This window comes from Haliotis cracherodii, unplaced genomic scaffold (genome assembly GCF_022045235.1).
Source record: "Haliotis cracherodii isolate W230 unplaced genomic scaffold, xgHalCrac1.p SCAF_8, whole genome shotgun sequence".
Classification (NCBI taxonomy): Eukaryota; Metazoa; Mollusca; class Gastropoda; order Lepetellida; family Haliotidae; genus Haliotis; species Haliotis cracherodii.
Window position 1 is genome coordinate 47,301,676 of NW_027266341.1, and position 58,283 is coordinate 47,359,958.

Below are 58,283 nucleotides of genomic sequence, written 5' to 3' on the forward strand. Positions count from 1 at the left end.
ACGTCAACCAAGGTAACATTGCATGTAAAGTTGTCATTTAAATATGTGGGTACTTTTTGTCAAAGTTTCTGAAATTTAACATTAGCTTGTCCGGAAAAATGAAATTTGATGATAAAAAAACAAAGCAGATGTCAATAAAACCGATCGCCCATGAGTTCCGTGCAAATTTAAATGCCCATGCGTTCCCCAATTTCTTGCCATATGAAAATCCACCCAGATCGGATAACATTCACTCGTTATTGAATTGCTACCACATGCCAAGACTGACAAGAAATCAGCGACACCAAGCCCTTGGACGATCGCAAGCTAGACAAACCGCCCGGCAAGTAGCCAATGCATTTCAAGCAACGGTGCCAGACCACCAACGGTACATATGACCGACCACAAAGTGGAAGACAAAGGGTCACCACCCGACGTCAGGATCGTCAGATTTTGCGACAGCATCTTCAAAATCGCTTTGTTACTGCTGCGGAAACAGCTCGACAGAACATGGGGACACACCAGCGACACATTAGTGCGGACAGCGTGCGTCGACGATTGACGAGCAGACACATCCACTGTCACAGGCCCCACCGATGACCCATTCTGACACCTCGTCATCGCCGGGACCGTCTTCAGTGAGCAACACAGCACCAGCATTGGGGCCACTTACAGTGGAGAAGAGTCCTCTTCTCAGACGAGAGCCGTTACTGTATCTCAGCAGATGGCTGAGAGAGAGTTTGGCGACGCCGTGGGGAACGTTATTCGGATACTTGTGTTGCTGAGAGAGACTCTTGTGGTGGTCCGATCATCATTGTGTGGGGTGGAATTGGTCTTACACAGAGGGTGTGCCCTGTGGTCTTCTAGAACATCAGTCCAGGGAGAGGCAATGGTGTCACAGCAGCTCGGTACATTGATCAAGCCTTGAGACCACACGCCATACCACATTTGGCACATCGCCGCAACCACGAATTTCAGCATGATAACGCCCGTGCCCACACTGCGAGAGCAACAAGAGACTCTCAGCAGAATGGCATCAGAACCATGCAGTGGCCTGCCCTCAGTCCCGATTTAAATCCCATTGAGCACCTGAGGGACGAGATACAAAGACAGCTGAATGACGTCCGACCAAGGCCGACAACTGCAGCTGAACTGCGTCAGGCGTTCCACAGAGTGTGATCTGAAGTGCCTATGGCCTTCATCAAGCGCCTCATCCATTCCACGTATCGACGTTGCACGGCGGTCATCAATGCACATGGCGGACACACGAGATACTGACTTGTGATGCCATTTTCTCAGAGACTGGTGTTGTGTTTCACGTTAAGAACATTTGATTTGATTTGAACACTTTAATTTCAACCTTGATGATCAGTTTAGCCAAGTTTCATCTTTTTAATATGTCTCAAAGTATGTTTACATTGATTGGACAAAGGTTTCTCATATATCTATCCATTACGTTTCTTTTGCGGTTCAGTACATATAAGTACCCATTGTGTATTGTAGTAGGTGTAGTCCGTTAGATGAGTTATATCAAGTCATTTCTTTTTAGCGATTATCTTGACATAGCACGTCCCGCCCACAGTGTAAACACTTAGCAGTAGCAGAAACCGCCATCTTGTTTGAACAAACGGCTGGTTGGGTTCACGTCTTTGATACACAGATTACAAATAAGAGGAACATTATTTGTACCTCGCATAAAATATTTCCAGATAAATTCAGATTCTATATATATCTTTTAAATAGATTTAAATGTTACCTGTATCCGTCGTACGTGTAAACCCGATACTTCATATATATTAAAGTAATAAATGTTACAATTATATTAAAAATATAAAGATGAACATATGTAAAACGCAGTTGACACTGAGATCGGCGGCCCAAATAATACAGCACATACACCAACGAAACAACGTGTTTTCATAATGGCCTCTCGTCGTTGCCGACAGCTCTCCTTAAAAACTAACGATGTTATATCACCCAACAATGTTCGATAAGGCCTGTGTAATGTAATCCTTATTCACGTGTACACATAGGCCTGCCTTCAGTTTGTACAATTCTGCATTAAAAAAAAACAATTTCGTATTACAAGATAAATGTCCCGTTATGACCTATTTCATCATCAAGGTACATGTAAAGTCATGGTTGTCCGCGACGAGATCCGGAAGAGACAAATACGCTGAAACGCGACTGTGTGACAAATGAGTGTTACATTAACACACCCCGACATGCCTGACATCCGGTTTGTGATACAGTGTTGGGTGTTTGTCTTGATGTTGTGTTCTTTAAACTATCTCTAAGAGGTTGTGCTCAGGCGGTGTTAATAAAACAGGTGTCGTTGGTTGAGTGAGTAAGTGAGTAAATAAGTGATACAATTTTCAGGCCATATCATAGCCGGAGAACAGACATAATTACTTTCGACAAAGTACTTAAGCTATCACCGAGAAAACAAAATCTCGAGAAGATTCTAACTCATAAGTTACAGCGGCCAGGAGGTCAGTCACAACGAATTTACCACTTGGTAGACTCTGCTTGGTAGATTGCACGAAGATGCTGAAGATTAGTAAATATCACTAATTAAATTAGTAAAATACTCTACTTCAGCCACACTGTAACATGTTTATATAAGAGTCATTTTTAGGAATTTGTTTCAGTCCTAAACGGTATGCACATTCAGTGTGTTCTATCTTAACACGTTTAGGGTCTAAAGACACGAAATGATCTATCGCCTCATAGACTTAACACCACCTAAACGCAACATCAACATGCTCCAAACATGTTATAAATTTAAATGCTTTTAAACATGTTTAGAATTTAAATACATGGTTAAAATAACATTTGAATGTGAAAGAACTACTATTTAATTTCATTTATGCCAAGAAAGAAATATTTTAACTAGCAGTTTTGATCAAAGATAAGCCGTTTTGATCTATGTATTGTGTTTCTAAAATAATGATTACTCCCTGTTGTTTTGTGCGAGCTCCAACGATGAGCGTGTGACCCGTGAATGTCAAATGTGTGAGAATTTCTGTGTATTACAAAGAGTTACCGGCTGAGCACTAATCTTCGGGTATAAAATACTGTTTTTTGTTTAATATATTATCATGTAATAAGCGCAAGGTTTTGGAAATATATCAACTTTATTGATAATTCATTTTGCATTTTTTAACCAGCGTGTAGTTCAAGTTTCGATCATCTTTGAGTGCTCAAAATATATATGTTGAAAGTATTTCTAATGACTTCAAGTATTGTTATATCGCCTAAATGGTATAAGTATTCTTTGTTGATCCAAGAAAATGTTTAGTTACCGTAAATGTGAATTTTCGAGCGAGTTGAATTTAGGGAGAAATCCTTGTTTCAAAATGTAATGTAAACTTTATTATGGTAATTTTGAGGTGAACATTATGAATGTTTGAATACATTAATTTTCAAGAACTGTAATTGATTTATTTCCTTTATTATCACTAAGGAGTATATTTATTTCATTTTTAAAATCGATTTAATGTTACGAAGGACTCGGCCAATAAAGAATTGAACACTATCTTCTCTTCATCATTTGTACCAATACATTTAAACTTGTTTGGAATTTGAACATGTTTAAAAAAGGGCATTTTCATAAGGCTGTAAGTCAAATATGGATAGGATGTATAATATATATTGAAATTAGATGTGCAAGTCAGAGTCATATATACCACCAGGACGGACAACGTCCTTGGTACAATATTAACAAAATGTACATAAACCAAACTGATTTTTACGAGGACAACTGACACATGTGACGCCAACAGTGATCAACAGTAAATAATGTCATTGTGGTTTGTCTGATTGGTTCCATGGTATCCATTTTACCTACATTTTACATATGTTCTTCCACTCATCAGTGAAGATTGATTAAGTGACTGTAATATCATCGCATTGAATAATAACTTTGATAGCTGGACAATATATAGTAGTATTAAAATTTGAGGACATGAGCTGTACAAACGATTCCAATGACGGCATTAGAGAAGGGTTTAGGTTGAATGTATTTCATTCTTAAGTTAAGTAATAGCATGGCACATAAAAAGTGATATTCATTCTCAACTAATATAATACAATAGCGAGCTCAATATCTGCACAGGCGGCTCTCCTGGTCAACATCGATAATCGGGTATATTTTACCAACTGTTTAGGCAAAGGTAGGGTCGAAGTGGGGTATTGGACTCAGGAACGCCAAGTGCCGGCCCGGCGCCCTCAGCCACCAGACTCCCCTGCTCTGCGGACACAGGGACGCACCACACCACAAACAGGTTGACCATTTCGATCGACTCTTACGACCAGCAATGGGATGCTGGGGACACATTCTACCCCGCGTCCTTACGGGGTCCATGCAATCAATGACAATGGTAGTTCCAGCGTTCCTTTGCAAAACATTTGCCATGAATTTGATTCTTGATTACCTATGCTCGTGGATGCCTCAAAGTAAACAAAACATGTGTGCTCAGTGTTATGTTGTACTTTCAGGCTCAATACAATATGGAGACACCCGTTACAGACACAGGAACACGCACACGCACACGCACATGCACGTGGACTACATGTAAAATATGTGTATGCTTTGTTACCAGCTTCATAAACATAGAGATAACACAAACTCCATTTATCATTTGATATACAAAATAATTTTATAAGAAAAAATAAAAACAATTAAAAGTATATGCTACAACAATCAACGGGAATTTCAAAGGTTTCTCATCGTGGTAATTTTTTTTACCATCCATTCATAATTGTGACATGCTTGTGGCATGATTGTGATCAATCTCAATAAAATCAGATCTTAATTCTCGCTACCGCTAAACAAAGATCTGAGGGCATCCCAGTAGGGGTCACGTCAGAACGACCTTTCATCCGACCAATCAAAGCGTCGCTTACCAGATCATGAAAGTGACAGTAGGAATGTGCTTTCTAATCATGCATCCTCGAAAAATTTAACAAGGGTATTCCGAACGATAGTTACGGGTTTAACGACTGAATCCATACAATCTAGACCAACTATTACCCATTCCAGGATGTTTTTTTGTTCAGGTGTAAAATGTTTAATTGAGAATTTGTCAAAATATGTTTCGAAGCGTAGTTGCCAATATGAAATTAGTGCCGTAAAGCACGAGAAAGCTGCCTTCTGATTGGTCATTGCATTGGTCGGTCAAAGTTCGAGCAAGGTCGGCCTGACGTGATCCGTAATGGGATGTCCTCAGATCTTTGTTTAGCGCGCGGTAGAGAGGACTGGTTTTAATGATATTTGATTGTGATAGTCTGTATTGAGTACCGATCAGTTGGTGAATGTTCGTTCACTTACAAAACGTGAATCCTGTTCCTTGGTTATGCACAGTTCAACAATCAACAATCAACATCACACATGTACATCATGTGAAACTGTCACCCGACTCGGACCTGCTGGGTTATCTATCCCTTGATATGATGCCCCGCTAGGGGATGACGTCACAACAGGTTGTATATCTGATAGTGGAACTGCCTGACAGTAGGGTGGGGGGTCATCCTTCACGACTTCACTGTAAGCTGGGGGTGGAGTAAACATGTCTGGCTGGGTAGTAGCCGTAGTTTGTGGGTAGTTGGGGAGGGTGACAGTGTAGACGATGTTCAGGTTGGCTTCAGGTGATCTGTTCCCTTGCGACTGGTCATTGGTTGTAGATTTTTTCCTTGAGCAAATTGCACAGCAGCAACAGGTTACAATTGCCACGCCCACCATGCCGCCGAATATCCCTCCCATTATGGCTCCAACGTTCGGTGTAAAAGACGCTGTACAAAATAAACAACACGAAAGGGAACTTTCAAATATGGACGAGTAACGCAGTTATTAAGTTCATTGAAAGAATTTTGCTCCGAAGTTCCTGGACACAGAAGCTGAATAATAAATAAATTCTCGTTCAAGGTGATTTTTTTATTATTGCTTGATCTTAGAACGACTGTCACATAGATGCGTGTTACATGACCTTAAAAATCCTCTGGCAGAGTGCGCGTTAGATAGTGTTTCGGAATAGAGTCCTGTAAGTTTCATAACAATTAAATTATTGCAAAGGTATTGTGGTTTCATGACCCTATTGTGTTCTGTTACAGCATGCCACGCACCTATACCTTCAGGCAACGTCCACATGATGTCAAACCTGGGTTCTCTAGATTGCTTGTGAAGTTAAGGTGAAGGGGAGATCTAGAGGTTCACATGTATGTCTTGCTGGAGAAATGTTTGCACCTAAGGTAATAATATACTAATATTTGTCATTGTATTACACTTAACGAGCCATTGATACCAGCGGAGTATATGTGTCAACTGCCAATAGTTCATCTTCTCGGTGAGGGACGGTGGGGAAGCCTTTTGGTTAAAGAGTTTGCTCGTCACACAGAAGAAACGGGTTCGATTCCCGACATGGGTACAATGTGTGAAGCCCATTTCTGGTGTCCCCCGCCGTGATATTGCTGGAATATTGCTAAAACCGGCTTAAAACCATACTCACTCACTCATCACGGTGTATTGACATTGGTCAAAAGACAATTACAACCTACTCACAAATACACCCGCTACAACCCGTGACACAATATTCAAAAAGGATGAAACAGTGTATAATTGTTTAGATGAAGGCCGCTATTTTAGTCATGTACACATGTGAGACGCAATGAACACTGGTCTAGTAAACATAACCAAGGCGAATATGTGACAGCTAGTTTAGTCACTCTGGCCACCGTGCCCCGCCCCTCCACCTCCATGGTCCAGCCCTATCCTCACGACATTCCTTAATCATCTGAACGCATCGTTTGTTTAATGTTTAACCCCAAATGTTCTGCACAAAGTACTTAGCATACTGTATGGTGCAAAATACGCGGCAGGTGTTAATCAACACGAATACAATGGAAATGTACCATGACTGAGACGTGACATCAACGTTATAGTAGGGATGCTGATTGATGAATCTCATTCGTCCTGTCTTAATAGATTCGATGTACTTTGAAATGAATGCATAACTTAAAAACTTACAGGAAGATGTTGGCTCGCCGGCAGTGAAGGCCAACTTGAATCCTGTGAAGGTGCTCGAACCATCGGAGAGGAATCGAACCTTCATACTCCTCCCTGTACTCTGTGCATCTGGTCCATCAAATCCACACCATCGACCAAGCGAGTGTTCATATGTTCCCCTGACTATGACAAGAATAGAACATGTGTGTGATATTGTGAGAATATTGTTATACTTACAACAAATCACATCAGTTAATGTTACAGATATATGCTAGGACGTTAAGTGCGTTAAGACATTACTCTTAACATACACTTGGGAATGATATTCAGTTATTACCGAAGACTATTTCATAATTTATTTTTTAGTGCAGAGTGGGAGTAAAAACCCGAAGTGACTCAAGTTGTGAAAGTTTCCTACTTTGCCAAATAGGATGCAGCTTATACGACCAGGTTTAACTTGGGTTAACAGCGTTTCATTGCAATAATAAAACGACACCTGTCCTACAAATACAGTCACACTTGTCAAGGACCCTGATTCGTGTGAATAAAACACTTTCTAGGAAAGCCCTGGCTGGGCATAAGTCATTACCGTCATAGAGCTGCACATAATCAAAGGAGCACGGGCTGTCTTGCTCAAGGTAGAAATACACCTCTTTAACATGGATTACATATCCCTCAACATCAGTGCTGATTGTCCATGAACAGTCCGAATTGCTGAAATGAAAACACTAAATTATTATTTATTAAAATGTAGCACAACAAAACGAATTACAGCATGATCTGAGAGTTGTTCGTGACGCAATGCCACAAGTTTGAAATTGCGCCAGAGGATTACGTAAACTGGGAGACTTTCTAGTGCTGGTGTTAAAAAATATTACAGTCAATGATGTAATACTATACTGCCACAATCTCATTAAAATATCGATGCAAAAAAAGCATTAATCGAAATTTATTTAGTTTTGTTGGTTGGGCATAATGTTTGATTGTATGTTAAATTGTCGAAAACGACTTCCTAAAAACAATATTTTGCGTTTGCCAAAGGAAGATATGGTTAATTGTATACTTTATGTTTCACTGCTCAATGCATTATTATAAATGGCCAAAATGATTATCATGGGGTTGAGGTTTATATATAACAGTATGTCAAAAGTCAACTACACATATGTTAAAAATGCAATTGAAATGCATGAACAGGCGGGTCAAGTTTAATGATTTCTCCAATGTTTGGCTGTTTACAAGGACCCACATGGGTTTGTTGTATTTGCAAAACATATGTCAGTGCTTAACTGGTGCTATACTGCTTTCCTAGTTGGTATATTTCATGTCCTCGATAACTTGGAAATATTCGGTGGTCGTTTGTTTGTGTGAGACATGTGTCAGATGAAATGGTAAACTGTGCAAACAAATATATGCAAAATATACCATACCAGCTTTGCCTTATGTTGTTTTACGCGTAAACTACGATGTACTTGGATTCTATTGGTCATTGACGTTTGGATTCATGTCCATGTAGACTACAGATTCGTATGTCATGTTTACAACTGAAGTAAATGATAAACACGATGCCTAGATAAATTCGCAGTTGGCCTATTGCTCTCGGAATGCAGTGTGACGTACCCCTGTGTGGCCGTGATAATCGTAAGACGTGTAGTGCATACTCACTCGGGATAGTCCAAAGGATAATTCGGTGATTCAATATATTTCGTGTCATATCCAAAAATCCTTTCCTCTGTGCCACATGCTGAAACATTGAATAGTTACACAGTACTGGATGGATTCATTAGTATAGTCTTGATTGTGTGATGATGTGGATGGCCTAGGAGATACGGGTCTGTTCAAACTGAGAGGTACAACAAAGAAGGGATGTGGTAATAACCTTCCATAAGAGTTACATATCTAGTATCTCTGCTTTCGTATAACAAATATGAAATAACTTTATTTAAACATTTTCGACGTTGTGAAATGTTTTGACAAAATAGATGATTAGATTTTCTTCTTTTCAATAATTCCATGTCGAAAAACGTTCATAATATTAACTTTTCAACAGGGCAACAATGGACCTTGTTGTACCACCTTCGTTGGTTCAGTTGTAATTAATGATGTGGAAGTTTCAATGTTTGCCACACTGTCAGCTGGGCGTAAACTGGCTCATGACACTGCCTCGTGCCCCGGCTTTATTTCTGACACGAAACTCCAGCGGTCATCATTGTTCAATGTGAGGTCATTTTGTGTTAGAGAATTCGTGGCATTTCATTCTCTTGTGATCTAATGACACTCTCAAACCATGTATTGTCTGGGTGTATGTTATCTCTTATTTGTTCCTGACAATATTTTTGTATTGAAAATGTAATTGTATTTATGATTTTCAAACATTAGTGAATTTATATTTACATTCAGATACTTCTCATGTATTTATGGTCGGTTTTGCCTCATTAATAATTGTACATAGCTTGTTGTGAATTTGTAATGCTACTGTTGGATACCATATGTTCCGCGCTTTATTTTGATGCTTACTTCTTCAGTTTAGATATAGTATTTGGTTTGCTAATCGTGTTTTCCCTGTGTTTACAAACACACGTTATCTAGCTGTCCCTGTCAGTTTTATTCCCGGCGGTCCAGGGAATATGTCCCCTCCGACTTCCGAGCCCTATGTATTAACGTCTTTCTGGATCTCGTGTTTGACTCTCCAGACTTCGGTAAAACGTTTACAATTGTCTCGCTATTGGAGTGGTCGCTGTTGAAACTAGGGTTTCATCAGTGGGTTCGGTCGGATCTATGTCGATCTAGATTCTCACTTAGTCTGGTTGCACCGAACTAAACTTAGTTACTAGGGTTTGTAATGCTCAATATTTCTAGTAATTCACGTGTGTACTTGTGCCAGTCTGGACTAACGCCACCATTTACTTCTTGCCCATTGAGATCTATGCCGCAATTTAACATCAATACCCCATGGCCACGCAGACACAGCATTCTCACTCTGACCCGACCAGTCGATATTTTTATGCTGAGCGCCTTAATGCCGAACGCCAGGCTAGGTAACAACACGTTCTATCATTTAACACCAGCCTTCAGCTCTCCGAGCAGATGCTCTACCACGAGACCACTGAGGTGGTCTCCATAGAATAGTATTAAACACAAGAATAATTCGTTTAGAAGAGACATATCCACAAAAGAACAGTCAACACCTATGTGGCACATATTTAAATACAATAGCGTATTGATGAATGCAACTCTTTTACATAGAAGAACATAATGGAATGACCAATTGTAGTTAACATCGTCATCCAAAGAGATATTTTATCAAGATTTAACATGACGCAAAAATTGTAGAGATTGGAAGCAGAAAATAATCATACTGCATCCCGAGGGACACACAGTAATATAATTCATTTTATCAACATCGCATCCAGAGCAGTTATGGGCATCTGTCATTTCATCCATCAGTCATGACCACTGTCCACTTATTCAATCCCGGTATTTATGTTAACGCACAGTACACTTCACCATTTCATTATTTGACAGGACCCTCGTGGTGCCGGTAAGGAACCTTAAAATTGTTATTGGGGGTCCTCTGAACCCCCACTTTTGTAAGTTAAGGTTTATGTTTATACACATATGTTGCAGTTAAACTGAAGGGCTGTTTGTGTTTCATGAATCGTTTGGTTAATGTTAAAGAGGAAGCATATGAACACTATAGAAGTAAGTACCTAACTTCCGCCGCGCAATGTATTTCAAAGAAAATCCTCTGCCTGTGCCAGAGCCGTCAGTGTGGAAGGTGATGGTCATGGCGTTGCTGGAGCTGACGACGTCCCTGGTGCCACTACAGTATTTACCCAACTGAGTGTTGTAAGACGAGGAGCCTTGAATAAATATATTGATATATTATATGATTTAACATACTCGTATTGAATCAACTGGAAGCTAATAATACAAATAATACAAATTGTTTATTTACAAACCCATTCAACACAAGGAGCACGATGATTATATTTAAGCACTTTTATACACTTGAACATTGTGCTTACCGTCACTGAAAAGGATATAGTCTTTTGCACAGGTGACTTCATATTCCACAGAAAGAACCTGAATTTCAACTCTTATTTTATATCCAACAGATGCAGAAATTGTCCACGTGCAGTCCATGTTGCTGCAAAGAAAGATCTAAATCATTAACATATAATTATAAGACTCAATAAGTTCAGATTTTCATCATATTTACAAGTTGGGAGAACATAACTACTTGGCACTTTTTAGGGTTGGTCATATGGATTTTTTTGTGGATGGAATAAACGAAGTTGCTATCCGTAAAGAGTGACATGTATTCACAGAACAAGACACGAAAACTTGCGACAACCCATCATTTAACATCACTCTTCCTCTTCCATTTGTTCTTCAGACATTGTACCCATGTGGAGCGAAAGCTTTAAACCCTGAGCTACCCTAACATTCCTCACTGACACTAATTGGCACCTGATCGTGATGTTGCTACATACTTGGGTCAGGGTAGCCTAGTGGTGAAAACGCTCACACACAATGCTCAATCCCTGGCTTCGATTCCTCACATGAGTGGGATGTGTGAAGCCCTGATATAGCTGGAATCTTCAAGGGTCATTAAACCTACTTACTCAACCATTGTTACAGATAATACAATTGTCGTTCATGACTGTCATGCATTATATGTCACATGGTTTTAAATAATAAATGTCAGGCAAATAAATCACACGAATATGATATACTACCCCTTAACATCAATGGATTTGGCTCATTAATCCTCCAAATGATTGCAGAGTAAAACTTTCCCTTCAGTCTTTCATAATCTTCAAACCGGGTACCAGGAAGGTTTGCTCACAAATTTACTTGTGATGACTGGGGGCTTTAACTTGGCTGTATGTGAAATTATAGGCTTTTGCAATCCTCAGTTAATGCATTGTCATATCGCAGCAGTCTTCCAGTTGTCACCCCACATTCCTTGCCTATTCTCTTTGATTGCTTGCATCAATTCTGTCATCAGGCACCCGCGATTATTGTTTTAGGAAGCACATTGTGTAGCCCAGAAAATAGATGCTTAAACCTTGCCTGTTGATAGTTGAGTGCAGAGGGACGCATGGTGTTTCCACTGCATAGACAGGTGTGTTGGTTCAGCATTTAGGATGTGAATCCATGGTCATTACCTCTTATCCCGGATAACGAAAATTATCTGGGTCCTCAAAAACAACAGTGACCTCACTGCATTCAGTCACTGCACACTGCGATTTCAAAGTGCAATCCACAGCAGACACTTTGGAATGGTGATGAATTATATGACATATTGTACACTGTTTGAACATTTCATCTTGGGACAGATGTCCTTCCCAATTTGAACTTCTACCATTGTAATCTCACCCAGTCATGATCTCGTATTCCCTGGTTTTCGATCGGAGACAATTACAGCTATTGAATAATTGGGATAATCATCACAACACCTGCCATACGCTGGAAAAGGGATCTAAAGTTTTACCATCCCTGGTGAGAAACGTTATTTTGGTGTACCATGGTTTTGCTGGAATATTGATGAAGGCGACGGCAAACCAAACTTACCCATTGCCCTTCCGCCCAAGGCAGTAACAGCAGCTGGAGGTAACTACATGTTTACCCATGGGCCAAGCGACAATTTATAATGGATCAAGGGGGGCACGGTTGGCCCAGTCGTCTAGGGCGCCGCGATTCGCTGTGCAGAGTTGCGTCCCTTGGGACGCCAGAAACCTATGATTGTGGGTTCGAATCCCGGTTCACCCCGATTATGTTTCTAGGTTTGTCAGCACCATACCCGTGCTCGTAGGTTTCACCGAAGTGGTAAACGTCTGAGACCTGCATCACTTCGGGCTTTCCTCCCACATAAAGCTGACACGCCGCGATATAACTGGAATACTGTTAAAAGCGGCGTTAAACCCAACTCACTCACTCACTCACTCACTAATTAGGATCAACATTTGTTAACCTTTAATTTCGATTGAGGTATTAACAACAAATAATATCATACCATTTATCATCTTCCCAAGGAAAGGGAGTCTACCATAACTATGAATTTTACGGAGTTACATTTTGGTTGGCCTAACGACTCTATGCATAGTCCAATCAAAATCACTTAACGAAATCAACACCCGGTTCGTAAACTGTCGTGCAGATTTCGGTCGCTAGCAGGATTGGCAAAACATGTGTACCGCCAACTCGGCATCAACAGAATGATGATTTCCAAATCTTTTCATTTATTGAAATCAAGGTGTTCATGTGCGTTGATGCAAGAGTAAGACCCGTCATATTACAAAAGAGATTTAGTTATCGTTAAGATCGTCTTGACTGGGCGCCGCTATTTCGTTGGAAACAAATGTAAGCTATATAAGAGGTAGAATCTGATTGGTCAGTAGGAAGGACATAAAATTGGACATAACTCGTAATACCCACTGATGGCGGTACGATCGAGCTCAGAAATTCCAGCCAAGTTCGGCAAGGTTGGAAGGTTTATCCACTTCTCAAACACGTGTCTTTTTAAGTGGCTGCTTGCACTAGCCGTGACAAATGTCATTTCATAGTGCTGGTCCACTGAGATACCATGCCACAGTTTAACATGAATACGTTACTCAGAAACAGTATACTGCCTCCGTGTCAACCATATCTTGATTAAGACCCTTTATGCCGTGCGCCAGGCAGGGTAACAACATTTACCATCTTTTAACTTTTGTTATGACAAGGCCGGGAACTAACGTCTCTCCTGGCAGATGCTGTACCACTATGCCACGGAGGTGCTTGCATGATAACGAACTTAGGAAATGTAGTTGACTTCGTAATCATGATGAGTGAGAGGTTTATGACGCCTTGATCAATATTCCAGATATATCACAGTATGCCAGTTCAATTTGTGAGGGAAGCAGAAAGATGCAGGTTTTAGACGTTTACTCCTTCGGTGTAAAAAATAAACAAGAATCAGAATTTGAAACAAGATATGATATTGCATCGCCATCCTTGAGGAAACTGATATTTTCAACACGGTTGATGAGCCACGTTACTGAATAAGGATTTTCCATGCTACAAAAAACATTTCGATTACTTACCTGTACACGTAGGTGGAGCGAGTCACGTTTTTTTCCAAGGTTTGCTTCAACTCAATAGAGTTTTGACCTATTTTAGCGTCCTTCAATTCAGTTGTATTATGTATTATGGTCATGTGTTTTGCTAGGTTTTCCAGCCTAAGGGTATAGATCGATGGCTTCCTTTACTGCGAGAAGAAGGTTCTAAATGTTGTGCATCGAATACTTTTACCACAAGGTAACACCCACGGACACGATTATGATTCAGACAAATCAAGGATAATGGTCAGGGAGAATCTAGGATTTGGAACCACGATAATAGGATCCGCACACGATCCAGAACTGCAACGCCAATGAGGCTAGTGTGTCATGGCCTCGCCCCCTCCTGGTAGGAAGGGTAGTTTTAAGTATAGAACACTTTGTGGCAGGAAGGTGGGATTATATTAACTTGACATTAACCAATAAACCAAAGATGTTACATCGATTTACTTACTTGTTGTAGTCGTTATAGGGATAGCCAGGAGACGACAAATATCCCCAGGAGAACATGGAGGCGCTGAGCGACGGACCTCCACAGTGAAGCACATTTGGTCTTTCTATATAAACAAAAAAGGAGGCGACATTTTGTTTCGCAACATCCATTTTGAACGTTAGTCTAATTAAACTGTGTCTTATTTTCTCAGTGTGTTTTGAATCAGGACCAAGTAAATATTTCCACCGGCAATACCAGACCAAAGCACATTCAATATGCCCAACCCTTATCGGCAGATCCCCAACCACAACCCCAAGCCCACCACAACCCGGTAATTCAATGGCCGGCCCTCAACACACAAGAATTGTACCTGTAGTAGTTGTAAGGAAAGTTCCAGCTTTGTATTTCAGTCTAAATCCTAGCGCTGTGTCAGAGCCGTCGGTGTGGAATGTGATGGTCATGTAGTTTCTGGAGCTGACGACTTCCCTGTTGTTGTAACCACTACCACAATATTTACCCAGACGAGTGGCATAAGACGTGGAACCTTGAATAAATAAGTGAATATATGCATTGACTCAAGTCGTCGGTTTAGAGGCACACACTTACATGTATGCATGTTAGTATTCAAGTCAATTTGATGCTAAGAATACTTATTAATCAGAAAGAACTAAAAAGTAACCTTGAACAAATATATTTCTGTGCCAGTAATCACTCATGAACCCTTCTTACACGAATACTTACGAATCACAGTAAAAGCAGCTGAGGCGTTTACGTTGTCTAAACGATGGCCATTGGCTTGTTGATGTCGTATGTTTGGGGGCGTAGCGTTATACAGTGAACTTATTTCAGATTCATGGTGAAAAGTAATAAAACAGATGTTGATCAGACACCAACACAGCACAAAGACAGTTATGATTATATTCATTTAAAATACCTTTGTAAACATGTACATTGTGCTTACCGTCACTGAAGAGAAGGTAGTCTTTTGAACAAGCTGGCGAGTATTGCATGAATAAATACACAACGTCGACTTTTATTTTATATCCAGCGGGTGCAGAAATTGTCCACAGACAGTTTAGGTCGCTGCAAATAGAACTTGCTACATCAGCTTTGCACACACACACACACACTCACTGAAGAGCTGTCATGAGACAGCGAAAGTACTATGTCTGAAACTGATATAAAGAAGATGATGGACTAACGTGGACTTTATTATTTTATTATTATAATATTTTTATTGTAATAATGTTATAAGTGGAGTAAGATTGGACAGACTTTTTTTATTGGCTATATTGTGCCTGAGAGTTAGAACTATGATCCTGGGCTGAAATCCGGTTCGATCGACCGGATGAGCATTCTCAGTTAGTTTGCACCATACCAAAGCGGCGTTAAACTCAACTCGCTTGCTCACTCCAACCATAATGCTGAACATCCTCAATTGTTGTGCTTCTCATGTGCATGTGATATCCCATGGTACGTACATTAATGTGCTTGAAAATGGTCACATCATGATCATTAAAATACTTTTCAGTTGGTAAGACAATATTTTCCAAGTTTTCAGGTAACATGCTACATTTGTACTTACCAGTCATGTGTGTGGTGCTGCCTCCTTGTCACGTGTTGAGTGTTACTTCACTGTCACATGTGCAGTGTTAATTCAAGTCATGTATGGAGTTATATTTGTTAAATGAGTAGCGCTGTTAACTGACTAGCTAACTATTACACATACTTGAAATAGTTTGAAGGATAGCCAGGAGAAGTCAAATACGTCCATGCAGCAGACGACGCGGAAAGATCTGATAATCCACAAATGGGAGCTATAACTAACATAAAGAAAAACAAACAATGAGCATATTTATAATAATTCAGAATTCTTCAAAACCACAAATTTACGATCTGTGATAACAAAAGGGATTGCAACTACAGGGATTAATATCGTTATGTCATATCACACTAGCGTTGGTGGAGTCTATTCAAGTACACAAACATGAGGACGATGCCTCACAAACAGTAAGTTGTAAGTTACTCTATTGCGGTTACTCGGTTAAAAAAGGCAAAAGTCTCTCACAGGAGGTGCCTCTGGGGTCATCAAGGAAAATATATTTTTCATATTTTGCAAAGGAAGACAAGAACTAGACTTTGATGACTAGGTTACTGTGAAAAACCAACATGTTCACTTTTGTAAAATATCAAAAACAATTTCACGAAATATTACCAGTTGAGTACTGCAAGCGAAATCCTCTTCCTGTGATGTTACTGTCTGAGTGAAATATGATGGTCATGTGGTTACTGGAGCTGACGATGGCAGTAGACGTTCGTTCACAGATCTTTGCCAGCTGGCGAGCAGAGTTTGTAGTGCCTTAAATGTAAATACATTGAATGTACATCACTGATTAATTATCGAATGTACTTTCATTGCTATATTGATATACCTCCAGTATAATTATGACCATAACTAGAAATACAGGACTCTAATACACTAGTTGGTTGGTTGGTTTGTTGTTTAACGCCGCACTCAGCAATATTCCAGCTATATGACGGCGGTCTGTAGATAATCGAGTCGCCACCAGACAATCCAGAGATTGATAACCTGAGCATCGATTGGGATCGATTACATGCATCAACCAAGTCAGCGAGCCTGACCACCCGATCACGTTAGTCGCCTTTTACGACAAGCATAGTCGCCCTTTACGGCAATCATGGGTCGCTGAAGACCTATTCTACCCCGGATCTTCACGGGTCTCCCATACACTAAACCATCGTTCTCGTGAGTTATCGACCATGTTTTCTCAATTAAATCTTTTCTGATTTCTGTGAAGCACTTAATTCGTATATAGAAATTGACAATAAAAGATTGATCTCGTTAGGAAACGCTTTTCAGTGGTGATGTTGTTATGTTGTTATATTGTTATATCATTTTTCATGAATACACGTCTAATCCCGTAGGCAAGATAGACACAATTTTTATGGATAACAATTTCTTTAATACTGTAAAAAGCGACGTTTCGGTATAGATCCTTATACCGTTGTCAAGCAAGACCTATTCTACTCTCAGTCTTGCTTGACAACGGTATAAGGATCTATACCGAAACGTCGCTTTTTACAGTATCAAAGAAGTTGTTATCCATAAAAATTGTGTCTATCTTGTCATCCGCCAACTTCTAAGTAATGCCTATCAAACAAGTAATCCCGTAGGGATTCCTGGTTATAATTGGCCACCAGCAATATATGCTAGTTATAGGAGGCGATCAGATGGATTGGGTTGTCAGACTCGGTGACATGGTTGACTGCATGTTATCGTAACCCGACGACGTGGATCTGTATCAGTATCCGAACTTGATTATTAATATGTCGCCTTCGTGTGTGGGGCATCTTGCTGAGTGAGGCGTTAATCAACAAAGAAACAAACTAGATTACATTATTTACAGGGCACCTTCACAAAGCTTGAACAATGAAACACACACAAACAGATACGTGTTACCAACCATCTTCAAAAAGTAGATAATCGTTTGTGCACGATGGCACTATCTCCATATCAACAAACAGAACTTCAACTGTGATGTTGCTTCCAGAGGGCGCATTTATAGTCCATTGACAGTCTAATCCACTGCAATATAAAGAAATGTATAATTAAACAGAGAACACACGCCTATCCACATAATCGTCCAAAGGCAACGGAGTTAACTGAATGTAAAAAGCCCAGTGTCCACCCTTGCCGGACTAGGCTGGAATTTCTGGGCTCGATCGTACCGCCACCGAGAAGCTCTTACAACTTAAATCCCTTTTATGTCCCTCAAATTGACAAGCCAAAACGATCGGATCGATAATCAAAATATGTGTCGTGATCGAGGGTCTTACTTCTCGAAAGAGAGATATCTGGACGTCAGTTTAGGAACCGGGTGTCGATTTCGTTACGCGAATTTGATTGGACTATGCTTGGACTCGTTAGTCCAGCCAAACCATAGGTCTTTAATTCCAGCCTAGTTCAGCAAGGGTGCACGTGGAAACTGGACTTTTATAGTCAGTAAACTCTCTTGCCTCTGAAAGATGATACTTGTTTACCATCTTTTTAAAATGCATATGTAAATTTGATGACATTATTTGCAATGATATCGTGACAGTCTTTTCCTCAGAAATTGTTGATGATGTGATGATGTAAACTAGCATTACATATCTGAAGAATATTGACACATGTAAGTCGCTCTAACAAGCCGTGGGACTCAAAGAATAACACCAAACATTGTGCAGATGTTCATATCGACGTGCTGTCTCTGGCCTTATGCTTTTACAATTGGGACTCTGCCCTGCCCCTGACAACGTTGGAAACACAGCAACGCTGTGTAAAGCTAATATTGGAGAGATTCAGACTTTGGTTTCCGTTATTTATGTATTGTTTTAATAATATCATCATCTATGCTGTAGTACCATGTGAATTAGGGGTGTAACTAAATATCGATATATTGCTATTGGTAAGCACTTAAAGTAAATAAATCAATTGTTAAATCAGTTTCCGATCAATAGTATCGATTTCAGTTTAGGAATATCGATAGTGTCGATTGTATTTACCACATCCTTAAAATATATGCAGTGCTGTTCAAATTTGTTTTTCTTTGGGCCATGAGTGCTTGTAATTTACAGATGGTAATGTGGCACTTTCTTTTTCTTAAATTATTAGGGGAAAGAAAAAAAAATCAGTCATATAAAAAACTTTATGTTTTATTTGTTGTAATGGTTATCACATTCAAAGGAAACTTCAGTTCTAATGTTTAATTCAATTCTAAAATGCAAATGTTTTCGTAATAGATGTGTGCTATTTACCTTTGGTAGTTATTAGGATATCCAGGGGACACAATTTGTATTGGATTCCGTCCAGAGGGCATCATACCGTTGCAGGTTGTTGCTGACAATGGAGAAAGGTGGTACATGAGCTATCTTACATTTACAACTGATATTTAATCATTTTCGAATTATGTTCTGTGTGTCATGAACATGTATATCTACACCTATACAATACTATGTAATACATAATAGCGGTGAAGACGGAGTTTTCCTGATCAGGTGAAATTTTACTGTTCAATTCATACACACCAGGTACAGCTCTGTAAAACATTTTGAATCCTTTGTAGTTGTTGGAGGAATCAGTTTGTAGACGAACACGCAGTGAGTTTCCCCCGCTGGGAAAGACAGGTCTTTCGTTCCCACAGAAAGTGCCAAGTGTGTCAGAACCTTGAACAGAACACTATATTAATAATATTTATATGTCAGACATGGTGACTCTCTGATCTTTGAATACCATCTTTCAAAATTGACGTAGGCCAACAAGGTAAGCATGGTTTATGCAAACCTGACCACAAGACGTCTTGCGATTGTTCTTCCATTCGACAGAAGCTGTTCTGTTACAAATTAGATTGCTGCTGGGAGAAAGTTAGCAGAGACACTGGCGTTATACACGAAATGTCAGCTTTATTAACCCCGATTCATTACTTAAACACAGATATAGTATTACTGAAGTCATGGGGATATCATCATGTCACCGTTACGCATATTTGTTGGCATAATTACGAATACATGCACATTGTTTCTACTTACTATTCTGACCGTTATATACAGTGACGTAATCGCTGTCACAAATTCCACGCCAAGAGGCGTTCTGAAGTACCGAGTCCGTGGGGTACATTAGGATGGTTTGGTTTTGTTGTTCTGTTGTAATAGTCCAGGTACAAGACTGTCGACTGCAAACACACACGTTTGTTGGTAAGCGTAAGGCTATACAAATAATCCATCCGACTGATGAGTATAGGGTAGGTGGGGCAGCATGGTGGTTCGGACGATTCCCTACATGTGTACAATGTCTGAAGGCAATTAATCATCTTCGTCACTTTGATGGTGCTAAGCTATTGCTAAAAGCTGCGTAAATCCAAACTCACTCACTCACCTACTGATGTATGCAAAATTAAATACTGCGCAACAGACGTGAGACTTTTCATGAAATGTAATTTAGTGCTGTGGTGTTAGTACAATTTAGTCACAGTTCACACCTCACTATACAAATGTGGCATGAAAAATGGACACACGTTGTGATGTTTATAAGCCTCCAGATAGTAATATTAACACCGTTTTGGTCAAACGAAGCTGACATTATTTTCCTCACCACGTTTTCAGATGATCGCTGTTGGATGGTTTGTGGTGCACCATCGTTTTTCATTCACAGTGTCAACAATGGTATATTCGGGGGTTGCTATAGCATGCGTTCTATTCTTCAGGTACATTGAAATTAAGACGAAATTGGGCACGCTGTTGTTTTTTTATCCATAGCCTCGCTGTAGGCCTGTTCAGTACAATGTTTTGTTGCTTTTTGCCTCAACACGACGCACATCACCTTTGCTATCAGGATACACTTGCATGACTCGTCCCATAGGTGATGATTATTGTTATGCAGCGTCATCAACTACCAAAACAGAATCGCTTCTTGTAAATTTTGTCTAATATTCTTCCACTTCTGTCGTATCTGAAACCACGGTAGGTACTCCTTCGTCCAAACAACTCTGCTAGGTATTAAATTTGTACGTCTACGTTTGTATGTTCATACAAGTCATCCCGAAAGAAAACATCCGATACCAAGTTAGGCTTTCCTTTTATAAGTAACATATGATATAGGTATCAGAGCATCCAGATCATTTGGATCGATTGAAGCCTTCATATTCGTCTGCAATTAAAATGGCCTCCCCTTTACACACTGAGGTTTGTAACCTTTCATCATCAACTACTTGCTCTTTCAGAAGTGAATATAGTATTCTTCTGACACTTCGTATCTGTCTCAGAGTCTCTTATACTCCTCCATGAAGCGATCCCCCAAACCAAGTCTACCTTCTTCTGAATCATACTTGTCTGGATGACAGCATGATTCCAATTTCGAATTGTAGTTCGGAGCTCTCTGTCTGTTGCAAATGAATTAGTCCTTTTGAACTATCTGATTAATTGCACTTGAACTGTCATTGCTTTAAATCTTCGCAATGCATGCTGGTAGTACGTAATGTCCAGCAAGCTATTGCGCGTCGCAAGACACGTTAAGATAACTCCATACCTCTTGACTGTAACACGGCCTCGCTTGATCTCAAAGGGGCCAAACTAATCTGCTCCTACATATGTGAATGGAGGATCCTCTGGAGTGATACGAAGATTGGCCATTTTCTGCTCACCAACACAAGCAGGATGCCGTCTGCAGTTAACACATCTATGGATAACTTTCTTATCAGTGGGTTAGCCTTGAGAATCCAATATCTTGTGTTTGTTTGATGCCTAACGCCGCACTCAGCAATATTCCAGCTATATGACGGCGGTCTGTAAATAATCGAGTCTTCACCAGACAATCCAGTGATTGACATCATGAGCACTGATCTACGCAATTGTGATACGAAGACATGCATCAACCATGTCAGCGAGCCTGACCACCTGATCCCGTTAGTCGCCTCTTACGACAAGCATAGTCGCCTTTTACAGCAAGCATGGGTTGCTGACGACCTGTTCTACCACGAATCTTCAAGGGTCCAATACCTTGTGAGTAATCGGGAGAGAACATGATTTGTCAGCATGACCCAAAACTTCGAACAATCTGTTCTAAAATGTTACTGTACTGGGTACTTCTTGGTATCTGTCATTCTGGCTCTTCTGAGACGTGCACCAACCTTCAGTAAATTGTCTTTCATAAGTGGATCAAGTTTGTAGATCTGACTCCTTTTACTGATATCTGAGACTGAAATCTGAGACTTTACCAGCACTTCGATTTCATGTGGAAACGAGAGTTTCTGTACAGAATGAATTATTACATTTTCAGATTCCTAATTCTGTACCAGTCTGAGGAATGTTGCAACAACTTCAGCAGAATTTTCCTAGAATCACTAACTTGTACTGCATTCACTGGCTGCCTTTTCACATCAACATTGTCTATGGTAATGTTTTTTTAACATGCTGCCGTCATCTTCCCGAGGCAAAGGCGTTAACTGACCATAAAAGTCCAGTTTCGACCCTTGCCAAGGGAATTCCGAATTTACATTTTGGCTGAACTAACGAGTCTACGCATAAACTCGCGTAACGAACTATACATCCGGTTCGTAAACAACATGGATTTCAACGTGCAGATTTCGGTAAACTGCAGGATTTGCAAAGCATGCGTACCATCAAATGGGCGTCGACAGACATATTGGAAATCATTTCATGTTTTTAATCAAGGTGATCAAGTGATTTGATGCACTACGCGGGGTAAGACTCGTTTTATTACAATATATATTTTGATTATCGATCAGATCGTTTTGACTGGGCACCGCCATTTTGATTGAAGGAAATGGATGTGATATGAGAGATTGAATCAGATTGGTCAATGGGAGGGACATAGAATGGACATAACTCGTAATAGCCACTAGTGGCGCCACGTTCGAGCCCAGAAATTCCAGCCTAGTTCAGCAAGGGTGGAAACTGGACTTTTATAGTCAGTTAACGCCTTTGCCCCGGGAAGGTGGATGACGTTGGCCATTCATGTTCCTTGTCAAATAAAAACTAAGGGTCAGTCATCCATCTTTTGCATTTTGATAATGTTTCTCTTGTCAATCCCATGGAAGCATCATCTGCTGGACTTAACTTTGATTCTACATAGCGCCATTGATGCAGTGTTGAACCATCATGTATAACCGCAAGTCGATTGGCTACAAAAGTATGAAACCGTTTATTGGCATTCTCAATGTACCTCAGAACAGATATGCTGTCTGCCAAGAAAGTACTTTTGTCCACTGAAATTTCTCACTTACGCAGATTATCAACTCGAACTTTAACTGTAGCAGCAACAGTTCTTACAGAATCATCTTTGCTGGAAGGATAACTGGGGCAATAAAGCAAATGGGGTCTTAAATAGAACTCCTGTTTTGAAAGAATGCCTCTTCTAGTTACTGGCTTGTCTTTTACCAAAATCTTTAACATGGATTGATCAGACTTCACACACCATCGCATTCCTAATGCTCAGAGTGTGATAGGCATAGACAATGTGTCTTTATCTAAATCTAAATATTTCGCTTTGTTTGCTATTCTCTCTTCCCGAATAGATTCAAAGAGTTGAAAACTCCCCTCTCACTGATATTGGTCAGGTCTTTCACTAAATCGCTTCCATTTCGGTTGTCACTTCAAACAATAATCAATGTAAAGGTTTCTTTCTACGCATTAATGACTTCCTTGTCAAAGTGACATGTAGCTGTCCGTTTGAGACGATACTTTGCACAACTAGGACTGTAAAAAAAGGTACACAGTATTTCATATTCTTCCAAGACCTTGCTGATATTCCCGTCACCTGATAAAACATTGCCGCAATATCCGACATGAGTACAATGACAGAATTTCAACAAAACTTCAATCAAGGAGTTGGTCAAATCCGGCCCTGTAGGAGCTGGTTATTCTGTGAGGTACCCTAAAATCTTGCAGAGCAATCACACAGATATTCTCCGGCTTCTGTGGATTTCAGATACCTTGGTGGGGGATATACCATGTCATACTACTGTGTTGACGCTCGTTGTCAGATGGTACCTTCTGTGCATAAGTCATTCATGAACTTCCTGTGGTCCTCATGGAAGGCTTCATTCTTCTGAGTTTGCTTTCCTACGACACCTAACTCCCTAATAAGACTTTCATTACAAAAGGAAGCTGAGCTTCCGTAGTCTGAGAATTCACAGATATCACATGTAGCACCACTACCCTCTACCTGCACTCTAACTGGAACAATGGGCACTGACCCGCCTACAGTACCTGTTTTAGTACAGCCACACGCTTCATCAAATGTGTCAACACAATTTCTATTAACAACCTTCAGCTCTGTCTTACTGTCATTGACACTTGTTTTGCCTGAACTGCCACCTTTCTCATAGAAGTCAGAACGCAAGTCTGTTCCTATAATGTTTATTTGAGTGACCTGAAGACAAACACCCAAAACACATTGCTTTCGATTTCAGAAATTTTCTCTTCATAAGGTTTGCTTCTCAACTTTGAAGCCAGCTCTATGTCATGTTCTCCTTCACAGGATCAACACAAAAAAGGTGTGCATAATGTTCTGATAGGAGATACACCTAAGTCTTTTATACTTCCGGTTGCCTTTGCCATTGCCCGCTTGTACCTTAATGTCAGCTGCAAAGCAACAACTCTTGAGTCCTTTTCCCTTTTTTGTTTTCTGCATTGTCTCATGTGATCGAAGAGGCCTTCCATCGACGATATCAGCAGGTCTGGGCCTACTCTTCCACCTTGAAAGCATCTTTCTGTTTTGCTTTTCTTGCATACTGTAAGTTATGACATCAATCTTTCATTCTGAAGGGCAGCTTTGAAACTATTGTTTTCATATTTAGGGGGTGTTCCAGTTCTTTCATGTACTCAATGGCGTCCATGCTGTTATGGTACTCAATCAGGAACAAGGATATCTGTTCAAGCTACCGCAATCTTCTGGCTTCACCTGTGGCCAGTGGAGAGCTTTCTCAGTGTAAGCTGTAGTTATTTTGAATTTGTTTCCAAAATTCTTTTGTAAGATATCTTTGGCTTGTTTGTACCCTTGGTCTGAGTCAGCAATGTGTATACAACTCCTCACTAAATCATGAGGTTAACCACACGTGTATTCTTCCAGATAATAAAGTCTACCCTTAGAATTTTCTGTTTTAGCTTCTGTGCAATGTTCAAAGACCCGTATGAGGGATTTGGATTTCGATGGATCCCCTTTGAACATGGGAACTTTTCGCTGTTATTAAGGCCAGTTTTTGATTTTCTGCATTCATAGCATTCATGAATAGTGTGGCTGAAGTCTCATATCTGCTGCCGTGTGATTTTGATTGCCTAAACACTTGTGGCACAAATCTCTTGATGATGGGGCCTTGTGCTGACGTTGCTCCTGTTGACTAGTAATCTCCGCTGACCGCTTGACTACTGGCTTTAGGTCAACTGGGTGATTTTTGTTCCCTCCATTATCCCCATCATTTATATTTTCAGACTGCTCTAAAGCATTTGCTTTGGTATTTGCCATAGCAAGCTCGTTTTGCAGCACAATTTTTCTTTCTTTTGTTTTAAACGATTCTCCTCCATCTTCCAAGCCTGCTTCTGATGCAATAGTTGAGCTCGCGCCTTTAATTCTGCCTGCTGGGCTGCTTTTTTTGCTCTTGTTGACGAAACACATGTACCTCTAGAATGCCGACCCTCAGAGTGCCTATCTTCTTTATCTTGTTCATTATCAATTTGACTACCATCAGTCTTCACATTATTTTTGTCTTTCAGGTCTTCTATTCAAGCTTCCACAGAAGACTTGTGTCTCTTTCACTATACCCAAGCTTTTAAGTCTTCTTGCTGTTGGACTTGAGTTAAAGCACCACACTATTCATCATGTGAATGAAGAAAGTTGAAATATTTGTCAATACCATGTTACATGTTTGCACAACTGACAAAATCTCGTTATAATCCAAAAACTCACGGATATTGTTCATCTCTTTAGTCACCTGTCTACATAGTCTACTTCTTTCTTCCTTCATTCTTTGTAATTCATACATCGCACCTTTTCTTTGTAATCCTAATCAATATTTTTGATCTGGTCTCATCTTCATATGCAACGTTTCTAGCATCTCTAATTTCTGAGACGTAAGTGTGATTAAAGAAGAAAGCAGTAATAAAATGCAAGTTCAAGTCTCTATGTTCACTGTTGTAACTTATTTTTGTATAAAACTGCAGTCCAAGTACCGAATTCATGCTTGCATTTACGGTGACTATCTCCGAATGGTGTCACCGGAAGTGGAAAACGCGAATACAGCTGATTAAAGGTCAAGGTCTTCTCCAGCACTCGAACAATATATGAAACATGATATGGAAACTTTAGTACAACCAGAGTACTTGTCTAAATTAGAAAAATCCTTCAGTTCCTGGAATTATTTTAATACTGTCCCTGTGGCTGTGACGTGTGAACGTGTGCAACGCGAAACTGTCACTTCGTACGTGGGACCGAACACGCACGGCTCGCCTTGCTACGTTTTTTTTCAAATATTTATTTTCTGCAACAGTACTGTATTCCTGAATAGAAGGAGACGGGTCCAACTCAGTCAAAAAGTATTTTTCCGTAAACCGGATGAAAAACCGTATCCAAGTGTACAAATATATACAGTAAACTGATTAACTGGCACTGTGCAAAAAACGGGTGGTCCGGTCGTCTAAGGCGCCAGAAACCTATGATTGTGGGTTCGAGTCCCGGTTCGACCCGATTATGTTTCTAGGTTTGTCAGCACCATACCCGTGCTCGTGGGTTTCACCGAAGTGGTAAACGTCCGAGACCTGCATCACTTCGGGCGTTCCTCCCACATTAAGCTGACACGCCGCGATATAACTGGAATACTGTTAAATGCGGCGTTAAACCCAACTCACTCACTCACTCACTAGAGGTTGGCGGTTGGGTCGAGAGTTCCATTAAACTTGTGGAAGTAGTTTCAGACATATTTGCAAAATAAACACTAGTGGAGTCAATAACTCTGCGGCAATCTAGGAATGTATTCAGTTCCAAGTGAAACACTCAGATGGGCAAGTGCCATTATGCCGAGACACTTTTGTGATCGAATTGTCCTTCTCAATCCTGAATCAGCGGCCAGACATTATCAATGTAGAGTACGCGCGATCAATATACTTTGCCCAGCGAATATATGCATATATACCTTGAAGCTGAAACGTGTTGTTGATTATCAGACATAAACATTTATGAACATACCTTTTGTATTTGTGATAAAGTAAACAATACTATAATGAATATGGGATCTTACATCACATATATGTTTTTGCAGATATATTTGCGTGTTTAGTCATTATAGTATGGTAACTACTCACAGAAAGTAGGTGTTTGGGTACCCAGGCGAGGTAAAGGTCTTGCCTGCAGGAGTTGCCACGAGAGGTACGCCACAGTTTGATTCCCCTGAGTGTGATAAGGATATAATTCGTATGACTCACGTGAGTCATGAAGATCTGACTATGCATTCAGTCAAAGTAAGTTTGTATTGTTTACTGATTTTGACATATTTTACTATGACCTTTAAGAATTATGCATTTGGTTGCCAATTCAGAAAAAAAATTAACCTCATCATTGCAAGAGATGCTTCGTTTTGAATATTTTTTACAGGTTTACTGCGAAGCATGGTGTATTGTGTCTATTTGATCAAGTGACTCGGATATTATGTATCAAAGTAAACATATTTTTGGATTAAAAAGATCTTCACTGATTCCTGATTTTTTATCCATTTATGCAACGGAACCATTAGAATCAACTAATTTCACATCACCGATGACGTCTACTATTACCAATTTGTTCACATTTAAATGGTCATTTTGTCATGATAGAATGGACCAAAACCGATCGTGTTTCCAATTTAAAGTTTTTGAGGTATTGCACATTATAAAAGGAAGTCGCATAAACAAGGACATGGTTTTACTCACCGTCTGTTTCATAATATCTAATTAGGAAACCGCCTCTGGTTACACTGCCATCAGTCTTGAACACTGCATGAAAATGTTGGTTCGCATGGGTAATAATGTTCCATCTGATTTGTCCACATATTCGGTGTGAATCGGTCTGGTTTTGATCATCTAGGGTGGACAAAAATGTAATTGTCAGTAATCATTTTGCTGTTCGTGTATTTTGTTTATAAATAGTAATTACTTGTTACAACATTAAATGTATATTTGTATCAGTAACAGTTTTGGAAAATGATTCAGCTTAAATAGAATTGCAAATAAACAAAACGTAGGATGTCTGCAAATCAATACGTAGCTAATATCAATAAGCTTCTTTCGGAAATGTCCCACAGAGATCATGAAACACGAACGTGTTATAATGTTGTACTTTGTCTGAGTAACTAGCAAATGACGCATTGTTGATGAAAACATATTGCGATGACTTGCATTAACCAGCAGGCGATAAGCCTTTTCAGAACATCTTCAATCACTTCACATGTAGTCAAACAATTCATATTGCTACATATTCTTGAATATAGCTCTGTGTAATAATAATTATTTATTTTGGAATCTATAATTTAAGATAAATAAAGTTTTCAATGTTCTACTACAGTGTATATTTTACCATTATTTACTGTGTATATGGTTATGGCGTCATATCGACAGGTGGATCCGGGTGAGCCTTCAATATCGGAGAACACCATGTCGAGTACAATTCTGTACCCTCTTGTTTGAGGGTAGATGTCCCAATAACAGTTTTCATTGCTGCAACAACACAAAATGTTTGATAGAAACTAAAGCAACATGTCCTGAACATATTGCGGGACCAACATCAACCTGTGCGTAATTAATTCTGCAATGCTTGACGTATCAATGATAACAATTATGATATACAATAAGCATATATGAATATACATGAATCTTGGGGATATATACGAGGACACATGTTCTTTGAGAGATTGAAATAACATGAAGGGGAATATCCATTTACATACCTTGTGTAGTTGCGTGGGTAGTTAGGAGATGTGAAATTCAGGGGTTCCCTTTGAGCATAGAGTGTAACGTTGCACGCCTCTGTAAGAAAACGTTTACTGGAAAAATGTTTTACACATTGTACATCTGCCAGTCTGTCTGTCTGTCTGTCTGTCAAACAGCCGGGAAGCCGCCGACGCTAACAGGATGGGTAACGTTGTTGACTTTTCCTTTAAACCCGCGACCCTAGGATTGTTGTTTGCTTAACAACGATATATACGACTTCATCCAAGCGAAGGACTCTGCAGATTTGCTGATCACCTAAACACACTGCACGTAAACTCGATGCAGTAGTCGTTCAGAAAGCCTTTTCTTGAAAAACTGAGTCTGGGCCGACTTGATATGGCACTTCGCTTTGTTGACACATATTTCTGTAGCGCTCAGCAATACAGATCCATCAACAATATCAACACCGACATTGAGATTATGTCCCACATCTGTGGAATGCTTTGTTTTCATAATGAGTCTTGACATGCTTCACAAGAGGATCATCAGACAAATAAACGTGTGCAAAAATGCACAAAACAACTATTCTATCATTAAACCACGTCCTCCCATAATGATTGGTAAATATAAGCGATTGAGGGAAGAGCGAGGGTGGTGGGATCTATTGTCTGACATGATTCTTCGTGTGAGGGTGTCAATACCCTATTTATTAAATCGTCCAATCAACAACACCAAAAGAATACGAAAGGATGGGTACAGCATAGGTATTTGTGGCTTTTACTTTATTGCGAGTGTTCAGCTCTGAACTCCAGAATTTCTTAAGTCTACACTTCTACTCTGCCCGAAGTTTATATATACACACACGCAGATGTAAGGCGATAGTTGCTATGTGCCGTGTCATTTTACTTTGTTAGGCGTTTATGTTGACAGCTGGTCCAGGTCTGTATGTAAACATTAAGCAATAGCGGAGTCCGCCATCTTGTTTCAACAGCCGACTGGCCGTGTCAACACACCCGACAGCGTACAGAGGAGACTATTTCATACAATACATTCCCAGACACATTCACAAATTGAAGATACATACGGTGTGTCTTATTATCATTTAAATAATCAAATCACCCGAATTGATTGTTCGTGCAAATTGTGATACTAAATAAAAACACTACATTGATGCGGTTGACAGAACAACAATGTAATTTAAACTCAGTAACGGAATCAATACTGTTTCTATGAGCAACCTGTTTTAACGTATTTTACAAGTTACAATTTCACACATAAACAATATGTTATGACCAATATATGTTACACTTACTTGAAACCAGCGGCCCGAATAACAACGCACATACTCCAATGAAACAAGATATGATCATAATGGCGTCCTTTCGTCGCAAACCGCCCTCCCTGAAGACTGAGGTTACAAGATCCTACCACAATGTGCCTGTACAACCAGTTTCAGAAAAACCTCAGTCCTGTGTACACGGTGGTCTGCCTGGAGTGTATGGTGACGCTCGCATGAAAAGCCAGTGAATATATTACAACATACACGTCCCGATGTGACCTATTTCAACATCAAGGTCAGGCCTCGACTGTAATAGTCCCCAGCGATACCCGGATACGCTTATCATTGATTAATCCTGTTTGTTAAATGCGTAAATGTCATGTATTACTTGATTGCACTGTGTACGATGATTTGCGTGAAAGTTTATACAAAAAGGTGAGTTTTAGCTATCCCAACTTTCTAGAGTTATGCAATACGGATAAACTTATTGTACTTTTTAAATATTATGTATATTTTACAGCCAAAACCTGCTTTTTAATTCTCCAACGAAGAAAAGATATTTTATATGGCTAGTTACGGGTAGTTTATTTTCATACCCCTTTTACACCAATATGTTTAACATGTACATACTGTGATACTTTTAAGTCTCTCGTAACCCTTAACGGGTGGCTCACTTTTATGTCCTTTTATATGTATTTATGTAATTATTTCTGCGAGGTGAGACTCAAATAAACAATCTGTCTGTCTGTCTGCATTGTCACCACACTGTCACGCCTATGACATGAGGATTCGGTCTGTATTGTGCATCTCTTCATGTTGTGTTATTTACAATGATAGTTTTTTTTTATACAAAGAAATATAACTAATATAAGTATTTATGATATGATGGGAATGTTTCTCGGCAGGACACACCAAAAGGAAAATCACTGACATTGTGACGTGATATGTTAATGCCCATATTCAAGGAAAATGAGCAATGTTTAACCTAACCTTACAGGGGTGCATCTCATGTTTTCTCGTATAACCCTACACTTGTGTATTTGTCGTCATTCATTTGATGCTCAGTTAATGAATTTATTACAGGTACAATTAGTGGTAGCACCACTTAGATTACCTGACAAAGGTTCCCATTTGGCATTTATTATTCAATCTAAATCCAGGTTTGAAGTGAGGTGAAATGTGTGTTATGTAATATGCACGTGGCAGACCAGCAAGAGATGAATGATCAGTTGATTTACTTTTTTTGTAAATCAACGGATCGTTCCTGGTCATCAAAGGATTAACAGAAAATACGTTGATTGATTAATCACTGTTATCTTGCACAGTTGATATGTCGAAAGTGAGTATTTACATGTCTAGGTTTACTAAAACAAAGGGAATACACTCATACCATGGCGTGAAGTGCCGGTGTAAAAACAACATACTTTGTTCAAAGGGTTAACTGATAATACGTTGATTGATTGATCATTGTTATCTATCACTCAATGGATTTTTTAGGAACCGTGGACGTTATGAAAATAACTTGTTTGATAGGCATTACTTAGAAGTTGACGGTTGACAAGATAGACACAATTTTTATGGATAACAACTTCCATACTCATGTGCAGATTGTGAAGGAACGAACCCATGCCACAAATACGGGGTACACATTCTTCAACAGACCACTTTACGCTAAATTCAACATCCATACTCAATGTAGTGAAGCAACGCACTTGAATGAACCTCACTGCCTTTTGTTTCTATGGGACTTCGGAATTAAACGTCCTGAGTGTAATCATTATTTGACGCACATACATCGAAGTGTTCCTGATCCATGATTACTGATGCAAAATATTATTCGTGTATGTATATTTTACTTATTTCAGGCAACTATTTGACTTATAACTATTATGCGTGAATGAGTGAAGGTTGGTTTACAACTATGTCAGCTATATCCCAGCTATATCACTATCGACGGATGACAGCAAGGGTGAGGTCGGGACACGGTGAGCCACTGTAACCGTCTTGATCTCAGTGGTCACTGGTACAACAAACATGAGGTTCTGGAACTGATTCTGCCCCGAAATACAGACACAGCCTATCATGACAGTAATAGTATTCCAATATACCTTTGCGTACATCCTACATGTAACAAATTCATGATTATTATCAAATGAAACATGTTAGCCGTACACAACTTCTCCTAAACACACTGTGTCTTCAAAACCGGAGACAGGTTACTTGTAGATTTAACCTCGCTAAATTGAATTTGGAATTTGGAATTTGCTTTGCGTGAGATTTCAAATATTAAATTTAGCGAGGTTAAATATGCAGGTAGCCTAGCTCTACATTGAAAACACAGTGTGTTTATCTCCATTCTACCATGATTAAATAAAACTCTTTAGTGTTCGAAAAATATATCGATGGAAGCAGCATAGGTTGGGTCTATTGTTTTGAGTGGATTGTCGATCAGAATTTGCTGAATCATTGACAACAGCCTTCAAACAAAACATGGGGCTCTTTATGCACAAGCAGTTTGTTTAAAGCATAATATACTTCATTCTAACTTATGACAGGCATTGAAAGCATGTAGCACGCCAATTTCGTAAGCTACCATGAAGTGGGCACCCCAAAAGAAAACTAAGGAAAACGTGCAAAGGTTTCCTTCCACACCATTTCCGTTATCATTTGAATATTGTAGTAGCAACTTTGCATTTTGTAGCCTATAATTGTACATATAATTATTTAAATATGCCCACTGACAATGACTGTACGAGAAGTATTATTCTAAAACTATCAGGTTCCCCGGTGACGCGGCTGTCAAATCGGCTGTTTCACTCAGTTAATTGTGATTTGAAACCTCTGATTGACCGATCAAAGTCGAGTATTTTCCAAATTCATGGGAGAATATAGAATGTTACTCGTATCACCACTGTTTGGTGAAACGTTCATTTAATTATGTCAGGGATGATAGATGTTTCGGTAGGTGGTCAATTATATCAATGTCGAAATCGTTATGGTTTTGTCAGGGCATGTATGGTCAGATGGACCGTGGCGCCGATAATATCAGTTCTCCTTTCCATCCCTTGGCTGTCCGTATCAGCTCATTATGGGTTCGACTGCAGGTTTCACCTTGGTAATGCTATTGGGTTGGTGAGCACCATATCAATCGTGGAACACGAGGAACGAAAATACTGCAGGAATCTGTGTTCAACCCCATGCCACTCACTCTCGTTTAAATCTAGAACGTTCAAGATAAAATTCGGATGTACACCACCCATCAGTTTCAAAACGTTTCGGGCTCTGTCGTAAAAGAACCAAGTCTTCTTCTGTAATTTCCGACCGCCTCCAGAGAGTGGTCTACAGGTAGATCGTCCGCCCGGAGAGCCGAAGGTGGGGCTTTCAATCGTAGTCCGTGTCAGACCGAAAGACTTAGTGGGATATTCAACTTAAACTGTGACATGCTATCTTAGTAGGCTACCACTATTAAAACAACATTAGTTCGGACCAGCGAAGGCAGCCATACACACAAACACACGTGCATGCGCACATACGTGTAATAATCCTAAACTGCGACATGGTATCTCAGGGGGCCAGCACTATTAAAACGGCAATAGTCCGGACTAGTACAAGCAGCCACATACACATACAAGTGTATGCGTACATAAGTGGAATAATCTTGGACGCGACATTAAACCCCATTTCATCTCACCTCACCTGCAATATGCAACGAACACAACATGCCTGCTGTTGTCTTGCTCTCGTTGAATGAATATATATTTTCTCTGAGGACTAACTCACGTTGATAATCTTCCATCTTTATAATAAAGACATGCAGATGGACATTCCGATGCCCATGAGCGATGCCAGGAACCTGACTTTGTTGTAGCAAGCTGTGTTGTTTAATAAGTAGTCGGATGTCAACGGTCGGAACAGCAACACCACTTCTGTGTTACAATTTCTTCCATGCAATCAATGACATTGGGGGATCCAACGAAACCTTCCGCAAAATAATTGCCATGGATATACGTTCTTGATTACCTTGGCTCGTGGATTCCGTCAAAGTAAACAACATCTGTGTTCAATGTTATGTTGTACTCACACGCTCAATACAATATCAAGACACCCGTGACAGACACAGGAACGCGCGCGCGCACATGTACGTGCACTACATTCGCATATGTAAAATATGTATATGATTTGTAACAAGCTTTCATGTTCTAATAAACATAAACATAACTCCAACACCAAGCATCATTTGATATACAAAATAGTTTTATAACAAATAACAAAAACAATTATAAGTGTATGCTACCCTAGCCAAGAGCAATTTCAAAAGTTTCTCATCGGGGTCATTGTATAATCATCCATTCACAATTGTGGCATGATTGTGATAGTCTTGATTGACCACTGATCAGTTGGTGAAAGTTCTTTCACTTGTAAAACGTGACTTCTGTTCCTTGGTTATACACAGTTCAACAATCAACATCACACATTATCCAAATAGATTGGGAACGAGATATTGCAAGAATACAGATAACTGCATTTTCTTATGGTGATAGATTTTCTTAGAAAATATAAAATATAGCTCTTTGGAACAATTGCTTACGGTGTTTTTATTTGCTGTCGATGGAGTTTGGAGATTTCTTTAATAAAATATGTTAATTTGTGTGCAGGAGTATTCATGTATGTGTCCACATCATGTGAAACTGTCACTCAACTCGGGCCTGCTGGGTTATCTATCCCTTCACATGCGTCGTTAGGGAATGACGTCACAACGGGCTGTATGTCAGATAGTGGAACTGCCTGACAGTAGGGTGGGGGGTCATCCTTCACGACTTCACTGTAAGCTGGGGGTGGAGTAAACATGGCTGGCAGAGTAGTAGCCGTAGTTGGTTGGTAGTTGTGCAGGGGGATGGAGAAGACGCTGTTCACGTTGTCTTCACGAGATCTGTTCCTTTGTGACTGGTCGTTTGTCGTGGATTTTTTCCTAGAGCAAATTCCACAGCAGCAACACGTTAATATAGCCACGCCCACAATGCCGCCGAATACCCCTCCAATGACCCCTCCAAAGTTCGGTGAAAAAGACGCTGTACAAAATAAAAGACGAAACAGAAGAATGGTGAAACAAAGACGAGTCACGTACTTTGAATGTTATTACTACGATGTTCCTGGACACAGAAGCTGAAGAAAAATAATATTCACGTTCAAGGTCTTTTTTAAAATGATTAATTAGTACTACTGTCACATACACGCGGGTAACATGACCCAATAAGCCCTCTGGTAGTGCCCGGTAAATATGGTTTTTAAATAGATTCTTGAAAGTTTCAGAATAATTCATATTTGCACAAGAATTATTGTTCTATAACCCTATCGCGTTCTGATACACCATGCCACGCATCTATACCTTCCGACATGATGTCAAACCTACCTATCTGATGTTTCCTAGGTTCTGAAGATTACTTAAGAAGTTAAAGTTAAGTGGCGATCAAGAGGTTCTCATGTTTTCTTGTACAGCTGGGGAAACGTTTGAACGGAAGGTAATAACATAAACATTTTTTGTCATTGTATTACACTTATCGAGCCATCAATACCAGCGTGATATTATGTCAAATGCCAATAGTTCAACTTCTCAGTGTATTAACATTGGTCAAATGACAATTACAATGAGTCGACTATTATAACCGCTACAACCCGTGACACAATATTCACAAACGACGAAGCAGTGTATAACTGTTTAGATTAAGGCCGCTGTGTAACTATGTCAGTCATGTACAGGTGTGGCATCTTGATGTGAAACGAATGGACACTGGTTTAGTAGACATAAACAGGGCGACAGTTTAGTCATCCTGGCCACCCATACCCTCAAGATATTCTTTAGTCATCTAAACACATCGTATGTATAATGTTTAACCCCAATACGCTGCAGGTGTAAATCTACACGAATACATTGGAAATGTACAATGACTGAGACGTGACATAAACATTATAGTAGGGGTGCTGATTGAGGAATCTCATTCGTCTTATATTAACAGATTCGATCTATTTTGAAATGAATGAATACAGCTTAAAAACTTACAGGAAGATGTTGGCTCGCCGGCAGTGAAGGCCAACTTGAATCCTGTGAAGGTGCTCGAAGCATCGGAGAGGAATCGAACCTTCATACTCAACCCTGTACTCTGTGTATCTGGTCCATCAAATCCACACCATCGACCAAGCGAGTGTTCATATGTTCCCCTGACTATGACAAGAATAGAACATGTGTGTGATATTGTGAGAATATTATAATTATAACTTACAACAAATCACATCAGTTAACGTTAAAGACAAAGAGGTTAGAGTGCGTTAAGACAGGCAATACTTTTAATATATACTTGGGAATGATATTTATTTATTACACGTGACTATTTTATTTTTATTTTTTAGTGTAGAGTAAACGACCAGGTATAACTTGGATTAAAAGGGTTTTATTGCAATGATAAAACGACACCTGTCTTTACAAATACAGTTACACTGAGGACCCTGATACATTCGTGTGAATAACACACTGTCTCTCTTACTCAATTCTAGGAAAACTCTGTCCATGAGTAAGACATTACCGTCATAGAGCTGCACATAATCATAGGAACACGTGCTGTCATGCTCAAGGTAGAAAAACTCCACTTTCACATGGATTACATATCCTTCAACATCAGTGCTGATTGTCCATGAACAGTCCGCATTGCTGAAATTAGACCGATACATTATCATTGTAAAATGTACCACAACAAACCGAATTACAACATGATCTGAGTGTTGTTCAGGTCGCAACGCAACAGTTTTGCAAATTCGCCACATGATTACGTTAACTGCGATACAATCTACATAGAAGTTTCTGGTGTTTCTGTTGTCTTTCTTAAAGATTACTATAGTCAATGAGAAAATACTATACTCTTGTTCCAGGTGCTTGTATTCACTTTGGTAAGTACTGCCACAATCTCATTTAAATTTCGGTGCCAAAACCTATTAATTGTTTTCTTTTTTACGTTTTGTTTGTTGAACATATGTTAAATTGTCGTAAACATAGGTTCAAGAACTACTTCTACCAAAGGAAGATATGATTAATGCTATACCTGGTGTTACACTGCTGAATACAATGGCCAAAATGATTATCATAGGGTTGAGGTGAGATGTTTTTATGTATAATAGTATGTCAATACACATATGTTCAAAATGCAATAGAAATGCATGAAAAGTCGGGTCAAGTTTAATTGTTTCTCCAAAGTTTTGCTGTTTACAAGGACCTAAATTGGTTTGTTTTATTTATATTACGAATAGTATGTCAGTATTTTATGGCGTCATCCTGCTTTCATGGTACGGTTAATAGCATGTCGTCGAACACTAAATACCAATATACATACGCAATAACAAAATCAGCGTGGAATAATCATGAGTGTCCATCTTTAGTCATGAAACGAGTTATATGAATGTGTTTTGTGAATGTTGGGACATATGGACAGTTCATGCGGTAAAAACAGTGGAACAAGACAATCGTCATAGGTACTATCAAACCATAGGTACTGCAACTTTTCTTAGATTATGTAATGATCAAATCACATATTTTGTAAAATCTATATTTAAAAAGGACAAATATCAGTTTATTTCTATTTCCCGCTGTGTATTATTAATTTTTACTCCAACCCTTTTTCGTGTAGCTAATGTAAAACGCTATTAATATGGATGACCTTTTCTGCATATTCAAATTACCAAACTTACAATCTCAGCTATTAAGAATACAAGATAGCCAAAACATAAATTGCAAAGAACAAGGATGGACAGGCGTGGTTTATTTCACATTCATTTCATGTGGTGAAAGCATGTTTGTTTGTTTGTTTGTTTGCTGTTTAACGCTGCACTCAGCAATATTCCAGCTATATGGCGGCGGTCTGAAAATAATCATCTTGTCTCGACCAGACAATCCAGTGATTAACATCATGAGCATCAATGCACGCAATTGGGTTACGATGACATGCAACAACCAAGTTAGCTATCCTGACCACCCGATCCCGTTAGTCGTCTGTTACGACAAGCATAGTCGCCTCTTACGACAAACATGGGTTGCTGAGCACTTATTCTCCCCAGGATCTTCACGGGTAAGGTACAGACATGGTCTACATTTGTTGTATCTTCATCAGTTGCAATGTAACTTGCCTTACTTGAACCAAAGAACGGAAATATTCGGTAGTACTGAGTTTGTGTGAGAAATATGTCTGTTAAACTGTTCAAACTATACAAAAGACTTCAATAAGCTTTGCATTATGTTGATTTACTACAATGTATTTGGATTCTATTGGTCAATGACGTTTGGATTCATGTCCATGTAGACTACAGATTCGTATGTCATTTTTACAATTGTAGTAAATGATAAACACGGTGCTTAGATCAATTTGTAGTTGGCCCAACGCTCTGGGAATGCAGTTTGACGTCCCTCTTTGTGGCCGTGATAATCGTAAAACGTTTAGTGCATACTCACTCGGGATAGTCAAGAGGATAATTCGGGGATTCAATATATTTCGTTTCATATCCGTTTATCTCTTCCCCTGTGCCACAACCTGAAACATTGAATAGTTACACAGCATTGGATGGATTCATTAGTAGAGACTTGATTGTGTGATGATGAGGATGTCCTAGGAGAAACGGGGCTGTTCACATTGAGAGGCACACCATAGAAGGAGTGCGGTGATGACCTTCCATAACAGTTAAATATCAAGTATTACTGCTTACGTCTAACAAATATGAAATACCCTCTTATCGACGTGGTGAAATGTGTTGACAAGAAAAATAATTAGAGTTTGTTATTTTCAATAATTCCATGTTGAAAAACATTCATTAACTTTATCTGGTATTTCAACAGGGCAACAACGGGCCTTGTTGTACCACATTCGTGGGTGCAGTTATTATTATAAATGATGTGGCAGTTTTAATGTTTGGACATATAGATAGTTCATGCGGTAAAACAGTGGAACAAGACAATCGTCATTTTAATCAGAGAGAGAAAGTACCTGACGTCCGCGCCATGTATTTAAAAGAAAATCCTCTTTTTGTCACAGAGCTGTCAGTGTGGAAGGTGACAGTCATGGCGTTACTGGAGCTGACCACGTCCCTGGTGCCATCACAGTATTTACCCAACTTAGTGCCGTAAGACGAGGAGCCTTGAATAAATATATAGAATCACTTATGTTGTCGAGGCATACCCCTTAACATACTAGTACTGAAGTCAAGTTGAGGTCAATTAATTATTGAGCATATTTTTGGCAAACTAATTCAACACAAAAGAGCAATATAACCTTATAGAATTGAACATTGTGCTTACCGTCACTGAAGATGAGATAGTCTCTTGCACAGGTGGTTTCATATTCCACAGAGAGAACTATAATTTCGACTTTTATTTTATATCCAGCAGGTGCCGAAATTGTCCACTTGCAGTCCATATTGCTACAAAGAATGATGTAGTGTACTCTTTAAACGTAAGCAGAGATCGGAGTCAAAAGCAATGGACATATAATATTGATAGTTATATGTTATCCTGACATCTTGAAACCATGAATATGACCAGAGTAAAACATAAAACCAACATAACGTTTCTCCCCAGGGAAGGTAAAGAATTACATGATGCCTTTATCGTGATGATGCTCCAAATTATTCAACAGCTGCAAAATTCTTCAAGCGAAAACGAGAGAGACGTAAACATTATTTAAAGTCAAGGTTATCCGATGACATCACTGACTACGGAAGAGGTAGATTGCTAGTGTAGAGGTTCAAACTTTGCAGAATCTCTGTCCCGATATGAAATGTTCAAACGGTGTTCAATATGTCATGTAGAGTCTCAACAATAATTCAGGTGATGATCATGGATGCACTGGATCCTGAATCAACACATGTGTCTATGCAGTGTGAAACACCCTCCACGCTCAACCATCAACAGGCAAAGGCGTCTATTTTCTGGGATGCACTACGTGTCTCCTAAAACTATAATCAGGAATGCCAATAATGTTTTTTGATTATAGAATTGAGGTAAGCAAGAAAATTAATTTCCTCAGGGTTAATTAGCTTTGGCTAAGCACATATTTGTAGTTGGAAGTCAAGAAGTTCTGAAGGCCATGTGCTAGTATATTCTTGAATTCAAGTATTTCCTTTTTAGTCCAAGGGACCTTTGTCTATAAGACTTAATATTTTTTATTTGAGCGTATTTGTCTATAATTTAGTGTCTAAGAGACATACATGTATCTTAGGAATAGGTCCACAGAGCCCATTTCAAGCCTAGGTTACTCACTCACTTGAAAGTGAAGAATTAATTAACCCCCATGTTGTTTTTTTTATCAAAGCCGGTTTAATCAGCGGTCTATGCCTATGTGTCTTGTCAGAGTGGTATTTGTTTAGTCATCATAGCTAGTATACGGTTGCATATTCAATGTTGCTTTAGAACCCATTCCTTAGTAAAGAGTTAAATTTACATACATTCCTCAAGCGTTGGTGCTATTGTTGGAAAAAAAGTCTTGCCACTTTAAATATATTTCGGAGCTTCTGATAATATTATGGTATGTAAAGATAAGTATAGAGAACACAGAATTCACATTTAAATAACTAATGATATTCATCAGCTACTACAGGTCTATCTCCTCTAGTGAGTTTTTTCCATCTACAGGTTTCTTCCGGGAAATCTATGGTCTTTCTATGAAAAGAACAATATCATCATCATAAAGCAGAAGAAATAATAATTTAACATATAGAAAAGTATTATCATCGTTATCTTATAAACAACAGCCATAACACTGCCGTTTATTTAGAAATGTCCCATGATCATTTAGATAAATTCAAAAATAATATTGTGATACATTTTCTTCTTATCGTACGCAGTATAAATCGGAAAATGATCTGATATCTTAAAATCAACCATAACATTAACGATGATTGCGATGGGTTAATAATATTATCCAATCTTTTGTCTAACATTTCGATATTTACTTTTATTAGCAAACTATTTGCGGGAACTCAGCTCCCTGACAACGGTGAATCAATGACATACGATCATAGGACATGCTATTCGATTTACACCTCTTTTCACAATGAACATGAAATTCGAATATATAGACAAGTCTGCATTCGATTACCACTTTACTGCCAGCATGACCTATAATTATGTGTACTTATCCACACATGTAGTTGGAGTGAGTCACGCTGTATCAGCTTAAAGGTAGCCATCGAGCGTTATGTCCAAGCGCTGCTTAATCAGTATTGTCGGTTTTAGCGTCCTTCGGTGATGTTCATAAACACTATATGATACTATTAATGTGTGCAGTTCATTTGTGATGTATTATGATCATGTGCAATGCTAGGCCTTCCAGCCTTTGATATAGATCGGCGGCTTCCTTAAATGTGAGGCGAAAGTTCTAAATCATGTGCATCTAAGACTTTTACCACAAGGTTACACCGATCATGGTGGAGACATGTCAAGTAAAATAGTCAGGGTGAATGTAGGATTTGAAACCACGATCATAGGATTTAGACATGCTTTTTAAGATCCGGAACTCTGCACAGCAGATTACAACGGGAAAGACATTGGTCACCTTATGGCACGAAGGTGTCATTATATTAACCTGCTATTAATCAATAAGAGGCAGCAACCAAAGATGTATATATGTACTAACTTGTTGTAGTTGTAGTTGGGGTAGCCAGGTGATGACAAATATCTCCAGGTGGACGTAGAGGCGCTGAGCAATGAACTTCCACAATTAAGCCCATTCGCAGCTATATAAAGGATAAAGCAGCAACAGTGCAAGGATTATCGTTAAATCCTTTCAAGGTTATAAGCGAAAGAACATATTAAAATGGAAAATGAAATTTGCCTGTTGGTCATCTAAATTCACATATTCAGCTAGTTAGTAAAGATCATGCATGATACTTTTAATTTTTAGTCAAGATCGATAAATTCAGAGGGCCCACGACATGTGCATAATTTAGAAACGTGAAATGGTTTACTAATGTCACTAAATTATCACAATGTGAGTTTTTGTTGTTTCACAGCAATCATTGTAGACGTAAGGCTAAACAGTGTGATTGTCTCAGCGTGTCTTGTTCAAAGCAGTGATCAAGTAAATAATCTATCTCCACCATCCATTCCAGCCCAAAGCACCATTTAATATGGCCAAATCCAAAACAGTCCCAACCACAAACACACCTCAACCACATACATGTTTTAGTTATGAATACAGCCACACATAGTAGGTTCACTGTGTTATTTTACTTTGCTTGTTTCCAGTTTAGGCTACACAAAACTAAAGCGTAAAACAAGAAATATACTGCGATTTTATCAGAAACAGAAATTGCTTCAAGATTCATCATTTTGTTAGAGGGAGAAAATCAATTTCCTTTTTCACATATACTTGCTCAGGGCATCCAACATATCCAGCATTTTTTGCAAACCTTGACCAGAACCAAATTATATTTAAGCGTGTTTGGAACCCTTTTAGTCACTTTCAAAGAAGAGAGTAAATTTGTATTTTATGTATCGTTAGTTTAATGTTAAAGAGGAAGCATTAAAACAACAATATAGATAAGTACCTGACGTCCGCGCCATGTATTTCAAAGAAAATCCTCTGCCTGAGATAGAGTGGTCAGTGTGGAAGGTGATGGTCATGGCGTTACTGGAGCTGACTACATTCCTGGTACCATCACAGTATTTTCCCAACTGAGTAGCGTCAGACGAGAAGCCTTGGATAAATACATTGATTTACTCATGGCGTTGATTTAAAGACATACTAGTATTGAAGTCAACTTGAGGCCAATAATACTAATAACTGAGCATATTTTTTGCAAACCAATTCAACATAAAAGAGCATTATGATTTATTTTAGCACTTTTATAAAATTGAATATTGTGTTTACCGTCATTGAAGAGGAGATAGTCGTTTGCACACCCGGCCACGGATTCCACAGAAAAAACTATAATTTCAACTTTTATTTTATATTCAACGGGTGCAGAAATTGTCCACTTGCAGTCCATGTTGCTACAAAGAAATATATAGTGTAATCTTTAAACGTACAGATCAGATCAAACGCATATACATATAACATTGTATGAGGGCAAGTCAATAAGTGAATAGAACAAGACACGAAAACCTTCGACAGCAATATACATGTAAGTATTGGACATCTGGAAAGCATGCTCTTTGTCACCACTCTTACATCCGTAGCAACGTTGTTATTTCTGATAATTAAACGCATCCCTTGTCCACTGTATGGCTCGTGTTTATCGTGATGATGCTCCCAATTATTCAATAGCTGCAAAAAAGTCTTCAAGCGAAAACGAGAGATACCTGAACATGATTCAAAATCTGTATTATCCGAAGTCATCAGTGACTAGGGAAGAGGTATTTGCAAGGGAAACTCTATTTGTACAGTGACCGGATACAGTCAAAATTATACACTTATATAGCGACGTGCATACATGTGTGTGCGGATGCCTGTACTAGTCCTGACGAATGCCAATTTTAGAGTGCTAGGTCACTGAGATACTAGGCTGCAGTGTAACAAGAATACCCCACTGATCAGACACAGTATACTGACTGCGAACATAGCCAACCACGCTTACATCTTTGCATGTGTATTGACCAAAATGTAGGTCATTTCCTTGACTGTCGTTACAATTTTTTGTTTTGTTAACTTAAGTTCTTTAAGGACAGTATCTGGGTCAAATTTATTAGACAGTTCATCAATGTCTAAGTTGAGTTCGTTCCCGATATGCTCATCCAAAATACAGTAATCAAATATGCTAGTATTTCAGGCATTAAAATTACCTATGAAAATAAAGTTTTCGGAAATTAAAAACACTTTGAACAATCAGTTACCTCTCTAATTCGAAATAAATTTCATTAGAAGTGTTCTGGTGGCAAATAGACAACACCAAGGTAAATATCATCATCAACACTACACATCTCTTTTCCAATCCGAATCCAAACAATGTAGTCACTATAAAAAGGAAGAACCATTTGTATAAGTAGTCTTCCACGGCCAACCCAATACCACCTTATCTTCGATGAGGACTTTGCCTCTAGTGAAGGTAAGTTAAAGGTGGCCATTGAGCGTTATGTCCAAGCGCTGCTTAATCTCAATGGAGTATAGTCCAATTTAACGTCCTTCGGCGAGTTGCTCATAAACACTACAAAATAGCATCGATATGTGCAGTTCAGTTGTGATGTGGTATGGTCATGCGTTTTGTTAGGCCTTCCAGCCTTTGTATACTAGCCACATAAAGAAACTGTGCATGGAGAAAATATAGATAGAAGGGCACACCGTCCATATACGAAATATAGGTTTGAACACAGAAATGATTTGTGTCATTCAAACGCTCATGCACGTGCCATGCGATATGACGTCATTGATGGGGGCCTATGGACGTGCAATGTGTTACTGCACGTGCATTCGGTGCAGCTGTACACAGCATGTGCAACTCAAATTTCGCTGTCACTTTGGAAAGCATGCTCTGTGGTCATTCAAAAATTCAAAACTTCTCAGGCGCAGACACAAGCATATCACAAGCAAACCATGCCTAGATTGACAGCTGCACAGCGTCATGAAGCCATTGGAATGATCCGAGCGGGAATGAGGCAACAACAGGTGGCAACACATTTCCAATGCCATCGTAACACGATATCGGCATTGGTGAGGCGTTATCAGAACACAAATGACGTTGCCGACCACCCACGTTCAGGACGTCCCCGAGTAACGACGCCAAGACAGGACAGATGGATTCAAGTTACACATCTCGACACAGGTTCCAAACGGCAGTAACGACGTCCCAGACAATTCCTGGACTGTGCCGTATCCATTCCAACACTGTCAGGAATCGTTTACGTCAGTACGGGATTCGACCACGACGCCCTGCCATACGTCCCATCCTGACACACCGTCATCGAGTCAACCGTCTCAGATGGTGTCGAAATCATGTTCGCCAACCTCGAATAAGGTGTAGAAATGTTGTCTTTACAGATGAATCGAGATTCAACATTTCCCACAGTGACGGGCGCCAAAGTGTCTACCGGCGTTTGGGAGAACGTTATGCACGCAACTGTATTGTGGAGAGGAATCGTTTTGGAGGTGGCTCTGTGATGATTTGGGGTGGGATAACAGCACGGCACCGAACCCCTTTTGTGGTTGTTCAGGGCAATCTCACCGGTGTTGGTTACAGAGATCAGATTCTGAGGCCTGTGGTCATTCCTTTCCTGCAACGTCATGGCCCGGGATTGACATTTCAACAGGACAACGCTCGTCCTCACCCGGCTAGGGTCGCAATGGATTTCCTTCACCATAACAATGTCATGTTACTGCCATGGCCTGCAAATTCTCCAGATCTCTCCCCAATAGAGCATGTGTGGGATGAAATGGAGCGCCGTCTGCGTCATCTTCCACATCCTCCAGATAACGTCCGTGACTTGGCACAGGATTTGAGGAGGATATGGCAGGCCATTCCCCAGGCCTTCCATGCCCATTTGGTGGACTCCATGCGTCCCCGATGCACTGCTGTGATTCACGCACAGGGTGGTCATACCCGTTATTGACTTTGTGACTTTGTCGTTTGACCCCCTACTCCATTTTGATCTTCTGACCTCATCGTAACGGATGTTGTTCAGGTCCCGTTGACATTTTCTAATGGTCCGATCATTCAGCTGCATCATTTTGTTCTTGCTGTGTTGTATTTCAATCCAGAATATATTTTCTCCGTGCACAGTTTCTTTATGTGGCTAGTATATATAGATCTACGGCTTCCTCAAATGCGAGGCGAAAGATTTAAATGATGTGCATCGAAGACTTTTACCACAAGGTAACACCCACGGGCGCGATCATGATGAACACAAGTCAAGGATAATAGTCAGGGAGAATGTAGGATTTGAAACCACGATCATATATAGGATCTAGGCATGATTTTAAGATCCGGAACTCTACACAGCAAGTTACAACGACAAAAACTCGTGGTTGAAAGAGTAGTTGTATGTATTGCTCACCTTATGGCACGAAGGTGTCATTATATTAACCTGCTATTAATCAATAAGAGGCAGCAACCAAAGATGTATATATGTACTAACTTGTTGTAGTTGTAGTTGGGGTAGCCAGGTGATGACAAATATCTCCAGGTGGACGTAGAGGCGCTGAGCAATGAACTTCCACAATTAAGCCCATTCGCAGCTATATAAAGGATAAAGAAGCAACAGTGCAAGGATTATCGTTAAATCCTTTCAAGGTTATAAGCGAAAGAACATATTAAAATGGAAAATGAAATTTGCCTGTTGGTCATCTAAATTCACATATTCAGCTAGTTAGTAAAGATCATGCATGATACTTTTAATTTTTATTCAAGAACGATAAATTCATAGGGCCCACGATATGTGCATAATTTAGAAACGTGAAATGGTTTACTAATGTCACTAAATTATCACAATGTGAGTTTTTGTTGTTTCACAGCAATCATTGTAGACGTAAGGCGTAGTGTGATTTTCTCAACGTGTCTTGAAGCAGTGACCAAGTAAATTATCTATCTCTACCATCCATTCCAGCCCAAAGCACCATTTAATATGGCCAAATTCAAAACAGTCCCAACCACAAACACACCTCAACCACATACATGTTGTAGTCATGAATACAGCTACACATAGTAGGTTCACTGTGTTATTATCCTTTGCTTGTTTCCAGTTTAGGCTACACAAAACTAAAGCGTAAAACAAGAAATATACTGCGATTTTATCAGAAACAGAAATTGCTTCAAGATTTATCATTTTGTTAGAGGGAGAAAATCAATTTCCTTTTTCACATATACTTGCTCTGGACATCCAACATATCCAGCATTTTTTGCAAACCTTGACCAGAACCAAATTATATTTAAGCGTGTTTGGAAACCTTTTAGTCACTTTCAAAGAAGAGAGTAAATTTGTGTTTTATGTATCGTTAGTTTAATGTTAAAGAGGAAGCATTAAAACAACAATGAAGATAAGTACCTGACGTCTGCGCAATGTATTTCAAAGAAAATCTTCTGCCTAAGAAAGAGCCGTCAGTGTGGAAGGTGATGGTCATGGCGTTGCTCGAGCTGACGACGTCCCAGAGGGCACTACAGTATTTTCCCAACTGAGTAGCGTCAGACGAGAAGCCTTGAATAAATACATTGATTTACTCATGTCGTCGATTTAAAGACACATACGTTAACATACTAGCATTGAAGTCAACTTGAGGCCAATAATACTAATTACTGAGCATATCATTTGCAAACCAATTCAACATGAAAGAGCAATATGATTATATTTAAGCACTTTTATAAAATTGAATATTGTGTTTACCGTCATTGAAGAGGAGATAGTCGCTTGCACACCTGTACACGAACTCCACAGTAAGAACTCTAATTACAACTTTTATTTTATATTCAACGGGTGCAGAAATTGTCCACTTGCAGTCCATGTTGCTACAAAGAAATATATAGTGTAATCTTTAAACGTACAGATCAGATCAAACGCATATACATATAACATTGTATGAGGGCAAGTCAAAAAGTGAATAGAACAAGACACGAAAACCTTTGTCACCACTCTTCCGTCCGTAGCAACGTTGTTCTTTCTGATAATTAAAATCATCCCTTGTCCACTGTATGGCTGGTGTTTATCGTGATTAAGTGTCATTAATCGATAAGGGGCAGCAACCAAAGATAAATATATAGTTACTAACTTGTTGTAGTTGTAGTTGGGGTAGCCAGGAGACGACAAATATCTCCAGGTGGACGTAGAGGCGCTGAGCAATGAACTTCCACAATTAAGCTCATTTTGTCTCTCTAAATAAACAAAAAAGACAGCCCGAGTGAAAGAATAGTTGTTAAATTTGTTTAAGGTTATAAAACGGTGGAACATATTATAGTTGAAAAAGAAAATTAACCTGTTGTTCGTCCAAATTAACATATATAACTAGTTAACAAACATCATGCAAAACATACTTTTAAATTTTATAACGACATGTGCATAATTTAAAAACGAGAAAAAAATATTTATTGTCACTGATTGTATCGTATGTATTTATACAAATATAAATTATATTTGTTGAGGCAAACATCCATTGTAGACAACACTATACTGTGTCCCATTAGATTCCAATGTGTCTTGATGCTGTGAACAAGTAAATTATATAAATAATCTATTTCTACCATTAATACCAGCCCAAAGCACCATTCAATATGACCAACCCCAAGCACAGTCTCATCGCCCAACCCCAAAGATTTCCATCCCTTTACACCATGACCTCGATTATTAAATAGTCGGCCCTTAACACACAATAATTATACCTGTAGAAGTTGTTAGGAACGTTCCAGCTTTGTATTTCAGATTAAATCCTGATGCTGTGTCAGAGCCGTCGGTGTGGTATGTGATGGTAATGTAGTTTCTGGAGCTGACGACTACCCTGGTGATGTAACTACGCCCACAATATTTTCCCAACTGAGAGGCGAAAGACGTGGAACCTTGAATTAATAAGTATATATATTTATTCACTCATGACATCGGTTTAGACGCATACACTTACATTTATACATCTTAGTAATCGAATCAACTTGAGGCTAATATTATTGGTTATTGATCAGAAATCAATACAAATGTAACCTTGACGAAGTATATTCTGTGCCAATCATCTCTCATGAGTACTTATTACATTAATAATTACGAATCATTGTATCTAAAACTAGCTGAGGCGCTTACGTTGTCCACACGAGGAGCATTGGCTTGCTCATGCCGTATGTTTTGTGACGAAAGCAAAGTAACTGAACTTGATTTATTTCGGATTCATGGTTGAATATGTACATTGTGCTTACCGTCACTGAAGAGAAGGTAGTCGCTTGAACAAGCTGTCAAGTTTTGAACATTAGAATACACAACTTCGACTTTAATTTCATATCCAACGGGTGCAGAAATTGTCCACCGGCAGTCTAGGTTGCTGCAAATAGAACTTGCTACATCAGCTTTATATACATACATACAAACACACAAACACATGTACATACACACACACAACGTATTGTTCAAAGCAGCAGTAAACCCAACTCACACGCTCCAACAATAATGCTAATCATCCACAATTACCTATGGTGTGTTTGTCATGTCATGTCATTCAAACACTTTTTAGTTATAGTTATCATTATCCTAGCATACATGTAACATGCTACATTAGTCATGTATGGATTTCTACTTCCCTGTCACGTGTGCAGTGCCACGTTTAAGTCACGTGTACATGTGTGGCGCTACTTACTTGTCACACGTGTAGTGCTACATTTACAATTGTATAATCTGTAACATTGATTGAGTAAGTAGGTTCTACGCTGCTGGAAATTTCCAGCAAAATCAGGCTTCACACATTCCTACTCGTGTAAGGAATCGAAGCCAGGAATTGAACATTGAGAGTGAACGTGATTTTGCTGGATTATTGCTGAAAGCGACATAAGACCTTTTAACTGACTACCCTAATGCCCCAGGTCAGTAACATCATCTAGAGGTAATTACTGATTCAAACTAACATACTTGTTGATGTAGGACCAAGCGACAAGTGTTAATATCATTAATGTTAGCATCAGCATCTGTTTATCTATAGAATTTTCGATAGACGTAAAACCAAAACGTATCATACAATTTTTACACCACCCATCTTCAAATACATACATACATACAGACAGACAGACAGACAGACAGACAGACAGGCAGACACATACACACACACACACGCATATTATCCTAGCTTACAAGTAACGTGCTACTTACCTGTCACGTGTGTAGTGCTACGTTCAAGTAACGTGTGTAGTGCTACCTTCACGTGGTGTGTGGTGCTATTTGCCACCCTTGCAGTGTTAGTTGTCAATTGAGTAGCGCTACTAACTGACTGACTAACTATTACTGATTTGTTACGAGTGTAGGAACCTACTTGGAATAGTTTGAAGGATAGCCAGGGGAAGTCAAGTTCGTCCATGCAGCAGAAGAGGCGGAAAGATCTGATACTCCACAAGAGTGACCTTAAATTTAGCATAACGGAAAACAAAATGTAATTACGAGCATGTTCATAATAATTCACAATTAACCAAAACGACAAATTGACGATTTGTGATAACAGCTACAGGGATTACAATTAAGAGGATTAACGTCGTTCATAGAAAACATATCGTTGGGGTTTGATGCCTGACAAGCTATAAGTTGTAAGTTATTCGGTGTGCGTACTCTGTTTAATAAGGAAAAAGTCTCTCACAGAAGGAGTCTTTGGGGTCATCAAGGAAAACATATTTTTCAAAGGAAGACAAGAACTAGAATTTGACTACCATGAAACACCAACATGTTGACTTTTGTAAAACATCAAAAATATTTTCACGAAATATTACCAGATGAGTACTGCAAGCGAAAGCCTCTTCCTGAGATATTACTGTCTGAATGAAACACGATGACCATATGGTTACTGCAGCTACAAACAAGGGCATGGTTTTACTCACCGTCTGTTTCATAATATCTAATTAGGAAACCGCCTCTGGTTACACTGCCATCAGTCTTGAACACTGCATGAAAATGTTGGTCTTCATGGGTAATAAAATGTATTCTGCTCTGTCCACAAATTCTTTTTGACTCGGCTTTTCTTTGATCACCTAGGGTGGAAAAAAGGTAATTGTTTGTAATCAGTAATTTCTTGTTGCAAACATTAATGCATTTTAGTATCAGGAACATTGGAAATAGATTAAATAGAATTGCAAAACGTGGAATGTTAAAATCAACATTTAGTTAATATCAATGAGCTGCCTTCCTAAATGTCCCACAGACATCATGACACAAGAACGCGTTAATGTTGTACTTTGAGTAACTAACAAATTAACAAAAAAGAAGCAGAAAACGATTGAAGGAAAACTATTGCAATGGCATTTATCATCCAAAACTGGCTCCCACAGGAGATATCGCTTGGGTGAGATCAAGCGATATCTACACTGTAGATATCGCTGCAATGAAAATTACATCACAATGCTTTGCAGACCATTGTGACGTCACTGGATACCATGACGTCACAATCAAATGACATCACTAATGGCTCTGCTACTGAAGCTGTTAGCAGTATTTTTTACACTGAAGACGCTTCTAATTACTGTCTACAATTTGAAAAAGTTGGAAGAATGATTTTGGATGATAAATACAATCTCACCCTCGTGTCTACACTCTTGATAAAAGCGGCAAAAATCTTCGGCAAGCCTCGGAATTTTTCCACTTTTATCGACTCGTGTTGATATATTTGATATCAAAAGACACTGGGGTGAGATTCTCTATTTACTACCAAATAGGCGATTGACGTTTTCAGAGCATGTTTAACCCATCCACATATAATCAAAAGATTTTTATTCTAGAATATAGCTACATGTAACAATAATAATATATTTCTGAATCTATTTAAGATAAATGAGGTTTGCAATGTACAAACTAACTATTTTACCATTATTTTTTACGTATATGGTAAGGGCGTCATATTGACAGGTGGATCCGGGTGAGTCTTCAATATCGGAGAACACCATGTCGAGTACAACGTTGTTCCCTCTGGTTTGAGGGTAAATGTCCCAATAACAGTTGTCATTGCTGCAGAAAAAAGAATGCTTGTTGGGAACTAAAGTAAAATCATCTTGTTTGCATTTCATTCTGACGTATCAAGAGTAACAATTCTAATGACAATAAGGATACATCAATATACATGAACTTCGGGATAAACACGACCACATTCTATGGGTGTGTGTGTGGGTGGGGTGGGGTGGGGATAAATGACATGAGTATCCCTTTACATACCTTATGTAGTTGCCTGGGTAGTTAGGAGATGTGAAATTCAGCGGTTCCCCTTGAGCATAGAGCGTAACGTTACACGCCCCTGTAAGGAAACATTTACCGTATATACATATATGCAAATGTGTACATTATTTTTATCAACAATGATGGTTTGTAATTAGAGACTGAGTCTTCCTTACTTGACGAACCGTCAAGTAAGTAACACTGGTTCCTCAAATAATGAAGTATGTGTTATTTAATAAAGCAGTGAAAAACGGTTATGGTAAAATAATAACACCCTTTCACATGTAAAGTTGATAGTTGTATATAAAACCATGCAAACGGAGATCAGATGCGCATTATTGTACAGAATTGGGACAACGTTTTCTTCATAATTGCGTCCCTTTGTATGTACATGTCGACAGTTAGCTGTGCGTGGAAACAATTTCGCATGTTTTCTAGTGTGTGATGAAAAATATCAGTTGCAATGGATCTGCTTTCCCTGAGATTCTAGGGGCATAATTCACATCATACTGATAAGATATTGGCTGTATCCAAAGGGAAACATACAACACATTATGTCGGATACAAGTTGTTTGAAATGTCACCCAAGTACAATGATGCTTTAAGACATGTTCATGAGTCAACTGAACAATCGTTCTTGGCAATTCGATAATCTCGTAACAGGCAAGCCATATACCAAGAAACGAACAGTCATACATTTGTCTCAACATTATGTTTGACTGTCTTGATGACGTGTAATAACAACACAATATTTGTAAAAAGTAATAAGTCAAAGAACATACATTTTAGACCGCAATCAGTCTTGAAGACGAACCTGCATTCACTTGTGGTGAACATAATTTAGAAATATTGGACAGTTACTTCTATTTGAGGGTATTGTTAACAGAATATCTTGACTATACACGTATGGCAAAGCAGCTGCTAGCTTTCATAGCTCAGCTAGCAGAGCGCTTGATTTACTAATCTCTAAATATAAAATATTAGGTGGAATGCAATACCGTACATTTACAACGTTACATGACACGATGTGTGGTCAGTTTTAGAATACGGATCTTGTATTTGGGTTATGAATGATATGCAGTGCGTTAATGCTGTACAGAATCGTGCAATGCGTTTTTATCTGGGTGTGAAAAACTAAGCTGTAAGCAATGACATGCCATGGACCCCACCAGTAGTACGCCAATGGGGACGTGTGGTTCGACAATATTAACGTCTTTGCAATCTAAACTAAGATAATACCGCTCGTAAAATATTTCTATGGAGTAATCTCAGGGCAACCAGAATAAAGAAAACTCTTAATTAATAAATAACTTCCGCACCCATTGTAAATGAATAGATCTGGATGTGGGACATTTTATTCCCCCAGACAATTGTTTTAGATCATGTTTTATTGTTAAACGTTTGGTTTTTCACAAAAACGTAATGGAAAATGCAATTTCACATCCCGTTGATCCATCGCACACGGGATGTTACAAACATAGAGTATACTGTTGTTTAAAGCATGACTATACTGTTGATGAGTATGTCAAACGCCCTATGCCCCGTGCCCACGAAAGCACTTTGGCTAAATTCAGATAAGGCACCGCTCTTATCAAAATTGAATTCGGACGGTATGGTAACATGCCGTTAGAAGACAGGAAGTGTTTTCAGTGTCTTGACGTACATGTAGTTGAAGATGGATGCCATGACATTTTAAATTGTCCTGTGTATAATTTTGAGCGACGTAGTCCCAAACAAGTGTGATGTACAGAAAATAGCCTATATTTTGCCAGATAGTATTATGTGTCCTGTGTCTGCAATGACAGTTTACAAAAAAGGAAAAAGGTTTTATACATCTGCTAGTCAGTTCCGTTTTCATTATATATGCTAAATATGTAAATACCTTTAAGAATAATCTCTCTTTACTCTGTACGAAGTGGCCCTTATAGGTATTATATTATGTAATAGTGTTGTAAAGAATTGGAGTGGGTCTGTAATAAAAAATCTGTCTGTCTGTCAAACAGCCGGGAAGCCGCCGACTCTAACAGGATGGGTAACGCTGTTGACTTCTCCTTTAAACATGTACGCGACCCTGGGATTGTTGTTTGCTTAACTACGCTATCTATAACTCGACAAGTGCACACGTCAACCAGTCCAACATCTAGAGCCCATCCTGTAATATATCTTTATCAACTCAGGTCATAGTTTGCAAGATTTAGCTGTGACTAGCGTAACTGGTTTGAGTGAGTGAGTGAGTTTGGTTTTACGCCGCTTTTAACAGTATTCCAGTTATATCACGGCGTGTCAGCTTAATGTGGGAGGAAAGCCCGAAGTGATGCAGGTCTCAGACGTTTACCACTTCGGTGAAACCCACGAGCACGGACACGGTGCTGATAAACCTAGAAACATAATCGGGGCGAACCGGGATTCCACTATCATAGGTTTCTGGCGTGCCCAAGATACGCAAATCTGCACAGCGAATCGCGGCGCCTTTGACGACTGGGCCACCCGTGCCCCCAACTGGTTTGAGACAAATGATCATCCCTGAAACACAGTTATAAATAGGCGATGTTCTGATCATGAGGTCGAACAGTGTTGTTGCAATGATAATCTTCATCAGAGTAACTTCCGGCGGAACGAAGATTGTATGCAAAGAAACACATTACCTTACACCACCTGGGATTGTTGTTTAACGTATTCCTGTCTCACCAGTGAGCACGCACTGACGGTTGGGTTTACCACGATGTCATTTGTAAGAAACGTATATCACATTACTCATTTCTTTTTATTTATATAGTGGCTGGTTTTAATTGGGTGTTATTTGCTTTCTTACGACTTTAGAGGAATACAATTCACACGGATTCGGCATTTATTATCATCATTAGTAGTAGTACATGTAGTAGCAGTAGCAGCAGTAGCAGTAGCAGCAGTAGCAGCAGTAGCAGGAGTAGTAGTAGTGTTATTCATTATAAAATAGACAAAGGCAGCAAAGGGTCAGGGTGACACTGGCACATTCAAACTTGTTAGGCTCATCATCAGCACATGGCTACAATTATTATCATTATCATTATTATTATTATTATTATTATTATTATTATCATCATCATCATTATTATTATTATTATTATTTTTCACAGATAAAAAAAAACAAAGAGGGTTTGGGTGATCCTGGCACAGTCAGGCTGGTTAGGCTCATCATCAGCTCAGGCTAGCGCCCTTGCCCCCTCTACACACAGCCCAGACAGCGAATGGGACTTCTCCCAGAAAGCGTTGCCCAGTCAAACCCACCCAGAAGTTTCCGTAAACAAATTGATAATTTGATATTCTCATATATATATATATATATATATATATATATATATATATATATATATATATATATATATATATATATACATACATATATATATATATATATATATATATTCTCATATTATATATATACACAGGCAGATGTAAGGTGATAATTGCTGTGTGCCGTGTCATTTTACTTTGTTCAGGCGTTTATGTTGACTGAACCTGGACAGGTCTAGATGTAAACATTAAGTAATAGCGGAGTCCGCCATCTTGTTTAGACAGCCTACTGGCCGTGTCAACACACCCGATAGTGAAGAGCGGAGACTATCGCATACAATACATTCCCAGACACATTCACAAATTGAAGATACATACGGTGTGTCTTATAATCATGTAAATAATCAAATCACCTGAATTGATTGTACAGTTTCTGAATTACAGTTTCACATGTAAACATTATATTATGACCAAAATATGTAAAACTTACTTGAAACCAGCGGTCCAAGCAACAGCACACATACTCCAATGAACCAAGATATGATCATAATGGCGTCCTTTCGTCGCCAACCGCTTTCCCTGAAGACAGAGGTTACAAGATCCCACCACAATGTGCCTGTACAACCAGTTTCAGAAATACCTCAGTCCTGTGTACACGGTGGTCTGCCTGGAGTGTATGGCGACGCTCGCATGAAAAGACAATGAATATATTACAACATACACGTCCCGATGTGACCTATTTCAACATCAAGGTAAAGCCTCGACTGTAATAGTCCCCAGCGACACCCGGATACGCTTACCAGTGTGATAAAACCTGTTTGATTAAAGTGTGCATTATCACCACACTGTCACGCCTATGACATGAGAATTCGGTCTGTATTGTGCAACTCTCTGTGACGTTATATGTTACTGCCTAGATTCCAGGAAAATGAGCAATGTTTAACCTAACCTTACATGGATGCAAATCAGCAAACTGAATTCCGGCATCTTGAAACGGATTTACGGTGTGTCATTGCAGTAATAGAACGACAGTTTTTGTCAAATAAGGTCACATTCGTCAATGTACTAACAACTTGTTTGAACATTATGAAATCGTTCACATAACACACTGTGACTGTTACAATATTCCAGGACATCCCTGATAGTACTTGGAGTTGGAAATAGCCATGGAAAAGCCTGACGTCATGCTCATAGTTGAACTGCACATCCTTACCTTGGACTGCATGTCTATCAACATTGGTGCTGATTCATGCACAGTTCACACTTCTAAATTAAAATGGAAGACAGAAATTCAACAGACTGTCCTCTGGGACTTCGTTTTGTACATTAAAAACCAACTACAGCCACTATTTTGGTATCAAACAATCACCATGTAACGCCTTGTTTGGTACTGAAGCCAAAGTTGGACTTTGTTCCAATCTCTACCAAAATAACTTCTCGAGGGAATGGTGTCTGAAACGATCTTACTGCAGAATATTCTCCCACAAACCAGACAACTGAAATGGCCACACCATTGCAACAGACATGCGAAAACGCCACAACACAAGAATCTGAAGAAACCGTGTATGTTTCCGAGGCTCAACTTATCAGTTAATGACCATGAAACTGAACATCCAAGTCCAGCGAAAAAGGGCAGCAAATGGTCAACTTGCACAGAGAACGCGTGGCCAAGCGTAGTCATGCCTGGCAACCCCGGTGCCACTCCAATGCTCCAGCAGGTGACACTCCAGTCTGACATGTGCCAACCAAAACTGTTTAGAAGAAAATGGTATATGTGTTTACATGTGACAACTGCGAAATATTATGTGTAAACAATATTACTGCATATCTAAGTCTCTGTGTGTTCACAGTAGATTCTGTATGCTCTGTAACTGAAATGTATAAGAAACCTAAATATGGGTTTTATCTAAAATTGTACATATTTCGCCATGGAATTAAGTGTGCCCAGTGTATATCACAATTCACGACCTCATGTAAATCTCATCTTTAATGAAATACTTTGTGTATAAACTAGCAGCAAAGTTTGATAAGACGATCAAACGGTCTAAGGGAGGGCAGCCCCCCCCCCCCCCCCCCCCAGCCATACATGTATCTATCAGCTGAAAAGACTATAGTCAATGACTTATCTACAAATTGTTTATTATACATGTTTCGCGAATATATACCTACGCACGCACACACATACATATATAAATATAAACAGTTTGTAGTTTCGCACTTTATTATAGTCTGTTTCAGTTTGACTGTTGCACCGTGAAAATGCACAATGTTATCATTATGTTGACTTCCGCTTGTGTCCATGGTAACGTCCTTCACCATTGATTCTCAAGCATGATTCTCACATGTTGCCATGTTCTTGTTCTTTGTTTCCGTATTTGGTGCACTCATGCCATTGTCATGCCAGCGTTATGACGGAGTGACCAGAGAATCCAATGACTAATATCAAGAACAACCAACGACCAATACTGTTTGACACAGCTGATGACGTGTCATCCGAGCCAGATGACGTGGGATTACCCGAATCCTCACTATCTTAACTTATTGGTCGGGACACGGTGAGCCACTGTAAACGTCTTGATCTCAGTGGTCACTGGTACAACAAACACGAGGCTCTGGAACTGATTCTGCCGCGAAATACCGACACAGTCTATCATTATGACAATAATAGTATTCCAATATATCTTTGCATACATCCTACATGTAACAGATTTATGATTATTATCAAATGAAACATGTTAGCCGTACACAGTTTCTCGTTTCATGTTACAGCTGTGACATGTCCTGCAGACCAGGCAGACGTAATGAGGCCACATAGAGGAAAACGTATATGCTGTGATAAAAATAATTGGCATTTAGAAGCTGCATTATCCAGAGACAAAATATGTTGATTATACAAAAAGTCCCAAACC

General features: G+C 39.2%; 2 protein-coding genes across 2 annotated transcripts; both read right to left on the minus strand.

The window, feature by feature from the left end:
- Positions 1-4,621: 4,621 nt before the first annotated feature.
- Positions 4,622-30,565, minus strand: LOC139450649 (cubilin-like). Its single transcript, XM_071232445.1, has 20 exons — positions 30,303-30,565; positions 29,008-29,086; positions 28,638-28,777; positions 27,995-28,144; positions 27,392-27,476; positions 20,108-20,250; positions 19,607-19,744; positions 19,337-19,418; positions 18,004-18,125; positions 16,734-16,877; positions 16,248-16,341; positions 15,480-15,601; positions 14,889-15,062; positions 14,540-14,642; positions 11,008-11,129; positions 10,690-10,842; positions 8,645-8,723; positions 7,572-7,696; positions 7,004-7,165; positions 4,622-5,772 (listed from the first exon to the last, which is right to left on the minus strand). The coding sequence occupies exons 1-20, from the start codon at positions 30,358-30,360 to the stop codon at positions 5,366-5,368; spliced, it is 2,682 nt and encodes an 893-aa protein (XP_071088546.1). The 5' UTR covers positions 30,361-30,565; the 3' UTR covers positions 4,622-5,365.
- A 3,951-nt stretch (positions 30,566-34,516) lies between these two features.
- LOC139450650 (cubilin-like) lies at positions 34,517-56,828 on the minus strand. Its single transcript, XM_071232446.1, has 20 exons — positions 55,865-56,828; positions 52,102-52,180; positions 51,758-51,897; positions 50,778-50,927; positions 50,222-50,309; positions 49,122-49,243; positions 48,600-48,773; positions 47,993-48,095; positions 47,611-47,732; positions 47,275-47,424; positions 46,369-46,468; positions 43,172-43,293; positions 42,849-42,998; positions 41,936-42,035; positions 39,601-39,722; positions 39,290-39,439; positions 38,761-38,839; positions 36,848-36,972; positions 36,328-36,489; positions 34,517-35,338 (listed from the first exon to the last, which is right to left on the minus strand). Exons 1-20 carry the CDS (start codon positions 55,920-55,922, stop codon positions 34,965-34,967), a joined length of 2,670 nt encoding a protein of 889 aa, XP_071088547.1. The 5' UTR covers positions 55,923-56,828; the 3' UTR covers positions 34,517-34,964.
- Positions 56,829-58,283: the final 1,455 nt, after the last annotated feature.

Excerpts from the sequence above, each read along its gene's own strand:
- LOC139450649 (XM_071232445.1), bottom strand. The coding sequence starts at position 30,360 with ATGATCATATCTTGTTTCATTGGAGTATGTGCGTTGTTATTCGGGCCG. Across the intron at positions 20,251-27,391 it reads TACCCAAACACCTACTTTCT|TCGACAGTCTTGTACCTGGA; the intron begins GTGAGTAGTTAC and ends GTGTGTTTGCAG. Across the intron at positions 11,130-14,539 it reads CCCTATAACGACTACAACAA|CAACATGGACTGCACGTGGA; the intron begins GTAAGTAAATCG and ends CTTTCTTTGCAG.
- LOC139450650 (XM_071232446.1), bottom strand. The coding sequence starts at position 55,922 with ATGATCATATCTTGGTTCATTGGAGTATGTGTGCTGTTGCTTGGACCG. Across the intron at positions 42,036-42,848 it reads ATACATGGCGCGGACGTCAG|CTGCGAATGGGCTTAATTGT; the intron begins GTACTTATCTAT and ends TCCTTTATATAG. Across the intron at positions 36,490-36,847 it reads TTATGTGCAGCTCTATGACG|TCAGGGGAACATATGAACAC; the intron begins GTAATGTCTTAC and ends TTCTTGTCATAG.